This window comes from Acipenser ruthenus, chromosome 1 (genome assembly GCF_902713425.1).
Source record: "Acipenser ruthenus chromosome 1, fAciRut3.2 maternal haplotype, whole genome shotgun sequence".
NCBI lineage: Eukaryota > Metazoa > Chordata > Actinopteri > Acipenseriformes > Acipenseridae > Acipenser > Acipenser ruthenus.
In genome coordinates, this window is record NC_081189.1 from 37,963,206 (window position 1) to 38,035,294 (window position 72,089).

The 72,089-nt window shown below is 37.9% G+C and overlaps 3 protein-coding genes across 3 annotated transcripts; all 3 read right to left on the bottom strand.

The window, feature by feature from the left end:
• Positions 1–27,193: 27,193 nt before the first annotated feature.
• On the bottom strand, positions 27,194–30,166 carry LOC117973089 (uncharacterized). The gene is made up of 5 exons (XM_059024777.1): positions 29,711–30,166; positions 29,145–29,335; positions 28,646–28,767; positions 28,239–28,345; positions 27,194–27,895 (listed from the first exon to the last, which is right to left on the bottom strand). The coding sequence occupies exons 2-5, from the start codon at positions 29,192–29,194 to the stop codon at positions 27,557–27,559; spliced, it is 618 nt and encodes a 205-aa protein (XP_058880760.1). The 5' UTR covers positions 29,195–29,335; positions 29,711–30,166; the 3' UTR covers positions 27,194–27,556.
• A 165-nt stretch (positions 30,167–30,331) lies between these two features.
• LOC131737220 (uncharacterized) lies at positions 30,332–32,290 on the bottom strand. The gene is made up of 3 exons (XM_059024782.1): positions 32,051–32,290; positions 31,225–31,349; positions 30,332–31,115 (listed from the first exon to the last, which is right to left on the bottom strand). Exons 1-3 carry the CDS (start codon positions 32,181–32,183, stop codon positions 30,705–30,707), a joined length of 669 nt encoding a protein of 222 aa, XP_058880765.1. The 5' UTR covers positions 32,184–32,290; the 3' UTR covers positions 30,332–30,704.
• Positions 32,291–55,601: 23,311 nt separating this feature from the next.
• Positions 55,602–59,383, bottom strand: LOC117420998 (large ribosomal subunit protein mL65-like). Its single transcript, XM_034034832.3, has 5 exons — positions 58,686–59,383; positions 58,003–58,148; positions 57,628–57,733; positions 57,289–57,465; positions 55,602–55,952 (listed from the first exon to the last, which is right to left on the bottom strand). The coding sequence occupies exons 1-5, from the start codon at positions 59,302–59,304 to the stop codon at positions 55,684–55,686; spliced, it is 1,317 nt and encodes a 438-aa protein (XP_033890723.3). The 5' UTR covers positions 59,305–59,383; the 3' UTR covers positions 55,602–55,683.
• Positions 59,384–72,089: the final 12,706 nt, after the last annotated feature.

A 72,089-nucleotide genomic window follows, 5' to 3' on the forward strand; every position in this document is an offset into this window, starting at 1 on the left:
AGCCATTCATACAGTGTCAAATCACAGTGCCCATTATATGCAAATCAATCTAATGCTCAAACTAATGATTGAAAAAATCAATGATAAAACAGTTACTTGTTAAAGAAGGTTCTGAGTTATTTAAAGGGGATTCTTTAACTTTTTTCCCAAGAAACGTTTTTGTGAATGGAGCCTGTAGTAATGAAATGACACACGGTATTATTTGTTGGTAGCTGCACTGTGGGTATTTATTTCAATCTGATTTAACCTGGGCTGAAAGGATAAGCATCTGTACAGACCAGATATGATGTCCAAGAAAAAGATTAAGAGATTAGCAAAGTGACAAATGGAAAATTAGCAGGTAGCACTGCCATTGTGTAAGCGAAAGCTCTGTGTCCATAATAGAAAATGAAATATTATTTGATCTGCAAATGGTAATTATATGGAGAATAGAGCAGACTACTGGGGCTTCTGTGCTTTCAGTAAGTGATTACTGCAATCAGTGGGAGTCCTGTAATGAAATTGTCCAATAAGTCATTAACTAGTACAATAAAGGTGGTTAAAGCTAAAAGCTATTAATATATATATATATGTGTGTGTGTGTGTGTGTGTGTGTTGAAAAAAAATGGAAAGCTGAACACTTTTAAAAGCTGCATATGTCTAAAATATCCAGTTCTGAAAGAAATAGCATGCACATATTCATTTAAAAAAAAATAAGTCTGGTATTATATGAGGTTAAATAAAGTTATCAGTTTCCATGCCTTATTGTCTGGAATCATGTTACTTGCACTGCCTAGGTCATTCCACCTCAGCAGTGTCTTCGGGAGCAAGGCATGTAACTGACTGAAAACATGTCACTCAATAGGGGAAGCAATGACATGAAAGAAGCCATTGAAGGGGTGGGCACATGGGCACAATTTCCCCTTCCAGGTGAAATCACCAGTGTAACACGCATGGCTCGCAATCAGAGAATACTTGAATTGAATGTAGTCTCAGTTACCAAGTTTTTAAATAAAAATACATGTTTACTTTAACATGAGTTTCTTTCAAAATGACAAATTCGAGCTCTAAATAGCTAATGACGTGCACAGCAGGGAAGATGTATTAAAGATTATTGCGTTAGCTGCAGTAAAAACAATGTTCAAAAAGACCCAAAACTAAAATGTTTTCATCAACTATAGGTAGGGTCCTAGATTTATACAGCAGCATGCACAATCTTTTGTTGATTCCCTGTTTCTTGTAAATACAAATGCAATCTTTTGATCTAAGTCAGTAATGAAAGTCATTAAAGCCCTGCTCGGCTTGACATTGCTGTTGGTTACTCTTTAGGGAACCAAATGTATTTCTTTGCTCTTCTGCCTAATGAAGCTGCCACCGTTGTGAGTCATCTGGATGCAGCAGACTGAAATTTCCCTTATGCTTCTGAATTATCCCAGTAGCACAACATTTTAAAGCCATTGTAATTTTAATATATAATGGAAAGATTCACAATTTAAGATTGTGGCTTGAATCCTTGCACTGGTCCACTTGACTGCAGAACACAACTTTAGGCCTGCTTCTGTACCTCTCTCTTAAGACCTGTGATAACTCCCTGCACACCATGCATGCCTTTCATACAACCTGTTGGTAAGAACAACTCAGAAAACACAATGGTTTAAAGATTTTTATTTTTAAACAGAAGTGGACAGATTTAAATGCCAATCTGATTACATGAAATAGAATAGACACCCAGGTAAGGAAGCAAAATAGCAGCATTTGTGTAAACAGTCTAGATTTGTGACAATTCATAGTAAAGACAGCGACTTTGACATTATTCAAAATATCCTGTGACAAATGCAATCAGCTCTGACTGTGGCCAGCGTGTGAGTGTAAAGGGTGGTAAAAAGGGTTGTAAATTAAAGTAGATAATAACAGTGGTCACTGTCGGAGAAGCTTGGATTGAGAACCATTCTGTTGTTTGCAGGTGTTGTTTTTAACAAGGATTTGGTTTTAGTATGTCTTGATATCTCACACAAGAGACTTCACTCCTAACATACATGATACTAATGCACAATTGCTCTGCAATGATGAATTTGCCAGATACATTTCACTTTTGATAAACAAGATGCACAAATACAACTGTGAAGCCTATGATTTTGATTGTCTGGCCCTCTTCTGAGTCCCATAGTTTCACAACTTCCATTCTAGTATTTAGTGTTATTATTATTATAAACTAGCTTTTAAAATATCTGGGACACATCTAGTATTCTGGTCCCCATATGAATGAATCATAATCAAAATAGTAATTCATGATTACAGGCTACAATACATTGCCCTGTTTATGAAAACCTACCCACCCACCACAACTGTGTGTGCAACCATAGAACCACTAAACCGAAGGGGGTTGTATAATTAAACAGAATAGAAAATGTATTACATATGCTTAGAACGTGGGCAGAATGAAAAACACGCAGATCCACTAGACCCTTTGATTGTAATCTAATACCACGCTTCAGGGACAAAATAAAAATACAACTTTCTGAATAATCAAATAATCAAATTGGATTTTTGTGATGCAACGATTGCCTTTTTGAATTACCAATTATTTCCAATCCTGTTTTTCAATTTGTTTTTTTTTCTGTGGCAAACTGCTACATTATTATGTATGCATCATTGTTTTGTCTTTTTATATCAGCCATATAGGTAATTGCATTATTATTATTATTATTTATTTCTTAGCAGACGCCCTTATCCAGGGTGACTTACAATTGTTAGAAGATATCACATTATACATTATTTCACATTATACAGATATCACATTATTTTTACATACAATTACCCATTTATACAGTTGGGTTTTTACTGGAGCAATCTAGGTAAAGTACCTTGCTCAAGGGTACAACAGCAGTGTCCCCCACTGGGGATTGAACCCACAACCCTCCGGTCAAGAGCCCAGAGCCCTAACCACTACTCCACACTGCTGCCCCATAACTGGACATTATGACTGCCCATTGTAAATGATTTAGCAGAGCACTGCTCACAGCATTTCCGCTACTACATCTTCCTGTGGATTCTCAAGCAAGCATGTTTTGATCCACTTCTATATCTGAAGATCCATGGAGTACTTGGTTACAGAATACAAGGTCACCAGTTTCATCCTCCACACAACCTCCTTTTCCTGATCATTAATTATAAAGGATCGTTCCTGACATTCTTTGTAATGTAACACCAAATGTATCTTCTTTGCTTGATATAAGACCTCTAGCAGTCACCCAAGGCTGTAATATTCGGTGGCACCAAAAGTATTTATACAGTTTTGTCTGATAGCTTCAAATTATTTTTATAAAACAAGAAAACAAACAAAAACATAAAACTGGATTGGAGTAGACCGCAGTTATTTGTACTGTTACAGCAGTCATACGGTGATGTATTTTCATCAGTCCTGGTGTCAATTATAATTATAATATTTTGTAATTAATTACAGTTACAATTATGCTGCAGTAATTGCAATTCTAATTACAATTACACTAAAGAATAACATAAATAGCTTAAACATGTTTACTCTGTTTATTCTACCAAGCAGTAGACACAGGTACAAATACAGAAAAATACTACCGGTATATAATGTTTTTTTCAAACAAATGGGGTTGAAAATACGAGAAGAATGTCCGCTCAGTGTAAAACTGTGAATGATTAAGTTTGGAAAGGTGTGCAATTGAACTGTAATTGATTAATTATATTGTAATTACAGTTACAATTATACTGTAATTGATCCCAGGTCTGAATTCCGTGCCGTATGATACTGACTTGCATACATTATATTATTTACATTATATTATTCCAAAAGTCCTAACTTAAAAAATAATAATTGTACATGATTTGTTTTATTAAATATTCATAATACATGGTAAAAATTCATGACATGCTAATATCATGATAATGCTGAATTAGAAAATACAGATACCATCATGGAAGCTGAAGTTGAACCAATGCTGTTTTAAAGTTTGCTGACTACACTGGGTTCAATCTAAGAGAAAACTATTGAAAGACAGCGGCTTTGGATCTAGGAATGATAAGAAAAGCTGGTAACACTTGTGACAGAAATACAATGATTCTTGGTTGTAAATCTCCCTCCCGACCTGTGAGGGCGCAAAGCAGCGAGAACAGAGTTCTTTGGATGGGCTGGTCTGACAGTTCTTTCCCAGGGTCGGGAAGAAGGCGAGACTCCGTTGCAAGAACGCATTGACCCGGAAGGGAAACGATGTGGCAGCCGCAGTTTGGAGAGGCGGTTCCACTTGTTTACCAAGGGGTCAAGTGTGACAGCATAAAAGGTGAGGGAGAATTGTAATCTGTTCCTCGTTTTGGTTTAAATGTGAGTAGAACCGAGAAGAACAGTGAAAATAATACAGAAACTGAAATCATGAGCGTTGTGTTATGTTTGTTTGTAATTGTCTTGTCTTGTACATTATTAGACAGCTAACACAGTTCCAGAGCTGTTGCCAAGGGCTAGCACTAAACCGGACAACACTGCACCGTTGTCACAAATATAAACCTGTATCACCCACCACGAGCACTACTGCACGCACCCAGGACTGGTGACCGTGTTGGTATTATTGTGGGGCGGATATCGTTTATTATTTGGGACTGTCTGTACTTGTTATATATGCTGTACACACTGGTGTGTATTGCCGGGAAATTATTGTTTGGTCGCCAGACCTGAGATCTCCATAATAAAACATGTCCAAACCTGATTACAATTATCTCTGTCTGCTTCTTTCACGCACTGCATCACTCCTGCACCTGCTCCCACTCAGCCACTTTGTCACACACTTTACATTGACAGGCCGTGAGCTAATTTTGCACTGCTCCACTTTTCATAGTTTTTATTCAAAAGTATTTTATTAACACAGAGCAATCACTTGCGCCATTGGTGCCTTTCCTGTGCATGTCATTATCTTAGTGCACCTCGAAAGAGGACAAAGTCAATTTAGCTTCAATACTTTATGGTGGTGAGGCAAGGTATAAAACAGGAATATAAATGTAAATCAGTGTGAGGTCCACAATGGCGTTCTATTCCATTGATAAATCACAAACTGCACTTTTTAAATATATGAATATAATTTCACCATTTCCGAAACTACGGTATGTTAGAGGGAAGCCAGGAAGCCTCTCAAAATATTTGCAAATTAAATAACTAAATCGTTGAATAATTATTATTCGGTCCTTTTGATCAGTATACCGAAGATTTTTTATTTGAAATTGCCCATGCTGCTGTCAGCCAGAAACCCTTCAGGTACAGGCTGAAAACGTTCAATATATCGGGGTTCCAAAATATTGGTGTCATATTTTTTTTAATGTATTTTTTGTTGTGGTATTATGTTAAGCAAATAACCTGGTCTCAGGACCGAGGAAGTTAAGAAAATAGCCTGTATGTAGCTTACACTTTTAATTTATACCAGTACTTTTTTAAGACTGCTTTTGTTGATAAACCCCTTGTATGGTCCCTTTCAAGATACCTTAACATACAGGTTGTAACCATTAAATCACAAACTGTGACTTACACAAAGCATTAGAGAGGTCGATCTTTTCAAACAGCTGAATTACTTGAAGTGTTTTTCCTTCCCGGTGTATTTTTTTCTTTTTTTTGCTTTCATGAATATTGCTGTTTGCTCCTGTTTGGTTGAGTAAAGAGAATTTAAAAGGGCATGTTCTTCATTACCATGATAAAGAATACATTAATAGTTGATTGTGTGCTCTGGTGCAAAAAATGTGCCTTGATTCAAAATAGGGACCTACGCCAGAGAGTACAGTTCAATGATTTTTATTTAATGGGTTTTCCTCAAAATATCAATACCTTATCAATAATAGCTGTCAAATGGTCCTGCATTTGTCCTTTTAAATTACTTTTTGATTTATATTTCCTATAAAACATCTCTGGAAAAGTTGTTGCTTGTCACCTGCATTTTCCTCAAGTAAATTAAATGACTGTGGGGTGTTTAAATCAAATTGCCGCTTTGCTAGCTCCCCTTTGGAAAGAACAAAATTGTCTAGGAATAAAGAAATTACTCCAGTTGGACAAGGGGACACAGACAGCCCAGTGAATTGCATATACTAATGGTTGCAGTGCACAATTACAAATCTGTTTCATGCTACGAAGGAATCACAAGGGAAACATTTAACAAATAGTAAATATTATCCATCCTCGGAGATGGGGGGAAAAAAGCAAGGATGAAAATTAGAGAGCTATAATATCACTCTAAATTACAAAGTGCGAATTTGATTTATAGTACTGTTCCTAATTACCATAAAATGGTGACACTCACTGTCATAGTGCTTAGAGGTTTGTTGTAAACCCATGTTGTGGTAAAAAAAAAAAGGTCAGGTTGAGGTGGATAGTTTTCAGGAATAATAGCACTGCTATTATAGTGTTTTCAACCCTGGTTCTCAAGTACATCCAACAGTCCAGATTTTTGTTTCATCCAAGAACAAAATATGTATTGTTTTGCTGTGCACATAAAACACTAACAGGCAGCCTCTGAACAAAGAGTTATTACTGTTTGCAATAAAAACCTGGACTGTTGGGATCAGAGTTGAAAACCACTGCTGCAAATTATTTAATACGCATTCTGAAGCAGTATCACAATGTTAGAAAAAAATGACTTTAATATTTTATTTCCTAGACAGCAGAAGGGATCGTCTCAGAGGTGTAAGATGTGCTCTCTATTGTATTCAGTTATATTACAGTACGCAGCTTTAAGGTCATTAATCTAAATCCTCTCATTACAATTCGACATATTCATGAAAAAAAAACAAGACTGAGGTTATTCAGTGTTAAAATGTGCTCAGCCAAAACTATGGTAATCTGACAATGACCTTATTTACCCACAGGCAAACAATGCTTATCTCATCCAATGCAAATAGTTCATTATAATATTAAGGGACATGGTAACACAGGGGATTACGTTTATATGAAACCTATAAAGAGCTGATGGTGATTATTCTGTCTTATTATTCTGTAAACCACAAACAGGCAGCAACAGACTAAATGCTACAGAACAGAGTAAAGCACAAGAGTGTGTGACACTTGCACCTGCACCTGCACAGTTCACTTCACTCAAGGGAAATATTTGATTTAAAACAATAGATTTTATAGCTTAGAAAACTTCGCAAGCACCAAAGTGTCTCCCCTCACTCACTGTGTGACTGAACCATGGCAGCTGTTATCATAAAATTCCTTAGGTGAACAGAGCACTCTGATTAGATGAACACAATTCCTATCACTGGTGATTCCACAACATAACTAGCTTCTCATATGAAATCCCATGTACAGTACTTGTACATTTTAACTGCAAGCACGTTTTTAGTCGACAATACTGTGCTCCCTTGATTTTTCACCATTCAATAATTCACTGATTTATTTAATTCACTGTTAGGCCATGTTGACAGTATTATTATTATTATTATTATTTATTTCTTAGCAGACGCCCTTATCCAGGGCGACTTACAATTGTTACAAGATATCACATTATACATTATTTCACATTATACAGATATCACATTATTTTTACATACAATTACCCATTTATACAGTTGGGTTTTTACTGGAGCAATCTAGGTAAAGTACCTTGCTCAAGGGTACAACAGCAGTGTCCCCCACTGGGGATTGAACCCACAACCCTCCGGTCAAGAGTCCAGAGCCCTAACCACTACTCCACACTGCTGCCCAAAAGTAAAAGTCCAATGCTTTGCCTTACTGTATAAGTGTATACATGTAAGTCAGATAGCGAATTAAAGAGGGAGCACTGTATAATATAAATATGTATATGATACGATGCTGAATACAAGCTGGTATATAACACTGTGTGATCACAGTCACAGTTCAGTACAATCTATCACTGGAATCTGGACAAGCCTGACATAACCTTGACAGAAAGAGTATATTTAGAAATACTTGCCAAACGTAGAGATGGATTAGATAAATCCCTATGAGACATATTTGGGATTACGGCTGAAATTAAAAAAAAAAAAATATTGACATGCAAGCTTTTACTTTTCCACAAAAACCTTTTTTACAGCACACTCCAGCTCATGAGCATATCCTGAATTGAAGCTGTCTGTTATAATTTGTTAATTCATTTCAAACTATTATAAACTTCTTTGTACAGTGGTTAAGATACTCACTTGGAGTATGTACCCTGCCTCTACCCACTGTAACAGTCTGTGAATGCAGCCTGACAGTGAATAAAGTTGCCATTTGCTGTTTGAATGGCATATATAAGACTGATTAGCACAGCACAGCCTGTAACTCTTCTAATAAGAGGCTCGCTGTGCAATGAAAGCAGATCTCACGTGGTGTGTGAGCCCTGATGGAGACAACTTAATCTTCAGCATATGTCATGCTTTGAATGAAAGCTGCAAAATCAATCCAACTCCTTACTGATAACCCAGTAAATGTGAAAGCCAGCAAATCATACTGGTACGGATTTTACTGGGCCAGCGAAAAAAGCTGTTGACTGCATAACGGTAGCTATTTGTAAGTCTGGATTCTGCATCTATTTTAGCAGCTACTTGAAAAGCTTGGATTTCAATTCAGATAACTCTCTCAAGGACGAGTGTATAATTAACTGTCATGTCAGCCTGTGCAAGCAGACTGTATCGTTATTCCTGCATTCTGCCCAGAGATCTGTGCTGCAGTCTAATAAAAACGCATCTTATTGACATTATATAACATCAAAGGCTGATTTGGGTACTTCCAGTGCAGCAACAGTTATGTCCTAATCATGTTCGGACATTCAAAAAGTTTTAAGTTGAGGTCGCTCCCATTGACAAGACAAGTTTAGTAACTGTGAGTGAAAAGACACAGTTGATTTCAGCTGTGAGATTTGGGCATTTCACATTGAAATAGAATAGAGGTAGAAATGTTTTTGTTTACATTTCTAAAATATTGAATAAAATAAAAACAAGACAGATGTTTTGCGTTTAATACGTAGAGTTTTTATGTTTCACAGGCAGGTCTTTTGCGTTGAATGCGTACAGTTTAATACATACAGTACAGTTTTAGTAGGTACAGTTTTGTTCCACAGGTAGATATTTTACGCACATAATGTACATCCGAGGCATTAAATGACAGTCACGGCGGCATTTGTGACATCGGGCAGGAAAAACAGTTGCTGTTTACTTTTATTCTATGTTTTTGTCTGCGTATACAATTTTAATTACATTTAGAGAAAATATAATTTGTAAAGTGGTACTAATTACATTGTACGGCCCACAGGGGTGAGTTTTGTATAAATAATAAGCTCCCTTTCTTTGGCAGTGTAAGCCCTTAAACCAGTCTCTTTGGGTTCAGCTTGCGAAACAGGACGCTGGACACATTTATTGTTCCGTGCACTTGTTTATTTAAGGCTGAGTTGCAGATACAAATACTATACGAAACCTTGTATAATAAAACAGCGATCGGGCACCGCTGCTCCGCACCTAGACCAATTCAAAAACCCCAAGCAAGAACAATCTCGAATGTTCCAGAGTGTCCATCCAAACTGTCCGTCTCCCCAACACAACTGCAACAATACATTCCGGGTAAGCAGCAAAACAAATAGCGGCGACTCAGTATAATCAAACTAATATATACATACAGTATTTCAAATTTTGTAAAATAATAATTTTTGTACATATATATTTCTACAGTAACATAACCAATGTCACAGCAGTTAAGTGTTCTTGTATTGTTTATATTTAAGGTGCTTGATGTGTTTACTACGTACTTTGTTTATAAAGTATTGATTTCCATTGTCCCTTGGAATCTGTTTAATGCTAATTCACTGTATTCTAATAGATGAATTACAACTTGTGGCAATGTGCCCCGCCCCTGTGTGCATATTATGCGTTGTATGTTGCGTGCGTGTGTTAATGTTGGTGTATAGTCATTGGTACACGGGATATAAACGGGTCTGTGTTTCACGTGCATTTAAAAAGTGTAGATTTGTATTTAGGCACGAGGAGGGCACAAATCACTTCACGTGCTGGTTAAATGTAATATGTGAGCAGAATTAATTCACGTGCTGGGATTCAAGTGAATAATTAATTAGTAATTGAATCCCAGCACAACAGTATATATAGATGCACGTTCTTTCACTCAGGGTTGGGTGTTCGGTGAGTGGAGAACGGGATTGGAGACGGAGGTAATTGTGAATATATAAAAGTGAATAGTTAGAGTTTTCACTCACCGTTTTGTTCGTCTGTCTGTTTAAGTGTTTAGTACGTTTTGTTTGTCTATTTATTTTGGCGCAAGTGCCTTGTCCTGTGTTTTTGTGTTTAAAACCTTTTATTTTCTGTTCTGTTTATTAAATGCTGAGCGAAAGCATTCGTTCAGCTTCACCAAACCACACCTCTCTGTCTGTTTATTTCCTGCTTCTGGTCTGACGCCACCCACTCCGGCCGTCTTTGTGACACAACTGTACATGCAATACTGGCAAAATACAATAAACGTAGCCTCGGTTTACAATGGTCTGTACTGTATAGCGAGATGTTTTTATATATTTGACCCATAATATATGTTGGCAGATAGCACACACATGCATTCTGTAAATATCCATCCTTATGCAGTGTGCCTTCCCTAACCTAGGCAGCCTCCCAGTCGGTCTCCAGGGAGCACTTAGAGGTCATACACCTAGTGGACCATGATGATGGATGTCTCTTGTGTTATCTGCAGAGTTGTATGTTGTTCATCTAAACTGATGATAGCTGTCTGTGGTTGCTTGTATTGCCTTGCCTTTTACGCTGCTTGTAAGGGGGGGAATGCAGAGTTAAGATTAAAAACCTTTCCCTACTTTTGTCATTTTAATATCAACCCTAACTTATACATTAACAAAGTTTTTTGCAAAGAATATATATACATGCTTTGGCCCTGAAGACACTGACAAATGACACATTAATATTAACATTTGTACAGTGCCTATCTGTATGATGATTACGTCTGTTTTGAACCAATATGTGTGCATGTATTCATGTTTTCAGAAAAAGTGCAGTTTTCTGAAAATTAATAAAGTATATATATTTTTTTTCTAAAAGCAATAACAATAATAATAACACCATGTTATTGTGTCTGAAAACTTTGTTTAATGAATTTCAAAATAGTAATAACTTTTTGTTTGATGTAACTGCAAAGTTGCCCTTTACTAGTGCCAAACATTAACTTGCCTTTTTTGAATGTACACCTATAAAAGCCTTATCATTTCTCACATGTTAATAAAGCAGGATGTAACAGAGACAGAATGACTCTTGGTGATAAATCTCCCTCCCGACCTGTGAGGGCGCTGTGTAAAGGCAACAGAGTGCCCTGGACTGGATGGCTTGACAATTCATTCTCAGGGTTAGGTGAAAGTCAGACATCTAGAAAGGGGCAGAGCTATGGTGCACCAATGCATCGACCCGGAAGGGAAGCGATGTGGCAACCACGGATTGGAGGAGAAACGGTTGCACTCGCTAACCAAAGGGGCGTGACTGACGGTATATAAGGGGACGTAGCGAGGTGATCTGTTCCTTTGTTATGATTAAGCTGAACCAGAAGGAGTATCGTTAATTTACCGTGAGTGTTTTGTTTGTTTGTCGTGTCTAAAAATCGACTTGTTTGTTGTTTGTTGTTATATGGATGCACAGGCTCCCCCACTCTGAGCGCTGGTTCCTCCTCTTCATAATAGCGGAAGGGACAGTTAGCAAATCGATGTTTTTGGTCACAGAGGGGGCACACCCCCGATGGCTGGCTATATCGCCCTGGATTTCTGGCCATTAGGCGACACTCCTCCTCCCTGTCCTTCAGCTCTCGGTCTTCCTTCCATCCCATTTTTTTTTTTTCTCAATCACAAAACACTATTCGAAAAAAAAAAAATAAACACGTCCTTTTCTTTCCTGGTCTGGCTCTTGGAGGCGTTGTTTATCCCACGCAGGACACCATATGTGGTCGAGCAGCTGTTGAGTGGCGTGTGTGTTGACGTCACGGACTAGAAAGTACCAGAAACAAAACAATGGATGGGCGGGTGTAGCTGAACACTACTGCGCTCAGCGTATTTATTAAATAATAAAACAAAAGAAAAGATTTAAACAAACAACAAAACAAAAGGGCACGTTGGCCAAACAAATAAACAAACAAAGAAGCGTGCTGGTTAGCAGTTGTTTTTAAATGTAGTTTCTCTCTCCTCGCTCTCTCCGCTTCCCGTACTCTCTGCTGTACACTCTCCCCCTGAGCACGGACAGCTGCAGGTTCTTATATTCTGGCCGAGGGGTTAACTAGCTGTTAATTATCTTATTACCCCTCGGACACTTTACATTGTTAACATTCTGACAACTTTTTACACTTATAACGTTAAAGTCTGTTTCAAAGCTCTTTTGAAAATGTCTGCTCTAGTGCACTGGGAAGATCTGTGCTCTAAATCACTGCAGGAAGAGCGATAAAAAAGTCTCTCTCTCTCTCTCTCTCTCTCTCTCTCTCTCTCTCTCTCTATATATATATATATATTTCACTTGTTTTCAAGTTCGGTTGCCCTTTTGATGCTGACCCAGACACTGGTCTCTTCACAAAGACTGGAGACTGTCCTGAACAACCATTTCTTCCTGTTTAAATACCTAATCGCAGGCAGGTGGCATTCATTAATAATTAGAGCCAGGCAAACCTCATTCTGGCTCCTTCCTGTGGCATTCTGGGGGATGTAGTCCTTTAGCCCCTCCTGGACTACATATTTCTCTCCTACTCCCCCTAGTCTGCCACTATATATATATATATATATATATATATATATATATATATATATATATATATATATATATAAACAAGTGCTCTGCCTTTTCTGTTCTGTACTACATCATGGATTGTTATTGCTGTGTTACCTTGTTGAGAATGTGGGCAATAATCCTTACACTATCAGTGCACTAGAGCAGACAAGCCACCGGAGGCACTGCTGAGAAAAACAGAATTGCTACTGCCGCCTCAAGTGCCAGAAGGGAAGGAGTCGCTGCCGTCTCCAGAATCAGGGGAGGAGCCGCTGTCGTCTCCGGAAACAAAGGGGGAGGATACGCTGCAGTCCCCATGTACAGTAAGAAAGGAGGAGCAGTCGAAGAGGCAACCTCCACTACAGCAACGACCCCCACTCCTGTGCAGCAGTCGGGCGCCTGTGGGTCAGTTCCCTTGACCTTCATGTCTGGACCTCTGGTCGCTTGGCCTGATTCCCAGGTGGCTGTACCACGAAGCACAGTCGTTTGCCTGGACTTGTTCCACTCCTCCTGGTGAACCAGACGTCGCTACACTGGCACAATAGCTCACACCTCTGCCTGCAGCTGCAACCACCCAGTCACTGTTCTGCGCTTCGGGAGTCCCAGTCATGCTGCCCAGGTCCCCTGTCACCAGTCCCTTGGTGACCTAGGGACCTATCCACATAGACAAGAAAGAAGTCTAAAGATGGACAATAATGCACTGTGTGGGAAATTATTAGGTTGTAAAGAGGAGGGGTGCACATAAGGAGGAGGATATGTGACAGGGCAGAAGCCCTGCACATGTAAATAGTGTATTGTTGTTTGGATTGTAACTAAGGTTCATATATTTTTGGCAGGAATGGGGATACAGTCTCATACTTGCCAAATCCATTTGATAATGTTTTGCCAGGTGTTGATTGATTCATTGATTATCAATTAACCCTGGCCACATACCTTTAAAAAGGAGCTGGAAATCCAGTCCTTTGTTCTTTTGTCTCAGCAACATGTGTAGACCGGGATAACCCCAACTGTAAGAAATAGTCCAGCAGATGTGAAAAATAAGGAAGAATTGTGACTGATGATAAAAGCATGGATTTTGGTACACAGGGCAGGCCCTAAAAGATGTTTGATTATAGGGCCATCGCAGATGTCCTATAATGGCCATGGCAGCCATTTATCAAAATGGCCTCCAATGACTGCTAGTGAGCTTCTGTGTGACATATTTGTGTTGGTGGGAATGGACAAGCTGTAAGGGGATCTCTCTTGCTAGCCGTCAACCATCCAGTGCAGCACCAGAAAGCAGCATGGCCCTCACTTCTCTACTGCCCCTGTTCTACGACCAGGCTGTCAGCAGCTATGATTCGGCATTCTATGGACATAAGTGACTGGCTGGGGTCACTGGAATGCTTTGTTGTGATCTTGTATCATCGTGCCAGCAGTCAAGAGCATGTCAACGACGCTCGGAAGCAGCTCTTCACTAAGCTCGTCTTGTCTTTTCCCTTCCTCGTTTCTCCCACGCTAAACGACTGCTCCGCTCTCTGCACTTGCTCTCTATCGCTTCTTGCATCCAATTCAAAACACTTGTACTTGCCTATCGCTATCTTGACCTTTCTACTCCCTCCTATCTCCAGACTATCATATCTCCCTACACCCCCCCTCTCGCCCCCTCCGCTCCTACACCACCGCCAGATTATCTGTACCCCCCTCTGCTCCCCCTCTTCCAGAGCCTGCTCCTTCTCCATTCTTGCCCCTCAGTGGAGGAACGACCTACCCATGGATATCAGGACTGCTCAGTCCCTGACCACCAGTGCCTCCTCAAGTCACACCTTTTACAGCATCTATAAAACTTACAACTCTCGACTATACTGGACTATATGGCACCCAGTTATACCAGTACTTGCGTCATCTTGTACTTGCACTGAACTGTTCCATACTTTTCCGTATTCTACTACTGCTCTTAATTATAACTATTTCCTGTATCTTGTATTATCATACACTACATGCTCTTACTGGACTTTACTTGTATAAGCAAATATTTTTACTATAACTTAACTGCTCTTAGTGGAACTTGCTCTTAAATGTAATTATTTACTGTATTCTTTATTTTGCTCTTATTTGCTACTGATTACACTGTACTTTATAACTGCTCTTATCTGTAATATGATATTCTGTAATGTGATATTTTATAATGTGATATTTTGTAATGTGATCCTTTGTACTGTAATATTTTGTAACAGTTGTAAGTCACCTGCTAAGAAATAAATAAGGAGAAGGGAAGAAGGGTAGAATGATCGATGGCTTTCCTCCAACACAAGCTGCACAAGCTGCACTACTCCAGCACACCAAGTGGGCCGTCTACCAAGCTTGCCACTGCTGGGCACATATGATGGTTACTGCTCCGGAGCTTCCATCTCCTAGTGAATGGGGATGGATTAAGATTGACAACGGTGGCTGGGATACAAGGTGGATAACTCTTCCAGAGGCTACTCAGGCATGTTGCCAACTGCTTCACTGCGGTTGCAAGAAAGGTTGCAGAGGGCTGTGTAAATGCATCAAGACAGCACTCAAGTGGACTATGTGATTCTGAATAGATCCACAACTACTGGACACAGAAATTTGAACTTTTCAACTTTGTTTGTGTACTAAATAGTTATTATTGATGATATATCTTAATAATTAGGCAAGTATTAGCCGATACTGGCATCCTACAATTCACTACAAAGCTAAAGTGGCCTCTAGCATGGATGCATTATGGCAATTAGCATACATTCTAATACACAGAATGAGGAGTAACATTGATGTAGTCATTTTTAACCACATATGCACAGTATAGTTTTTGTTCAAGTTCACCTGTAGGCCACATCTGAAAAAAAATAAAATGCATTTTTGGCCCCTTTATGAGTTTGTATGACATTTTATTGGCAAGTTAAAATTAATTAAAGTTGATATAACACCAATGTTTCCATCCCAAACACTAGATACATTAAATTATGCTAGGAACCGATAGTGGCCATTTTGTAAAATGGCCGTCATAGGACAAATCTGCGATGGCCCTATAGCCAAAAAAGTTTGTTTAGTCAATGTCAAACTGAGAGCCAATTTTCATACATTTAGCATCAAAGTCACAATTCTTATACATATCTGCTGGATTAAAAGGGGTTCGTTTAGGGGACTGTAATACCACTCAAAATTAATTTTAGTTAGGCAGAAGGTTTCTGGATCAGGACCCTCCATGTTTTTCTTTATTGTAAATATTTGTAAATAAAACCTGCGTGCCTATCGATCACAACCTCCAGTATCTCTCCTATCTGTCAGCAGATACTCGTGCTTTATTTAGAGTAATTAAGTTTGATGTCTTTATTAAAGTTTTTTTGGCAGTTGTTGGCTTCATAACCATAATATCTGATGTTTCAAGAATATTAATATTAATGTCTTGAGACTGTCTCAAGAGGATTACAAACAACCTTATAATTAATTGAAATGTGAAATCAAATAAATCACCTTGAGAATAAATTGCATGAGCAAACACACTCAGTAAAAAAATAAAACGTTATTCAATAAAATGTATTCATGGTTGTTGTCCTTGGAAGCACTTCTGGATTTCTTATTTTGCCTTGCATTTACAAAAAAAAAAGAAACAAACACTGAAAACAGAATAAAAAGTATGTATTAATTAAAAGCAGACAGTTTCCCCTGGTACTCCAAAGAATGAGAACATCCAGCAGTTTGAAGCAAGCACATACAAATAGGGTCCATGAACAAGCTAATGAACTTGGGTTCACTTCCAAATTGAATGCAATTAATCTGCCTATGTTTATAGTGTGTAGAAACAAATTAGCCAATCTATCTGTCTTCTGAAGTCTATTTCCAAATTAAATTTGTTTCCTTCATTTGAAAACAAACTGTATGTGTGGTCCAGTGGTTAAACAAATGGGCTTGTAATCAGGAGGTCCCCGGTTCAAATCCCACCTCAGCTACTGACTCATTGTGTGACCCTGAGCAAGTCACTTAACCTCCTTGTGCTCCGTCTTTCAGGTGAGACATAGTTGTAAGTGACTCTGCAGCTGATATATAGTTCACACACCCTAGTCTCTGTAAGTCGCCTTGGATAAAGGCGTCTGCTAAATAAACAAATAACAAATATTTTATTCAGTTATTTGCTTAAGAGCATCTGACACATAGTGATACACTATACACAGAAAAAGAAAGCATGTATTTTAAAACTTCTTTTTGTGACTGGTTTTAAGGACAACTATGTTACTGAGGTCTTAACTCCATAACTATTTTTTTTTTTTTTAAACTTAAAATATATGTATTGTAACGTTGCCTCTCTGTTGTCGGTTCATTTGCCTGTTAAAAACAGACCCCAGACACAGAACTTTGATTTTTGAGTGCTTCTGCACACTTTTAGTTTTCACAACACAAACCAAACAAAATAAACAAAAAGCCTAGCTCAAACGTAGAGCCTACCTTTACTTTAACTTCCCTGACTAACACACAGGACAGCTAAGCCGTTTATCTGTCAACAGTTCTACAGCAACCCTCTTCTTAAACCAGCTCTCTGGTGATCTCCCCCTAATGGAGCTGGAAGCTCTCTTTTTATACTATGTGGCTGTTCCCAATTAACACCAATTGCCTAGTTTGGGAACAGCCACATTCTCACATGTTTTTGGCAGGGAGAGGAATTAACCCCGTCCCTGCCAACCACCACCAAAACACAGACATTACTCAAACTATTTACATTCAGAGCCCTTGCTCTGTTATAGTATTTGCAGTTGACTATAGTACATTGGTAACATAGTGGTCAGATTTGATTCCATTTTACACTTTAATTAAATAAATAACAATCCAAATGCAGGAAAAGTGCATTATTACTATTAAAAAAATAATCATTAAATACCTAGATTTAATAAAAGTACCAATACATATGTTTGCTGCATCGGGAACATGACGGGAAATATCTCAGCACAAATTTCATGGCCAATTCATTTTAAATTATTGGGGTATAAAGTCCACAATGGGTATGAGATAAAGATATTTTCTTTGTTTGGTCGATATTTTCCCAGATACTATAATCTGGTCATCTGCACATTTGTAAACATCTCACCCAGAGCGTCTGTGTTTCATCAGTCTCCTCTACTGAGGTATAGAGTCCATAATGGGTCTGACTGAAAGATATTTTCTCAGAATTTGACAAAGCACGTGTTTCATTTGAAGGGCTTCTATAAATTGAGTGCCCAATTGCAAAAGAAAATATTGATTGATACAGTGCTTTTTAATAATGTCTTTGTATTGATGTGAAGAATTGAAGTAAGCACTGTGTCTATTCTGGATCAGTAACTAAGCACAGTTACAGGGTCCCCACACTATAGCCCTATATTGTGAGGTAAGGTAGTGTCCTCTACTTATGCTTGAATACCAGCACTTTAGTTCAATCAAGACTTGTAATAGTGTTAGATTTTTAAGATTGCTGTGTCCAGGTGGTTTACTTCATTATATCTAAAACATTTTCCAACATACATGTTATTGTATAACACAGTTCCTTAGTGGACTCCTGTATGAATCATAATACATTATTAATATGCACACTACTACACAATATACATTGGTGGGAAAACACAACTATCAAAGAATGACTGGTATTCATGAATAGAATCTGGTTGCAAAATAGTACTATAACAAGCTACAGTTACAGGATTTCAATCGATTGTGCAGTAGTGTGAAATAACATTCAGGAGACCCCCACCACCCCCACCCCCCATGCCAACAGTGGGTGTACCCCTGTTACCTTACAGAAAGCCCCCCACCTCCATTGCTTGGGCTGGCACATTACAGTACTAAGTCACATTAATGATATGCCAATTGCTCTGAATTAGCATAAAATGAATAACTGACACATACCAGGCATGTAATCCAGCAAAAGACAAATACTGATACATTTTTATTAAATACAAAGAGCATTGTCTTCTTATATGCACTGTAAAATGTCTACTATTCCTCCCCTACTGATTCTGAAACCTCCTGTACGTTCATGGAGTATTCTGTTTATATAACAAGTACAATTTATGAAGAGAAACTACTGTATGTTTAAACCTACATTTAACATTGCCTCTTCATAGCAAAGCAGCAGTTTTGGAACAGAGCAATTTTCCAGGTCACTGGAGTTGAATGAATGAAAGATACATTCCAAAATAGGATTTGATAAAAAGAAAACAAATATATAATACAAAAAGAAAATGATAAACGAAGATCAGTCTGACTGTCAAACCACAATAAAGCTTAAAAAAAATGTATAACATAAGTCATTTATTGATGTCAAATTACTCTTGTTGCTAGATTGTCTTCACTAACCACCTTACTAGTTAATCTAAAGCTAAGCAGCACGTTTGTCAGAGGTAATAGATATTCTACCAAATGTTAGATACTTGACGTGAGATACTTCCCCTAAGGAGAAAACAATGGCATGCTTACACAGTAGAATATGTAATGAGGTCAGGGCTGTAAGCAATTTTTTATTGTTATTATTATTTATAACAGCTCCAACAAAGAGTATGATATTTTCACAAAATCTAAATGTTTGTTGGACTGCAGAAACCCATGTGAAATTGTTATCGTTGGATAATAATTTCATCTGACCTGCCTTTTGCCTGACAAAATGCCAGATGGGCATATATTGTGTTTCATTTAATGCCACTGTCAAGGTCTGACCTCTACCATTGAAGTACATTTCTATTTCCATTTTCTAAATGCATTTAAAGATTGCTGATGTAAATAATCTGTACTATTTGATAAAGAAACACAGCAGGAATCCAACGTAAAGTACAGTAATGCAAGTCTAAGCATAGTCATAAACTGAATGCTACTGTAGTTGCAAAATTAATAACCCAAGTCTTTGTACAGTACTATAAGTCAAAAACAGAATCTCTCAAGTGTACAGGTGGATTGCCAAAAGCTTCTATAATGAGGGTGGAAGTGATACAGAGAGACAAAAGAAAGTCAGTTATTAATGATTTATTCTGTACTCGTAGCCAATTTGCCCGCTTTTGTGCCATTGTTTTCTACTCATACAAAAGCTTCCCTTGTAATCAATATGAACGACTCTGAAGTGGTGTATATATAAATAAAAGACAGACAGATGTTATTAGTTACATATGTGTTCACCATCACTGTTCTTGATGCCCTTACCTTCATGCCATTTATTTCACCTGAGATGTTTTAGTTTAGGGCAGTGGTTCTTTCCAAAGTGTCTTTTGTGTGCTGTTACTCATGTCACAAGGCTGCCAATTTTAGTAATGTATTTAAACAGATATGATTGATTAAATTCAATTTGTTATTAGGCCATTGCATAAACCCGTTCACCTCTTCGAGTGGCTTAACAAGCAATTAGCAGGAGTGTGTCTGCCATTGCAGAGCACCCAGACTAGAATGATGAATCTTCCTGCTGATTCATTCTAATTTTCTGTTGTTCTATTGTGGTGTAAAACATATTGTGACCGGGTCTTACGTCACTTGCGTGGATAGCCGCTGTTTACAACACAGAGAGACAACTGGAAGGTGGATTTGAAATGCCGGCACAGGCGCGCAGGATTTATTAACACAAACAGAAAAGAAAGTAAAGGTGGTCATGTGACGTTACCAGCCCAGCAAGCTGTACAAAAGGCAAAATAAAACACAGTACAAAAACTACAAATAAAAGGTGCCCCAGAGGGCGAGCGCTAGCCTTAAAACGAGGCATCCCGCTCCCATCTGGCATGGCGTTACAGTCGCCTTGAACCATCTCCCGCGGATGCTTTTGAACTGACGGACACTCGATCAAGACCTGCCCACCTGTTGATTGAGGTCCAGCACAGCCAATCACCTGCTGCCCTTCCCCTCAACCAAGCCTAGCAGGCAGCAAGTCTCAATCGAGCGCCCGTCTGTAAAACAATAATTCAATTAAACAAATCAACTCCAAAACGACACACAATAAACCCATTTCCCCATACAAATTATATCCACACTAAATACACATGTGCAGGGCAATCGCCCTGCTACACATATCTTTGCTGGTTTCAGTGGAAAAACTTCCATTATAATAAATGTTAAAAATGTATACAACTTAAACAAAATATATTCTTGTTTTTCTATGTTTTTTAGTTTTTTTTACTTTCATGAAAAGTAACTCCTTTGTAAGTTCAGTATACAAATTTTAGATTTGATTCAGTTAGAACTCCAAAATAGCCAGGCAAAAATGATTACATACAGAACTCAGCCTTGGAGTGTTTTGCTGGATTCCTTTATTAATTCTGCAGCTATTTTGAAAAGATCAGTTTTGTATCACATGTAACAGGGTCAATATCTTTCACATGTTTATTTGGCACTTGTATGTTTTATTATTATCATTTTACACATTGATTTGATTAGTGCATGTTTTATTTATATTATATTTTATATTATATTATATTATTTATATTATATTTTATATTTTATGGTTGAATTACACATATTTCAATGTAATGCACAATGAATACGCATAGCAATTTTGCTGCACAGCTTCAGTCCGCGTGTTATCAGGTTTCTTGGACTTTGTTAGTTCCCAGCGTCTCAATAGTCAATTGTGAATATACTCAATGCAGTAGCTAGAGAATGCTGGGACAACCAATTGTACAAGTCTATAAAATAAAATAAAATGTACGGTTGAATCCACTGGCTTGCAATGTGCGTTTGTGAAAGATGAATGAGTGACCGGATTCTTGATTTTGGATTCTGGTTTGCTCTGTACCGTCTTAGTCCCCCTCAACCTGTTTTACGAGCCTACCTATCTGTCAGCCACAAAACAATATTCTGTGAGAGAGTCTGGATGTTTTATATCACTCTATCAAGGCAATCAATAAGGAATACAATATTATCATTTCTTTATAAATATACTGTATGTGCATGCAGGCCTTTTGTTAATTATATTCCGTCTGCATTAAAAAAAAAATAATTCTGTTTCTGTGTTCATTTGCTTCACAGCTATATTGTTTGTGGTCAATAAAGCAAATAATAATTGTTGTTTTTATTGTAAGACCAAGGTTTTGTACAGTAGTTCATGTTAAAATGTAAGGTTGTAGTTAATGAATACCCCATAAGCATTACAGTATGTATAGTATTTATTGAAACTTTGAAAGTACTCATGATACCAAGGTAATGTTGCATTTTACACACCCAAAACCTACATCAGAAGAATATAATGTAAATAGAAAATGAGTTTTCTGGTGATTTTTTGTATTTATTTATTTTTATTAATAAAATGGTGGTAATGTTACACATACATCACTAATATAATTGTCACGAACAGCTGATGTGGGTGTGGTCAGACCAGGAAGTAAACACTCAGGGTGCAGTGATTGCAGGGTGTAATGTGAGCTGCTGGGCTCACGTTTATTTAAACAAAAGAAAACACACTTTTAAACTAAACACAAAAGAAACAGCGCAATGGCCAAAATAAACAAAACACTAAACACAACACGCTAACTCTCAACTCACATTCAGTGCACCCGTTCCCCTTAAATACACTGTATAATTACACAATTACCCCGAAGCTCCCAACCGCACGTGAACAATTAACAATAAACAGACACTTACTATAACACAACACACACGTGGGTTTTCAATCAAGCACGCATTCTTACAGAGATCAATTAACATACATTCATTCTTACGTGAACACAATCTCCCAAACATAAACACTGGCGAACAGGTTGTTCCGTTCGCCCTTTACAATAACAAACAACTAACAATACGCACATACACACACTATACAACACGCTTTAAATTACATGTAAATGACTTAAGGAATATTAAATAAACATTGTCCCTAGGCATAGTACTGTATTTTTTCCACAGATGAAAAATTTGAAAATGACAGATTTATTAAAATGGTGAAATCATTTGGAACTCAGAAAGCACAAAAATTGATATGCTTTTGTGGCTCAAAGAAAAGAGTTAAATAATGTCAATATATATTGTGGTGGCTTGAAGGAATGATTGTTTGGAGCGCCCCCTGCTGATAATAATGGTGCTCTCATCATTTGTATGTATGTGATGAGGAACAGGAAATGTGTATATATAACAGGTTCAGCAGCAAATGCATAAGCCACAGGTCTGAAGTCTTGCACAACATAGTGTGTGTTACGACATTGTGTGTGTCTTTGTTTCAGGAAACATTTTCGGAAATCCTTTTTGAATCTAAAAAAAAACAATTAAAACTAAACATTTTGAGTCTAACTAAAATAGTAGTTTGTAACCGTTATTACTATACACAAACTCAGTTATGGTAAACCATAGGCATAGGAACCGCAGGGGCCAACCGCAGGCCCCCCCCCCCCCCCGCCCCACTTCCCCTAGTAACAAAGAGGCAAAGGAGAGGAGCAACAAACCTTGTTTAGCTTTGGCATTAAACACAATCTAAGATGCATGAAGACCTACTTGAGGACCACCATGACTCAACAGCACCTGAACCACTGTATGCTGTTGCATATATGTGCCTGACAGATATTGCCAGTATGTTTGTCAGTGTAAATGAGAGGAGACACAACTTTTTTGGTTAATTTTGATTTCTTTTTAATAATATTGAAATCTGCCCCCCCATGTCAAACATCTTCCATCGCCTCTGTAAATATCATACTTGCCGTTGTGATACCAATTATAACAATGACAGAAATATGGCCAACCAACTTATAACACTAGTAGTACGCTACTCTTTCAAATAAATTATTATGATTTTGAATGTGAGGTTCTTAAAAATTGTATTGTCACTGTTTGCACCCCGGCACCTCTCTCTGTACAAATTAAGCACTGCTAATTTTCATACATTTAAATGAAATTATAGCTTTGCAGGATGAATTCAATTTTAAGCACGCCTATTGTAAAAATAAAAAGTACAAGATAATTGGGTTTAAAATGTAAAAAAGGCCTGGAACAGAAAGATGGTTTAACAGGTGTTGATATATGTGATAGTCTACTGGATGTATTTTGTAACACAGAATTATCACAAAATGCAAGAGACCGAGCTTACTTGCATAAAGTTCAGTTAATGGTTGCTTTTACAACAGAAAAAAATAGCCATATCTTTGTCTCGCTGCCAAACCTTTTTCCCTAATACAATATAGATAGCATAACTATCATGGAAAAACTACCAATATCGTTTGAAAAAAAAGTAATTTTAAGCAGTATTTCTACGGATAAATTAATGCAATATAACAACTACATAAAATATTGAAGCAGGTTATATATTTAAAGTTTGCAACAACAATAACAACACTACTACGACTACTAATAATGAGCTTGTTTTTTTTTCAGCATTCGCGGTGTTGGTTCTGTCTATACAGTATGCTTATCAAAGCCACTGCTTTTTGAGTTGTCAGTGTTTTTGCTTTGTTGTGGAGAGTGGCTCCTGCAGTAATAATGTAGTTTGTTGCCTTGTTTTGTTTTTTGGTGGCGGTGAAATTAAGATTTTCGCTGCCTCATCCACAATATTATCGTCTTCTAAAGCATACAATTTTCCATTCTTTAATTATCCAAGTTCTCTGTATATTTACCATTTTAAAATTAATCTATTTCTCGCGCTGAAAAAAAAACCTTATCTCACAGCAAAAGTAAAGGCTCTGCACACTGAAAGACTCTGATCTGACACATTTTGAATCCTGAAGAACCATTGAAGAGATCCTTCAAGAAGCTGCTTGATGAGATTCTGGGATCAATAAGCTACTAACAACCAAACAAGCAAGATGGGCCGAATGGCGTCCTCTTGTTTGTAAACTTTCTTATGTTCTTATTATTTTGAGGTCTCATGATGCTGTAGCACCGGTTGTTCCAGCGCCTTTCCCCCCGCTTGCACATGTTCCTTTTGTCAAAAAATGAGGGGGTATGGCTTACCGTTGCAATACCAATTATAACACTGACAGCAATATACCACGGCCAACTAAGTTACTAAAGACTCAACTTGTGCTTTCCAGGTGGAGACTTTGTAATTGTGTAGTTTTTCAATTATTATTTTTTTAAATTTGTATTTGTGTTTTTTGATTTGTATTTGTGTTTTTTGATTTGTATTTGTGTTTTTTCGATTTGTATTTGTGTTTTTTGATTTGTATTTGTGTTTTTTTTATTTATATTTGTGTTGTTCACTTCAGGGCCACCGTGTTAAAGGAATGTGTGCATAGGTGTTAAACGGCACAAGAAAAGATGATCTTAAAAAATACATGATCTGGAATACATTTTTTTTTCACAGGTATGTAGTATGGGATTTATATTATTTAAGAAAACACTTTTTGTTTGTGAGAGATTTTCAGAGCAGCACTAGAATGTATGAAACTGGTAGGTCTATGTAATTCTGCCTGTACAGGGTCACTTTGGAGTTGTCCATAAAAAGCTATAGTGGAGTGACATGATTTATAACTATTAAACTTTAGTGATACTGTGAAAAGTTAAACAAAACAACCAGACAAGCCCATCTTTGGAATTAACAACACCTTGGTCACAAGAACACGCAAATTATACAAAAACACACAAACAAACAAGAAACATTCGAACAGGACTATAACTGAACTATAGGACATGCATTTGCACCCCCAGAATGCTGGCGGAAGATTGGGGTCCGAATGGCATGCCCGGGATTGGTGAAGGCGGATGGAGAGCACGGTTTAGGCAAGGAGATAAATAGGAGTGCGTGCCAGAGCGTGGGGGGAGAGTTGGAGAGTGAGTGACAGACAGACAGATAGAGCCGGAGATAGCCTGAGTGAGAGTGACAAGGAGATAGGTTATATTATTTTTTTTTATTTTGGCATGGTCCACAGCAGATAGTGGTCCTATATTGTTTATTGTCCTGTAGCATAATAAACAGCTTGCTTGCATCATCCTACCTGTGTGGAGCCTGCTTTCATTTCACACACAGCGCAACAATATACATGGATATTCCGAAGACTGACAGAAAAATAATATATACAAATTTGTATTTTTCACAGTTGCACTAAAGTAAATGCAGCCTACGGTTCAAATTACAGTTCCCATATAAACTGTAAAGAAGCTTTATATTGCCAAATGCTTCCAGAGCCCTGCCTCCAGAGTCCGCTCCTTCTCCACCCTTCCGCCCCTCAGTGGTAGAACGACCTACCCACAGATATCAGGACTGCTCAGTCCCTGACCACCTTCCGGCACCTCAAGACACACCTGTTCAGACAGCATCTGTAGACCTCAACTCTCGATTATACTGGACTATATGGCACCCAATTGTACCAGTTCTTGCACTGAACTGATCTATACATTGCCACATTCAACTACTGCTCCTAACTATTACTGTATCTTGTATTTGATTTTATTGTTCTACTTTTCTTGTTTTACTCATGTTTTTTGTATTTGCTCTTATTGGGAAATAATTACTGCTCTTAGTCAAACTTGCTCTTACTTTTACCTTACTGTATTCATTATGTTGCTTTTACTTAAATCTGATCTTATTATACTTTCATAATTGCTCTTATCTGTATTATGATATTCTGTAATGTGATATTTTCTAATGTGATAGGGTGAAGGAAAGGGGGTTCAGTTTATGCAGGTTTTTAGGGAACAGACAGGTGAGTGAATAAGTGAATATCATAAAATACAGTTTGTGCCTGGTGATACAGGGATACGTTGTCATTACAGGAGGGAATGTGTCAATGTTTTAACTAAATTGTTAATTATGCACACAGCCAAAAGTCATTTCTTATTACAAGAGTTGTTTTTCTTCTGTTAAGACAAAATTTCTTCCCTGAAGATCCGTGGGCCAAGAAATTTTTTCTTGGTGAATTTCTCTTGCCTCAAGAAATGTATTCTCATCCCATGGCTATGTCAATTCAAGACAAAATTTACTTGAAACAAGAAGTTATTTCTTGTGTTAAGTAATTATTCTAATGAAACAAATTACCTGATTTCTTGAAACAAGAGATTGTTTTCTTCTCTCAAGAGAACAATTTCTTTAAACAAGAAGTTATTTCTTGTGTTAAGTAATTGTTCTAATGAAACAAATTACCTGATTTCTTGAAACAAGAGATTGTTTTCTTCTCTCAAGAGAACAATTTCTCGAAAAAAGTTTTTTTTTCTGAAAAAGAATGCCCTCTTAACTCAAGAATGTATTCTTTTTAAAAGACTTTCTTAACTAAATGGAAAAGACTAAAATCAAAGTAAGATATTTATTAATATGGATAAAAGCAAAACAAAATTAACCAAAAATAACGGTATTGTATTAAATTTAAGTTTCCATTTATTGATCCATCAAAATAAACATTTTGGATAATGTATTTAATAAATATAAACATAACTATTTTTTACTAATTTTAAAATACACATTTTGTTTTAATAGCTTTAATAAATACAAACAAATCATGCAATATGCAAAACCTGCATAAATATTTTGTACCTTACATATACTTAAATTAAAACCTAATTTGTAAAAATACTAAAATACTTAACAATCTGCATGCTAATATATTATAATCAAACTGATTTAACATATTTTTCTATTCTTTTAAACCCAATGTAAAAATAATACATTTGAACATACAGTAAAAAACATGCAGTGAAACATGCAATTATGTTGGACAGATGTGTTTTTGTGTCCATTAGCCATTGTCTGAAAATCTTAATCTTATACAGTATAATTTCTAATTATACTTAAGCAATAGAGCCCTCTCTATGCGGGCTCTTACATTTGACAGATGGCCTTGTCTTTCGTTAGCGCCCTCGCCTTTGGATCTGGACGCATAACTCCAGTCGTGGTCACCTATCAAACGTTAAAGACTGCGTCAGAGGGCTGTATCGCTTAAGTATAATTATAAATGATACTGTATAACCCCCCTTACTAGAAACTGCAACATGGACTTGTGAGCTTTTCCTTGAAATCTAAATAACTTTGAATTGACTTCTTGCATGAGGTCATGTCCTTGGTGTTTACCCTCTCATCTCCAAGGAATGCTGACTCCAACCACATCATTGCTGGTCCTACACACTCATGGTAGCAGACTGAAAATGTGTAGCTGGCACTAAGCAAAGTGAAAAATGCCTCTACCATTGAATTTAGTTCACAAAGGGGCGGCTGCCCTTTAATTAAAATAAAACATTTTCTGTGTGATGGCACACCCAACAGCCAGACTTCCCTCTTTTTGCTTTTCTGCATGGCCTCTTCCTTTTTTTCCAGGTCCTAAATAAATAAATAATAATTCACCATATTAAAACAACAACAAAACACAAGTTGGAAAGTGACGTGTTTTAAACTAATTTCAGCCTAACTCTATACTCTGTATAGGATGTGGGTCCTAAAATTTTAGTATTGCTCTAAGAACCTTAGGGACCAGTCTTCCATCCTGTGAAGCACTAACAGGTGCTGATGGTCTCTGGTGATTTCTTCTATATAAGGCTCAAAACTTTTCAAACTACTTTTGTAGTTTACTTTTTGGAAGTGGTTTAATTGGATAAACAATTATTCTGCATTATGACACAATACTTTCTTCCACGTGTAATATAAGGAACCTGTATGTACATACGTCCACAAACTGCAGTAGCATCTCACTCGTTTTTAAGCCAGTTGGTGCAGATTTTCCTGCAGCAAAGAGATCTGGCAGGATCTGTAGAGCCTCACTTGTCTTCTTCTCTAAAGTAAAGAACAAAAATATAATTATTGAAATAACCTAAGTTATTATTTTATATTTGGGGTGTACAGTATAAGATATGTCTTCTCATGCAGTTTGTGTGAGCAGACCGCAAAGTTAAATCATCTTAAGGCTTATTTTATGCAATAAGAGACGCAACATATTATCTATATCCTTAATACTTTTGAATCTATAATAAGACTAATAACAATACGTTTTAAATGTGGTATTAATTTTTCTCCAAGAATGTATAGTAATGTATATAGTAATGTATAGTATAGTAAAGTGCTTACTGCACTCACCAAGTGACCATGCAAGGCTAATGTTCAAAAGCTTTTTCTCTTCTCCGTACTTCAAGATAATGTTGACCTCAAGTTCCCATTTTGCTTTTAACCCTTCCAATGATTTTTGCAGATGTCTGTAACTGGAAGAATGCATATTGATGTTATTACATATTCTAACCATTTATTAAGTTAACCAGCTGTTATACATTTCCAAGTAACTCTTAAAAAAGCATTATTGCCTAAATATTGTTATGTCCCTATCTAGGGCACCTTACTGTTACAGTCACAAGATATATATTACAATAAGCATAGTACAATAAAAGCAAGTACAATATACAATACCTTTAGTCCTATAAGAGCAAATTTAACTAAAATCAAGTGCAAAATCCAGCACACGATACACAGTCAGAGTAGGAGTAGATTATATATATATATATATATATATATATATATATATATATATATATATATACTATGAATCTTTTAAAATGCAATCTTGTTGTGTTTTCATACTTACATGATTAGGCTGATGAAAGCAGCTATACTTTTCCAATATGAGCCTAACATCTCCTTTGACAGTCTTTATAAAGTGTTTCCGTTCAGAAAAGTCAAGGTCAAGAAGTTGCTTAACAACCTCATAACAGGGACTTTTCCTTAACAGCTCATCTTTAAGCTTTTTCTGAAGCTGTGCTGCAGTTGTTTGTGTTACTGGTAAGACAAATACAGTTGCAAACAAAATATAATCAATAATATTAACATGCAACAACAGTATATGAAGAGTTAAAACACATCAATATCAGTACAAACTACTCTATATAAATTATGCAATAATTTTAATAATAGTTTGCATAGGACATATATCCTAAGTACGCTTGAGATGTTTTGAATAACCTTTGTATAGAAACTTTATCTATGTTTACTATTGTAAGTCATGCTTTATAATACATGGTACCTTTACGGTTGTATTTCACAAATATATTTTATATTAAGCAATTTGTTCTTACATAAATTCAAGTGTATCATTTTCAATTGCTAGCCCTTATAATTTTTGATTGCTGCCACAACATACAGCCTCTTATTTACCGTAATCTCCGTCATTTTCTTCTGTACTTTGTGGATGTATTTCCACAGAAACATCTTCATGCAAAGTATGCTGTGTTTTCTAAATAAAAAAATATATATAAAAAGTGGAAAATGTAATTACATCATTGAGGTAAAGAAAAACAGTACAGATCATACATTGTTTTAATGTAGAACATTGTTTCAGAATCTCAAAAAAGAAAAAAAAATGCTACTTCCATCGTCACTCTAGATGTAAATTTCTACCATAAAAAATTGGGATATGTTTTTATCATTTTATTTGCAGTTAGAATGCTTTGTAAATCTTCATGTATGTATTTTTTTATTTTCTTGTTGATACTCTTCAACCCTACCTTTGTTGAAGAATGTTCTACATATTTTTTCCTTTTCTGGCCTGGTTTGGCTGTTTGAGCCTTTTTGTTTTCATACCTCATGTTGTAGACCTTTCTTCGCATTTTGTCCAAGAGACTGTACTATTAAAATAATAATAATAATAATAATAATAATAATAATAATAATAATAATAATAATAATAATGACCCACAGATGCAGCCTGCTCTCTAGCAAAACATTATAACAGCAACATGTTTAAAAATGACTTAAAATATTACTCAGCATGTTTTTGTAGTTTTAAAAAAAAGTAAAAAAAAAATACTAACATCAAAATAACGTTCTTTACCATTCTTAACTTAGAGTTGACCATATTACTTAAATGTGATTAAAACTGTAAGCAGGCCCAACTATTTAAGTGGAGTTTGGAGGTTACAAGACAGAAAATGTTACCACAGTTATACACTCCTGTATAGAACACTTTTGATGAAATTTCTGAATTAACATTTTTACGAGTAAGACCATGTTGGCAGATCAAAATGACCATAAATCATCTGAAGGCAAGGCAAAATACAACTGATTTAAACAAGGTGACAATACACTGTTTTACAATACTTTAGGATATGTGGCATTAGCATAATTTAATTCCTTAAGAAAATGTTTTGAATTAAAAAATACTTGCATAGTTATTTCCATTTGCATCTTCTTTTTCGTCTGCAGTACATGGATATTTTTTCACAAAGCGCTTGGCCATTTCTTCAACGTCGTGTAATGATGGGGTATTCTTCAGATTGATGGCTCTTGCAATGTGAAACATGTTTGCAACTTGTTGCACACACCCATAAACAATGTCTTTTTCTCTTATGTGTTCCCTTTGGTTTTCTTCCAGTACAGGTAACCATAGAACGGGATAATAAGGTTGAACTGCAGTCTGTGCAAAACACTGTGGCTTCTTAACTTTTTCAGCCACTGTGATTTCAGTCAAGGTGTAAGCAGCTGAAGATAAGCAGGGCCCATCTTTGGTTATTTCTTGTTTTTTTGATGTTGATCCTAAAGGTGTGTTATTTTGAGTGGGATTCTTAAAAAAACAAAAACAGCTTATATTCAATAAACATACCTTTAATGTATTGTATTTTAAAACATAATATCTTGCTGCATAAATTAGCATTTTTACAAATATATCTTACCAAGTAATTCAGTAGTGTACGCAGATATTTTCTGAGGTGGAAGAATCTTGGAGTTTTAACTGGAATTAAATCTGCTATTTCAGGTTCATTTAGTGATACAAAATCTGACCCATCAATCTCAGCAGCTGAAACAAAGGATTTCAATGCATTATAAAATAAACAATCATTAGTTTTAAACCTGAGTACAGTACTAAACAAAGCTTAAGATGCATATTAATCCTAAAATGTATGCCTACTACATATATGTCAGTTGTAAAGTATTAAGTTTCAGTAAGTGTTGTAAAGTAATACGTTTAATAAGTATTAAGTATTGTAAAGAGTACTGTGTAGACCTTACATGTTATGGAATTCTGAGTTTGAACTGGATGTTCCAATATGTACCCTGTGTAATGACACAGCACCCAAATACACTATTTGTTCAAATATTTAGTTAACTCACAACAATAATAACGCTCGTGCTGTTTTCACAAAATAGGTTTATTATAGTGTAATGACCTCCGTGTCAGTCCAAATGCCCTCAGATAGTTTATGCCTGTCAGATACAGGCTTCTTGTCAGTTAAGGATCTCCCCGCTTCTCATTATTATTATTATTATTATTATTATTATTATTATTATTATTATTATTATTTAGTAGTAGTAATAGTATTTATTTTCTTTGCAGAGGCCCATACCCTCTTCTCATTAACGCTTAAATAACATAAATAACATAATATCTAAACCCAACTATGCCTAAGGGTGATCTTCAAGTGTATGTGCTAACGTTAATTATCTGTGTGCAGTAAATTTTTCGAAAGCTAATTCAAGCATGCATTGGAAGTTACTTACCCCCAATAAGGTCTGCAATCACCCTAGGGTCGTCTTCGTTTTTTGGGAGAGAAATATTGACAGCAGTTTGAGTAACCCAGTTTTGAAGAGTATCAGTCGACATTCTCTTAACCGCTGATCGTGGGTCAACCATCTTCGTTGGTTACCTTTGCTTTTGTCGAAAAAAACAAAACGTCTCCTCTTCAGAATTCTTGCTCTTGCTTGGCGCGCTTAGAAGTATGCGCGTGAACCTGTCCTGAGCATCCCTCATTATTATTATTATTATTATTATTATTATTATTATTATTATTATTATTATTATACATTTAGTTAAATATTTAAGGTTAAATCTGGAAAAAAGTTAAAATATTGTGTGTGATTTTACCTGATTTCAGGAGCCGATATTCAGTTGTATGTCTGCCATAGATATATGTAATATGGATGAGTTCAGCCAAGAGCACCTGCACCATCTAGTGTTTAGCTGTGTATTACCACCGATAAAAAATAAAACTATATTCAACGAGGCAGATCACTAAATGACGCTGTGTTACATGTGTTCCTGAACTCAGGTAAAAACAGCACAGATCATAACATAGACCTATCGAACTCTAAGAAATACAGTATTTCTGTAATTGCAATAAGAACTTGTCAGTATGGTTGTATTCTTCATAAAAAAAGCAAGGAGACAGTTCAAAATTCTAACTACTTACCTTTTATGTATAATTGGTATAATTTTGTAACCATTCTTAAAAGAAAATGAAAATGCAGTGGCTCTATAATTCCAGTTAGTTATTACCTGTGCAATGCATGTATACGTGAATGGGAAATGTATACAGGATGGTGGACTGATTAAAAACAAGTTTAGAGAAATGTTAGAATACTACAAAAAAATATATACATATAAAATATATAAAGTATTATTTAGCCATTAGCAAATCAGATAAAGCTGACCAGAAATGAGTCATGTAACTCTCTATAAAACATCTCTCAGGTAGGTCCCCTGCACACGAGTCATGAAACCCAATGCCGAATGCTGACAAAAAAGCATCCCAGCACATCAGTAGTACAGTATTTGCTGGCTAAAGTAAGAAAATTAAGGTGACCTGATATTTAGTAAAGGCATTTAGCTCATATATGAAATCACAGGAGGACATCATCTTTTTTGAAATTGCTTACCATGGTGGAACAGATCACGTCTCCTCAGTGATGAACATGCTCTCTCCTTTTAAACTCCATTAATACTGTCTGTGTAGAAAGTGAATCTAGGGAAGACAAAACATCTGCTTGACTTTTTTCAGCAACTGTATCTCAATGACATTGACAAAGCACAACTGTACTTAATTCCCATACTGTACATTGTAAACTTCTTAAATGGACTATAGTGAAGGGTTGGTTATGTATTTGGCCACTAATATTTGGCCCACTGTCCAGCTTCTTTCCTGTAAGTGAGCAGCTCTCTAGAGATGGGCCAGACCTCCAAGGTGGGGTGGCCTCCAGAAGGGGCTGTTTGCAAAGGCATCAGAGGACAAGTGGTAGGTAATTGAAGGAATGCAGACTCTCTATATGGAGAATAGTTGATTGATTTAGGATTGACTGGGGCCCATTGTTCTGACTCTAGCATTGCACTAATAGCTTTAATAAAATAACAACTGATGGCATGACATGTTTAGCATTTTTACTGTATTTAATCCTGCACTTAATCCAGTCTGTAGTATTTTGTATTTCACTTGCACTCGTATCTAACCCTGACGTAACGATCAACACTGTTATCTGCTCTTGAACTGCCCCGATACCAAATCGTACTGTGTTTTGTATTTGCTCTTATTAGGACTGAAGTCATTGTATTTTGTATTGTGCTCTTAATTGTACTGTAATTCTTGATATGTATTTTATTTTGTATACATCTGTAAATCGCCCTGGGTAAGGGCGTCTCCTAAGAAATAAATAAATTTAATGAAAAAAATAAATTGTAATTCCTTTTTGAGGTGCTGATGGGAATTCTTAACCCCTTTACTGCCACATCTTATATTCTTTTTTTCCCTTAATATCTCAAAGTTAATTGATTTCTTTCAGACCAACTTTTATTTTTATTGCATAAGTGACTTTAATTGTGGAAGTTATGTAACCTGCTTCAAGTTAATCTATGAAACTATCTCCTGTCACTTTAACAAGCCCCTTGTTTCCATGAGCAATGAAAGATTAGTTAGCAAACAGCTAGCTACGCATCTCTCATTGTTTGCAATTTTGATGCTAGAGTGAAGATGCAGATAGTTCAATCACCAGAAACTGTAAACAATTCCTGAGGTGTAACCAAAAAGAGAAACTTTTCATGCTCTTATTTAATATGCTTGGTGGGAGGTTTCTGTTATATATGGTTTTAATCCTTCTCTTGCCTACAGAACAGCTTTTCGCTGAATGTAGTACAGTAGTCTCCGCGTAAAGGAACACCCTTGTGGTGAAACAGAGTTTTCCCATTGTAAATGCTCCGGCTAAAGGAATAGGAACTTCGCTTATAAGAACACCTTCTTGGCACTGATAGCGATTTTTTTCACCACTGATACATTACTGTTTTGTAAAAAAAAAAAGATTTGTCATCGCGAGAGTGTCTTGAGGCACACTGATTGGTTTATTAAATCTTTCCAGAACTGCCGTCATATCATTGCCTCGTTTTGTATTCTGATTTCCACGAGTGCACCTCATCGCTACACAATGGCATGTAAACAAACGGTGAAACGTGCCGCTGTTTCTCTTGCTACAAAAAGTTGGAAATTGTTCAAGCTCTTGAAAAAAACCTGAATCAGATACAAGTCGCCAGCAATTTGGTGTTCCCTGTTCTGGTGAGTTGCTTCACCATTCTGTTAAATAATGTGCATGTCTTGTATAGTTCTGCTGCATTTTGTAACGTGTGTAGGGGGGCTGTGTTAATTTAGTTTGACAGTAAGTTTATCAGCATTGTTAACCCTAAGTAACTTCCATTATTTTTGCCATTGTGAAAGACTGCAACACACCCACCAGCTAATTTCATAGTACATAGCGATTAAGCTTTTGACCGTGTTGTTTTGCTTTGTTTTATTAACATTAGTTTGTCTGTTGCTTTATTATTATAGTTTATTAACATACACTTGCCTATTGTTTTGCTTTTACTTATTCAGTTCATTTCAGATGTTGACACACATGCATCATGACAAGTAATACATATGTGTTTATTTATTGATTGATTCGTATTGTGTCTGGTGACTAACTCTGCCTTAGAGAACACTTCAGATATAGGAACACTTCACTTGCTTCCCAAGGGGTGTTCTCTTAGCCGGAGGCTACTGTAGTTTTACATGTTTACATTCAAAATCTCTCCCCCATGGAAGCAGGGGACACAATGCTGTAGCTGAACTGACAGAAGAGACTGATGACAAATGCATTCATGTGAATCCAAGTGCAGATGAATCCCTCGCACAATTACCAGTCCCTTTATATATTAATTAAAACCTCCTAGGTGCCTGTATCCTCATGATGGATTTGCAGTGTATCTCATGTTTATACTCTATAGCAGTGACAATACTTTGTCTTAAGTACATGTGGAAGAACATTCCAGAGGATACAGGTATGGCTATAGAACTGGGCAGATTTTTTCACAAATATTTATTTAGATGAAAACAAATGTATACCCTCAAATGGGTTTATATTATCAACACCTTTTCAATATGGCACATGTACTGTATAGAAGACACATGTAACCATGTTTAATTTCCACAATCTCCTTTATTTGATTTATTAAAGTACAATACAAGTTAATTGCAGGTTCATATGATATTCAAGAGAGAAAAAAGTCCTTCCGTCTGAAAGTACTGAGCAAAATAGAAGGCAGAGCCATTGCTATCCAGGTGGAGATAAATCAAAGCTCGAACAGATTCTCAATTGCCTTTTTTCATTATTAATACAATTACTACTGATTTATGACATCACAAATAATTCACTCACTTATGAAGGGTACTGCTTCATTTTTTTTACCCCTTCGTTCTTTCTCCATTTTTAAAATATACAATATCCATCTAAAAACATAATAAGTTGTACATGTAATGAAACTATGATATTATGTTCTTCTAATTTAACATTACACAAAAATTAAAAAATAGCAAAGAAACACTCATCTTTGACAACATTTAGCTTTATTTTCTTGTGCTTTTTATGTGTATTGGAAGTTGGTCCCAATCAGTATGTGATTTTGTAAAAAAACAAGAAATATATTTTTACACTGCAGGGGAACTAACTGATTAATCAACAAATCGGTATGTAGCATTGATATTGGCATTTTCAAGCGGTTGTTATGCCTATTTCGTTACATGCTAATGTGATTTCCCGAAATTATGTTGATTTACAAAATAATGTTATCTTAAAGGGTACATAAGGACTTTTTAATTTTATTGTGTTACATGTTTCCATGTGTTGCTACAACTGTTTACGTAAGGTGTGTGTATTGTTTTAATTATTATTATTATTATTTTTACATTTTGGCCACTTTTTTAAACTTTTAAATTGCATTCCCTTTCTCAAGATGGCTTCCCATGTACCCACATGGACCTTTCAGAACTACATTTCAAATCATCCTCCTGCTCACTGGTAAATCCATCTCAGTTACATATGTGAGCAGGAGGATGATGGGAAATGTAGTTCTGAGAGGTCCATGCGGGTACATGTGAAGCCATCTTGAGGCAGGGAACGCAATTTAAAAGTTTTTAAAAGTTAAAAAATGTGGTCAAAATGTAAAAATAAAATAAAACAATACACACACCTTATGTAAGCGGTTGTAGCAACACATGGGAACATGTAACACAATAAAATAAAAAGGTCCTTATGTAGCCTTTAATGAGCAGTGCTTCTTGCGACTATCACTTTTGTTTACGTGGTAATTTCAAAGGAAATCCGTGTTAATTGTAATAATTTATCAGGAGTTAATCTGCACTTGGAAAAGGAGGGTTTTAAATTAACGAAAAAGTATATAACTCACCTTGAAACAGAATTTAAGTTATATGGTGTTAAAAAATAAAATAAACAAAGTACAGTATGGATTTACTGGGAGTTGCAGCAGCAGTCGCAGCAAATGTAATTTTAGAGCTTTAGTGCGAGCTTGAGATTGACAGGCTCCTGCTGCGACGCTGACGACGCAGATGGCAATCTAAATACTTGACTGCGTCTGTATAGGGCTTTTTGTCAACCTCTGTCAGACTGCTGGAGGACCTTGAATTGCCTACAAAAAGGGGCTGTGCGTACCCCTGCAAATGAAGGTGTTGGCTTGGCAAAATTGTCCTTCTATGTCTGTGGGTTATTTCACAATCATGGGTGACTTGATAAAGTGGGTTCATGTTATATCAGTATCCCACTTAATCAGGAGCAGCTGCAAAATATTAAAATGGAGTTTTATGAGTTTGCTGGATTTCCCAGAGTAATGGGAGTACACACTTTGCTCACAAATCTCCGCAGCACCATGCATATACGTATGTGAACAGGAAGGGGTTCCATTCACTAAACGTGCAGGTGATTTGTGATGTATCCTATAACATCTGGAACGTACGTTAAAATTTCCCTGGCTCCTGTCATGACTTACATTTTGACACAATCTGCTGTGTTTAATCATTTTCAGATACCCATTACACCAGATTAGTAGGTAAGTATTGTAAGACTACCTAGATAATTCAATATGTGTAGTTATGTCAATATTATACTTGTGGTTATGAATGAGATGTATTCACTTGCTATAAGCATTTGTAACCTTATGGAACATTTGTTGTATTGCCAAAATGATATACCATTATTTGAACCCAGTGTAATGTTACTACCAAGAAATTATCAATCCAACTGTCACCTAGCTGAACTCTGGATACGTACATTATATGACAACTGATCTCTACTGTAGATTTTATTTTAATTAAACCTAAGAGTAAATAATTAAATCTTGGTATAGAAAACGGCATACTACTACAACCAAGTTTCCTTACAGGTGATTGCGTATTTGCAATGCGTCCTTGTTAGGGAGCTCTATCATAATTTTAAAAGCTTAATAAATATATAATGAAGTGTTACATAGATAGCTGTGGCAGGGTAGAGCCCTGCATGTAAATATGGGGCAGGTTAATGCTGGTTTAACCAGCTGGTTAATGTATTTTGTGGTTATTTAAAAAAAATGTATGGTTTTGAAAACAAATGTGTTATTGTGAGTTGAGAACAGAGGGGAGACACCTACTGGGGGACAGCCACCTGGATATCCTCTTGGACTTCATCAGGCTGAAGCCTGGTCCAGCTGAAGGGGATCAGCCAAGGATATCCAGGGCTGATGGAAGCAGTGGAAAGGATAACCCAGGTAGTAGACTGGGTCTGTGAAGAGCGAGAAGCGGAGCAGTCCCAGTTGGCCTGGGTGGTGTCCCAAAGTGCTCCTTCTGCCTTTGCTATGGGCATGAGGAAGAAAGATGCCCGGAAGCTGGGACCCAGACACGGACCTGGAGTGGGAGGAGCCAGAGCATCCAATGTCCAAGTGGGAGGCGCCAGAGTGTCCAGCGCCTAGAAGGGGGGAGCCCGAGCATCCAGAAAAGCCTAGACCTGCAAAGCCTGCATCGCCCGGGGATGCCTGCATGTCACTGCCTGGGGATGCCAGCTCGCCATCGCCCAGGGATGCCTATACGTCACTGCCTGGGGATGCCCATGGCCGGTTCCCAAGAGGACGGAGCTGCCGACTACAGTGAAGGGGGGAGGTCAGGAGACCACCTCCACCAATAGCAGTTTCTAATGGATTTTCTATTGCTGGAGCCCAAGAAGTGGGATCTGCCAGCTACGGGGGGGGGGGGGGGGGGTTAGGAGACCACCATCACCACAGCCCCAACCACCACCCCTGTGCCACAACCAGCGCCTGGGGGTTGGATCCCTCGATCGGGGCTCCTAGACATCCGACCTTCATGGTCGCTGGGCCCGATTCCCATGTCATGGCACCACCAGGCACAGTTGGTCGCCTGGTCTCCTGCTCTGCTCTCCCTGGTAGCCAAGACGTCGCTGCACGGTCGCCTGGGCTCGCACCTCTTCCTGGGGTTGCGCTCCTGACGCCTCACCAACTGCACTCAGGTCCATTGTCACTGGGTCTCGGTCACGCCATAAAGGCACCGGACCGAGGACTAACCCTCCTTCAAGGATGGGAGGAGAAGGACAGTAGAGGACTTGAGGGTGGTTGTGTTTTAGGGGAGGGGGGAGGTGGCCATTGGGGCCATTTGTGTTGTGCACAAGGGGGGGATATGTGGCAGGGTAGAGCCCTGTGTGTAAACGGGGCAGGGCAAAGCCCTGCTGGTTAATGTATTTTGTGTTTATTTAAAAAAAAATGTATGGTTTTGAAAACAAATGTGTTATTGTGGGTTGATTTAAAAGGGAATTGGTTATTGTTGTTTTGTTATGATTTAAAAGGTATTTTATGTTTATCTAAAACAAGTGTTTTTATTTGTTATTGTTGGCAGCCTGGATGGGGTTAAAAGCCCCATCCCTGCAAACTCGTGCAGAATGTGTCCATCTCTGAATTGATTAATTTGTTGTTAATTCAAAGATGGCCACGTGCATATAACTGTGTGTGTTTGTGTGTTTGGGTGGGTGTACAGAGAGGAGGTATGTGGGAGAGAGAGAGACAGGAGAAACATTAAGTAAAATGAAAGAAAAGGAAAAGAATAACAATTGATACGCGTGCAGGAAGCATGGTGCTTGTTTGGGTGTCAGTGTTGTTTGTGTTCGAGATTTGTTTTTGTACAAACTTTTATTGTTTGGCTCTGTGAGCTGTGGTTTTTGTCTGACTTTTTGATTTATTTTTGTCACTGAATAAAAATGCGCACCAGCGCATCAACCCCAGTCCTGTGCCAGAGTCAACTTCCTGGTCTGGATACGTCACCAAAAAGCAGCCTGCCACAACAGCCTACAATTGTACATACCAAAATACATGGCAAAAGTAAATTCCAACAAAGCCTACATAGCCTACACTTCATGAGCTGACAAGTCTACCACACCCACTGCCTCATCCAAAGAAAAGGGAAAAAAGGTGTGTTTTTTTTTCTTTTTAACGAAAAAAGATTGGAAAATGCACATTAAAAGAGTTGTATATAATAAGCTGTGGAAAATCCCCCCCCCCCCCCCCTCCCCAATGAGAGTAAATGACTAGTAGGATTTCATTATTTTTTAATTTTAAATCAGTGCTGTTCGATTTATACCCACATGCCAGATAATCATAAATCAGCATTTTATATGTGAAGTGTTCTAAATAAATGTACATTTTGCATGACAAAATGCAAAATTTTAAATAAAGTTTACAAATTATACACAAAATAGATATTCACATTATATTTTATTTCCATTTGGCTGCTGCTCGCAGGTGGGAGAGCTCTCTCCCTGTATGCTAGTAGTTTCCATAACAGTGAATTCTGCTTCCATTCATTTTTCTAGATCTCGTTAATGCATTTTGATTAACAAGTTCCCCTTATCTAGTCGATGACAGGAAGTGATGTACATGACCTGCGACAATTAAGCTTTTTAATGAGAAATGCATTCATTAACGACCTCATCGACTCAATTTCAAAGCATTAACTAATTTATTTTATTAACAAATTTCATTTGAAAATAATTTCTATCTATCTATCTATCTTGCTTTTATATAGCACCCTTCATGTGTTCACATCACATAAAAAGAACAAGAGACAGCTGTTAAAGGCAGCTCTGAACAGATGGGTTTTCAGTAGCCGACCAAAAGAAAAAGTTGAGTCTGCATGTCGGATTTTGTCTGGGAGAGCATTCCAGGCTTTTGGAGCATAACAGCAGAAAGCGCTTGAGCTGAATGTTTTGAGATTAGCTCGAGGGATATGTAGCATTCCTGCACTAGACGATTGCAAAGTGTGCTTTGGAGCATGAGGGACGATTAGGTTGGACAGATAGGTAGGGTTCAGATCTTGCAATGATTTATACACCAGTAGAATAATTTTATAGTCATTGCGGGACTTCACAGAGAGCCAGTGTAGAGACTTCTGGACAGGGTGATGTGCTCAGTTGACTTTGTCCTTGTAAGAACTCTAGCTGCAGAGTTTTGAAGCAGTTGAAGTTTTTTCAAGGTGCAGTCGCCAACACTGGAAAAGAGAGAATTGCAATAATCCACTCTTGACATGATGAATGTATATACGAGCATTTCAACATTTCCTTGTGACAGCATTGGCTGAAGTCTTGCTATATTTCTAAGATAGTAACAGGAAATTTTTACAGTATTATTATGTGCTTATTAAAACTGAGGTCTCTATCAAAGATGACTCCCAGATTTTTGATGGTTGAAGAGTGAGAAATGGCGGTGTTTCGTATGCAAATTGCAAGAGGAGAAACTGACTGCAGCCTCTGTTGAGTACCGAGGAGCAGGATTTCAGTCTTGCCTGAGTTGAGCTTCAAAAAGTTACTTGACAGCCATGATTGAACTTCACACTGGCAGTCATTTATCCTGGAAAGTCCAAGCTTTGGGTCTGCAGGTAATGAGAGGTAAATCTGAGTATCATCTATGTAGAGGTGAAAGTCAATCTCAAACCTTCTAACAGTGGATCCTAGAGCCAGCATGTGAAAAGCATTGGACCCAGAACAGAGCCCTGAGGAGCCCCCGGATCAGCAATGGTGGAGTCAGATCGGAAGTCAGCCAGGATGACGAACTGGGTACGTTGAGTAAAATAAGAATTAAACCAGGCCAATGCCATACCAGAAAGTCCAATTTGCTTTTCAAGGTTCTTCAGGAGTATTCCATGATCGATGGTATTGAAGGCTGCTGACAGATCTAATAGAATATGAGTATGGACAAGGCACCTCAATCAATGCTCATTCTGAGATCATTTGTGACTCTCAAAAGGGCAGTTTCTGTGCTGTGACCCTTTCTGAAGCCAGATTTGCTACTAAAGCTGCCGGTACTATACCCCGAGTTTGATACAATAACACTGATTTTGAAAATCCTGCCCATTGTGCTTCAACTTGTTAGATTTTTTTTTACTTCTCCTGTCTTCCATTGAAAAGGAAAATGAATTTTTCACAGTATTTATTTATTTATTTACACTTACATGCTCTAGTCAGATTTCCATTACACGAGAGTAGATGTTAAAACTTCATGCTGATTTGAACTCGGCTCTCGCCAAGATAAGCACCAACTAAGACGTAGCTTTACAGTAAACTAATGTGATCCATATGTGTCTCCATCCATTTACGTTTCCTTCCATATGATGATGTAGATATCCTTCTGTCTGGTGTTAATGGCTGAAGTGTAATGCTGGCTCCAGGGATCAGCTTATTTTGCCTCCCTGGCGCATCAGCACACACAACGGCTGCGATGCTGGCTCCGGGGATCAACCAAAGTGCGGCCTCCCCAGCGCATCAGCATGACAACTGTCTGGATTGAGCTGAGTAGGGTACATCTCTGGGGTTTTCAAGTGGGCACCTTCCATCCTCAGTGTTTCGTCGACTAGCCCACGACACCTCAAGAGGGCTCGACGGTGATTCTGGCGTCCCAGCATCACCCCCCTCCGTCCCCCACTCAACTCAGCCCAGCTTACTTACCTGTCCCCAGCCAGAATCTTTCCGTCTCAACCACAGCCAGTTGCTGCTCCTCTCTGCTGCTTCAGATAAGTTCTTCACTGTGCGACGCAACTCTTGGCCACTGAATCCGACGTCTCTGAGAAACCGGGTTGTAGAGTGTGCCACAAATCCTCGACAACCCACTTCCACTGGGTAAACCCGAACTCTCCATCCTCGCTGTTCCGCTTCAGTGGCTAGTTGAGCATACCGCAGTTTCTTCCTCTCATACGCCTCATCTACAGCATCCTCCCATGGCACTGTTAACTCTACCAGGTGAACAAGGCGTGCTGATCCAGACCACAAGACAATATCTGGTCGAAGGTTAGTGGTGGCAATCTCAGGTGGAAAAATAAGCCGTTGACCAACATCTGTCAGAAATGCATACAAGAGAAAATGTTAAGATAAAGATGCAATAATTGCATATTTCTCATTGGTTAAAGGCATGAACACTAATTCACTACATCAACAGCCTGGTAGTGGTGGGATGAGATTCTGCTTGAAAACTGGCAAGCGGCACTGAAGAAAACAAACTCTGCTACTTCCCAAGTAACACCTCCTCTCACCACAGTCTGGCATGCCTCAATATGACACATGCTACCCATCACAACTCATGTATAGAGAATGCATAGTATAAAATAGCAGCCTTGTAATGAATGACCTGCCACCTGTTACTCCCTGCACTACATATTGTAATAGTGTCATTAAATAATACAATCTCACTGTCTTGATCTCAGTGTGAGGATCCAGAAGTCTCATATTGAAAGTGGTTAGAAGAGGAAAGCATTGTCTTAGCCATGCTACAAAAAAGAATAAGTGAAAAAAAAGTATTAAAAATTAATTTTCTTAAGTAATATTGTCATAGCAGTATTACAACTGGTCCCCTTATCATTTTGGTGAAGACATTTTTGTTTATTTTTTATGTATTTCTTTTTTTAATTGGAGATATGTACATTTGAGTCTGACACAGGAAGTGAAAAGGAACAACATGTTAAGCTTTCTAAAGCTATAAAGAGGAAATATCTTCACATCCTAATTATAAGTACTAATTTAAAGCCTTGGTTATCACTCCTGTGTACTAGTGTGAATACAGAAGAGTGTGTAGACCATATTTTTTTTGTGTAGACCATATAGAAAAAACATTGAATATGGCCCAGGGCTGTTATCGTTTTTACTACCACCATGCTCGATTAACATTAATGTCAGATTATTCAGTCTTAGCTGATCCATATTTGACTTGATTCGATGTTTGAATTAGCGCCAGTTTTGAAAATGAGCATTGGCCACAGCGTTAGTTACTGGCAGTTTGAAATACAAAATGGGAAGGGCAAACTGCAGACTCTTTTGTTGTAAAACCAAGTTATCTGGAAATGTGTTGTCCTTATCTCTTACGAATATGTACGTGTATAATAGGTTTGTTGTAAATATATATGCAGTCAAAAAATGTTCAGCAAATAATACAAGGATAGTGCACAGCGCTTTCGTATGTAATGTTTTTTTTATTATTATTTGTTGTGTAACGCTACAGCTTGTCTGTTTTTTTTTTTTTGTTGTTTTTTTGGGGGAGACCAAATGAGGCAGGCTGTGTTTTAAGACAACCGAAAAGCTTTATGGAAACCCGGTTTAAGAAAGCTGTACGATATCAGTAAGTCACGCAAGGCCAAATTGGAACACAAACACAGCCTCCTGTATTTTAATATGAATTACTTCATTCAAATTTGGAACGAGAATGTCTCAGTCTAAAAGAAAACTACATGGAAATACACACAACCCGAAACTACTAACAAAATAGAGTGAGAAAAAGATGAGACTTATTTTTATTTTTCCCATGGAGATTGCCCCACTGTAACCCATATAAACCTAGGTCATTTCCTCCTGTTGATTGCTCTCCAATGTATTTTCCGAAGTACTGGTATCTTCACATACATTTGTTGCTATTTTATTAAATCAGCGTGTCAGTGTTGGTGTTTTGTTTAACATCTTCCTCGCAATGACGCTGTACTTGTTGTGTTTCTGCTTTTCAGCGTCACTCTCATATTTCCTAGGTGCTGCTTTGTCAAACATTTACAGGTTCTGATCTGCGTCACGTTCGCGCCACAGCACATCTGATAAAAGTGGCATGTGACTTGATTGCAGGTCAAGTCATATGATCAGGCAGTCCCGATCCAACGGTCACACGCTACTTATTCATGTTTTAGATATTGTATTATAAATTATATATATATATATAATTTATAATACAATATCTAAAATATATATTTTTTTGGGGGGCCCCTCATAATTTGAGGCCCTGGGCTACAGCCCCTAAAGCCCCTGTGTTAATCCGGCCCTACAGGTGCAATGTTGTTTAATGGTTGTATTTTGTAATCCAAATGCCTGATGGCTAACAACAGTAAATAATAACAATGTCAATAAGAAGCAATACAGCGGCGTTTATTGCGTATCTGTGATCTGCGGGTTGGCCCCGAAATAATAATAGTCCCATTTTAATTCACCCACATGTAACACATACACAAACACAAACACCCGTCCACATTGCGTGCTCTAGTGCTCATGGTGAAAATACAGTACTTTAGTGCAAACAAAGTGCAGTGTTGTCCAGGTTTGTGCTGGCCTTTAGCGACAGCTCCTCGATCGTGTTTAGCCGTCTAAATAATCACAAACAGTATCATTCTGACACGACAATAAACAAACAAAACACTCACGATTTTCTCCACACAAAACACAGGTCCTTCCAGGTTGTTCCCTAACCAAAACGAAGGAACAGATTATGTCGCTTTGTCCCCTACTTATACCGTCACACATGACCCCTTGGTAAATGATTGCAGCCGCTCCTCCAATCTGCGGCTGCCACATCATTTACCTTCCGGGTCGATGAGTTAATACACCGAAGCTCTGCCCCCTTTCTAAATGACCGACTTCCTTTTAACCCTAGAAATTAAGTGTCAGGCCAAACAGTCCAGGGTACTCTGTTCCTGTTACTTAGCGCCCTCACAGGTCGGGAGGGAGATTTACCACCAAGAATCATTGTCTTTCTGTCACAGTCCCACTTTAGACTTCCTCAAGGACAGCTGGAAACTGTTATAAAAACAAAACTTGATTAAATCAATCAGTTAACTACACATAGTTATTTAATTATTTGTAAATAAAATGTGGATATTTTCAGAATTTGACGATAGCCAGAGGGATCTTTTAAGTCTTGACTTATAGAATGAATGAATATTTCAAAATGCATTCATGTTAAGATCTGAAAAAGGGAATTATGGAATGGGTCTTTTTTTGGAAGGGCCAAGCAGATGTAAGCAGCTTTGAATCATTAAGTAATGTAAAAAAAAAAAAAAAGATTGACTGTGTGGGTATATCTAGCGTGGGATACATTTTTGTTATTCCACTTCAGTGGGATAACATAAGTGGAATAACATAATAACTGGGACTAGACTCGAATGTGTCTTTGCTTGCATTCTAATACTTTAGTATAGTGCTAAGGACGGAGCTGCGCTTCAGTAATTCAAACAATACTGCCACCGATATGTGTTGTATAACAACTTTAAAATGTCTGAAATAATTTCAGATTTCTATTGTTGTTTTGATTTGGACCCCAATTTCCTTGAGAAGGTTTAGTCAAGAAATGCCAGTTACTGATCTGCCTGCATCTGACTTACCCGAGCAGGCTGTAGCCCCTTCATTAACACCGGTAATGTTAGGAAACCACAGAAAGGCTGCATATTGACAGATCTCAAGGTTCTATCGAAAAAAGTTGTGAAAAGGCCATAAACAGGGTTCAAAATGAATCCGCGTCAAAGCATAGTCTGGTGAAAATGAAAGTAAAGATCTGCCAGGTAAAATAATCCCTGAATTAACTTTAATATAAAAAATGTACACATTGTATTGCTATTTTTAAAAATATATATATGTGTGCTTTAAACTGCGGTGAATAAAAAACATACACAGGTACCACGAACAATCATTCAATATCCTCTATATGTTATATCTGTTTGATGATTATACAGCACTTGGTCACAGGTTATTAATGACAAATACTGACAGCAGCTTTGACAAGGTACTAGGCTGGCTGACTAGCTGATGTAGTTCTGTTAATTTTTAGTGCACTTACTTAAGACCAGTTCAGGCAGTGAAGCTGAATTACAGATGAAATTCCCAGCTGGAAACATCTAAATATGACAAAATACTTCGGGCTGGTTAATTTTAGGCACTGTCATGAGAAATGTGGCATAGCTGGCAAAAATTATCCATGCATTCAGATTTTGCAAATCATGTAAAGGCATGCTTAAGGGGTGTTTGGGTCATTTACATCAACCCAGCACACAATATAATAATTTACATCTCAAGATTTGATGCCAATGTAGCAAGGGTTTTTTAAGTTTATGGTGTCTGCTCATTACACTACACCAGTAATGATATATGTAGCTGTGAACCCCACTCTGTGTTTCAAAATCTTAGGCAGCTTCTGTGATCCAGATGGAATAATTAGAAAAGGAATGCATGACACTGATAATGGGAGTAATAACTTGACAGCAATTCAAGCAGGATTCATAGCTCAGTAAACTGTTTTGTATCAGCCTAAAACCAGAGCAAAAAATTTGATGCCAACAATCTGACTGGGCCTTTCCCCAAATATTCCCTTTCTCAGCTCAGAATTCCCCTCTTTACTCCCTTGCAGGCCCACTGAGAGAAATTTGGGGCCTCTGTACATCATAGTGGCTGGGTGCCACACGTCAACCCCCCCCCCCCCCTCCCCCCAGCGTATTTTTAAATTTAAACAGGATTGTGTTAATCAGTGTATACCTAACTTAAAGATATTTGAAACAAAAACTTAAGTTTTGAAATCATTAAAAAAGCCTTTTAATGCACAAAACTCAACTTGAAATGGAAGTCCATCTTAAAAAAAAAAAACAACCTATAGGTTATACATAAAACTGTTTTAACCCAATTCTCTTTGCAACTTTCTGAATGGAAATACACAGTATTAGTGGAAGTAGGCAGGAGTCTAATTAAATTGTATTTCACAGGCTTCACTCACTTGTGGCTGTATGCTTCTAGATTTAAATATATTTTCTGTGTAGAATGGCAGATTTATAAATAATACAATGTATTTATAAATGTGCCATTGGTTTAAAAAATGATACTTTATTTTGAATTGAATAGCGCTATTTATGGTATACCGTATATATTTATGGTATACAGAGGAATGAAATATAAATAAACCACACAAAAATGATAATGGGAATATGTAACTTAATAATCTTTCTGTTATCAGTAGAGGCAGTCCAAATCTGCGGGAAAATATGTAAAAAAAACTGAAATTATAAGTAGATATCCGCAGAGTGTTCTGCGGAGCATCTTATGAGTTTTCTATTGGTATTCATAATGGCTTATAAAAATGAAAATCAAGTAAACATAATCATATCAAACAATGTATGGGTTAACGTGGTAGTGTCCTGGTACACTTGCCTCAGGCGGCCGAGGAGAAAACACAAGAGACTGAGTTAGAGAGACTGACGTTGTTACGCCGACACAGGCGCACAGGATTTAATTAATAAATTGCACATTCCGCAATTTCCGAGGAATTCTGTTATCTACAGATTTGGACTGCCTTTTTCATCAGCTTTTTAGAATATTACATTTTTTAACCTTAAGTATGATTTGGGGGGCAGGAGCTTCACCCCTGCCAAAAATGAGCAATCAATCACCCTATTCTCTGTCTTGCTTTTTCATTTTCCTCCATCCTCCACTTCTGCAACGCTCCCTCTGAGGGCAAGTGAAGCTCACTTCCCAACCTTAGAGGTCAAACGTGCAATACATTCACGAAACAATTACCTATAAAGACTTGGCATTACACAGCGCCATCTAGTGACTTCAATACACAACTTTTATTAACTGGATTAATATGAAAAGAACCTTTAAAAGACAATGTTAGGAATATTAAATGTTATTAAGTGCTCAATACCACAATCTATCTTAAAACTAAACAACATGTTACTTAAATTTTCCTAATCACCTCTGTTCTAAGTAAACATTACATCGCAGAGTAATTAAATCAGACTTACCTTAAATTAATTTTCTCGATTTCATCTGTGCAAAGTCTCTAATAATGTCAGTAAAATGCAGTTTTCTGAGTATATCACATTCTGTGGACATGATAGCAAGGCTGTTTAGGCGACCCTGGTTCGTGGTGGCTCTCAGTTCATTCTTAATGAGTCCCATGGGTGAGAATGATTGTTCTCCAGAACAGTTAGTGCACATTAAGGGTAGGTAAATGCGCAGAGCAGTGGTGACATTCGGAAACGTGGAAATCACTTGAGAATTCAGGATAAGTTGAAGGTGGTCAAACGCTGTTCTCTTGTCCTTGCCAGAAACAAATTTAGTAAACTGGAGCATTTCTGATGGGAAATATTCATCCAGATCTGAAGGATAGGTTTGCATGAGTGTAGCAGCTTTGTTTTTGATGTCGTATTCTGTCTGACATGTTCTGAAAGTCAGTAAGGAAGCCAAACAAGTAATGCCAGTAACATACGCTTTTGATCGGTGCAAGCAATCTGCAAGAATCTTTAGGAACATATGGACACGAAATCAGTCTCTGCCCTGTAGTAGAACTTTAGTTACACTGGGGCAATCGTGATCCTGCAGACCACTGGGTGGTCATCTCTGCCGTCGCTCTTTGTCTCGATATTTCTTCAGCACTGCAGTTTCCATTGCACGGTTTTCAAAAATCATCAAAATGATCACGGATCTCATCCAGAAATGTTTTCAGAGATTCAAGTAATTCAACTACCACTGACAGTTTGATGTTTTGTGCTTGAATGGATTTCCTAGTTTTGTCGAATCTCTCCAGACTGTTATTACTCAAGTCTGTGGGTTAAAGCAAAAGGCAGATTGAAGTTACCTTGATCGTTAATTGGCGATGTGGGCAGACTGGGTCCAACTCCTTGTTTAGTACTACTTTCTAATTCTTCAGGCCCATTATTTGGAACAGTAGCACTGCCAAAACTCTCGTTGACCAGTTGTTCAGGTTTTATAAGATTTAAAACCAAAATTTGATAGTCTCTGAATGTTTTCCAACAGGCATTTTTCATTAGCTTGCTTTTCCTTTTGTTTTTTTCGTTTCGTTGTACCACTTAGTTTTTCCATTTTTTCTGTATTAGTCTCTCACGATCTATCTCTCATTCCCGCTCTCTCTCTTGTCTCCCTGTCCTCCAGCATGCGCGTGACTAGTAGGAGACGCAAGTGTTTAGCTAGCGTGATCACGGGGCAAGTGGATTGGATTTTAAACTGTAAAATAGCAGTTTTTATTTTTGTATTTATTTTAACCAGGTTGCGGGCCCCCTTGGCAGCTCAGGGCCCTGGACAAATGTCCCTGTTGCCCCCCCCCTTAAATCCGGCCCTGTCACTAGATTCCCCTTGAGGGAAGTAATGGTTGCTTCCTAGCCTTGGAGGGAGATCGTTTTGCTCACATCCATGAGGGTGGCACTTTGTGAGCCAAGGGGAAACCCTGTACCCTTTACTAACAACCTGCTTTCTTCTGTGCCAGTCTCCCTCATTGGAGACACCTTCTTTGCATGTTTATTTATTCTTTCAGCGTTCCTGTTTCCCCGCATGGCTCCGCCTCAGCTGGCCATGCCAACCTCCCTAAGCGTAGGCGATCCATGGAGAATTCTAGACCTCTTTGATCTATCCACTATCCTTCTCTTCATTTCCCCTTGGGGGAAGTAACACTGGCTTCCCAACTTTGGGGGCTGATCGGTTCGGTCTCACCTCTGCGAGGACGGCTCTCTGCAAGCCAAGGGGAAATCCTGTCTATTTCAATTCCCGGTTGTACCCCATCCCGGTCGTTACTCCACACAGTCCTTGCTCCGGTTCCATGAATTGTCTGTTGATGCCCAACAACAGTAATGAAAAATAAAAAAAATGATACCACTGTAGTTAATAATGCAGTAACACTAAATATATATATATATATATCTATTTTAAACAACAATACAGCTTTATTAATGTAATGTTATAGTTATTTCTTAAGACAGATTAAAATATTTTTTGCACCACAAAAAGGGGCATAAAAGGGGTTATATTGCATATTTATGTAGGTTCCAAATTTAATGAATTATAGTGTTGCTAAATATTTCCACACCAAATCTAGTAATATATTGAAACTGCAGTACAATTGTAAACTTATTCTGCCCCAAAGCTTTTTCTTTTAAACTGACAGTATAAATTGTCACTCATATGGGTGTTTATAATTGCAAAAATTAGCTGTGGAAGTTGTTTTCTTATATAAACCCTACAAATTATCTTAGTATCTTGATGCTAAACCACAAAAGAATGAGATTCTAATCATGTAACGCTCATAGGTATAGGCTACAGGACCCGTGTTTTAGTTGTTGGCCTACAATTGTTTTTTTTTCTATAATTTGGGGTCCCCAGCAAGCAGGTTTTATTGCACTGCAGGGAATGGTTTTCTCATAGCAGCAGGATGAAGAGATTTTATAACCAGACAGCTTTTTTATTGTTATCCTGAATGTGCTTTTATTTGGCTTTTTACATTTTTTGCTGATTTAAGTGTGACACCTACTGTTGCTGTGAGTCATTTGTCTTTTAACCAGCTTGCGTTTTAACTTTACACAGGTGTGTGACACTGCTGGCTGTGCATTTTTTCCCAAACATCATTGGGACAACAGATGCTTAATAGAGACAAAAGATAGATGGAAAGTCACCATGTATAAGATTTGTATGAGTTTATTTTTTTATTCAGTATGTTGCCATAGGCTGTATAATGCCATAGTATTTGTTTAAATAAACATAAATCAGTTTCATAAATTAACCAATTCCAAAAGTGCTATTTGTGGGTAGAGGGTATAATCATTTGAACAAGCTTTTAGTGATTTTTTGGATAGACCTAAGAAAAAAGGAGGAACCAGTCATAGAGACTGGCTAGGTTGGTTTAGGGTGAATTAGACAGCCCTATGTCTCAGGAAATCTGTATAAATATTATGTATTGTATAATAAAAGCAAAAGTCCAGCAAACACAAATATAATGGACTGACCTCCCACATACACAGTACTGCACTCTAGACTGCATCTTCACTTTAATATTTTTTTTCTTTGACCATTATTACAATGGAAAACTGTACACTGTAGAAACAGGACTCCTCAAAGGGGTGAAAAGATGTAAACTGTAACTCACAAGTGCAATGCCTGTAGCTGGACACATGAGAAATGGTGTGAGGAAATGGGAAAGTCAGTCGAAGACATACCAGATGAAACTCATGAAGCACGCTTACATTTATGGATTATTGCCTGTGTTGAAATGTGTGAAATTAGTGTTTGTATGCACTTCAGTCTTCATAATGGTGTATTCCAATTTTCTCCAGCTACACAAGGAGTGCATCCCATTTAGCTGGTGTGTACTGTATAAAAAAAGCAACATTCTATAATTGTGCTCAATGACCTGCAGCAGAAAAGCTACCTAAAACTGCAAAGCATACAGTTTGGAGACATTTTTATTGTGCTTAATGCATTAGAAATGGATACTTCCCCAAGGGGAACCTAGAGGTGAGAGAACAGGAAAATGAAAGAGAGTTATGAAAGGTTTGGCCGGGGGTCCCTTCTGGCTTGCTGAGAACCTTCTTGGTGGAGGACAAGGCCAGCGCGGCTGGGCCTCTAAGATTGGGAAGTGAACTTCACTTCCCCCCAAAAAGAGGACCCCCGGCTCCCTGCAACTGCGCTACCAATGAAAAAGAGGTTAATAATATATACAAGGTGATTAGAAAGTAAGTTTACCTTATGAGATATGGTGTGTTGACATGGGCCCTTCCCTCACCTTTACAATTGTGTACCAATCAATGGCAATTAACTTCCACATTGAGTGTTTTTAAAAACCATTTGGAAGCAAATGTTTCCTCTCATCCAGGGCACAGACATTTTATTACTGCTGTACTACCATACCAAGGCTGTAAACTGACAATGAAAATAAGTTGCAAAACTAGCTTGAAAGGTGAAGGTGAGATTTTGTTTGTGTAAGGTAGTGAAGACAGACCAGCCTGTTGCTTAGGAGGAGTGAGTGGCAGCGGCCATATAGTTTTGAGCTGAAGCGAGGATGAGTTCAGTGGCCGTGTACACTTGAGCAGACGTGATGAGAAATCCAGGAATTTAAGCTCAATGTCAGAACACTGAATTGTGTAGGTTATCTTATGAAAAGCATGAAATTAGTTTGTGCATGTTATTTCTCATTTCATGCATGTTATGTAATAATTTGTTGTTTTATTATAAAGCTGCATCTCTACTTTAATTTATATCTTTCAATAGAACAATTAGAAATTATAGAAATCACTTCCTTTGTGGTTTTTCTAATTTTGCGTTTCACAGGTCGCGTGGAAAACTGAGACGTTTGATTTTAGCAAAAAGGGATTCTAAGAGGAATCGAATCCTGAAAATGGATTTGGATACCTCAGTACCCTATGTCATCCCTAATATATATATAAATATTAGTTACCTTGATGACCACCAACCAATACTTCAGGTATTCACTGAGCATTTTATATCAAATCTGCCGATAGGCCCCTCCATGGATTGATGTCCTTGGTCCCGCCTCACCGAGGTAATAAATAGTCACTACATGGAGAACTCATTCTCTTTTGCTTCTCACCAATAGGTAGGTGAGGTAGGTATAACTAACCTCTCCAATTACGTGATTGTATCTTTGTAAAAGAGCTCTCACTGCGAGTTTTCTGCTAATTGCACGGCAAATATTGCTGGAAGTCGGCTTGCCACGTCCCGGAATCAGTAACTTGGCTTCTGAGGTCTGAACAAACGCTGCGCAATTGCGCTCGGTTGTTTTAAAAAAAAGCTTCTTAACTTCTTTCTTTACTTCAACAGCCTACATCGCTCACTGATTGTAGGCTGCTTTCTAACCTACAGCATTTGCTGTTTGTGTTTTTTCCTCTGCTCTTGCAGCTAAAAAAATAACAATAACAGAGAGTGCATGGTGCCTTCAGTGCCCTTGGTACCTTCAGGGCCTTGTGCATCTGTGCTTCGCCGTCCTCAGGGCTCGACGCTCAGCGCTCTCGGTGCTTCAGTGCACTCGACACATTCGGTGCCTTAGAGCTCGACGACTCGGTACTTCAGCGCCCGCGGTGCTCCAAAGCCTTGGTGCCATCAGCGCTTAATCGCTCCCTGCATCGGTGCCCTCGGTGAATAGCTATTTCGGAGCCTTGGTGCATAGGTGCTTAGACACCCTTGATGCTTCGGTGCATATACACCCTCTACATAAATACCCTCGTGCATTCAGTGCTTCAGAGCCTCAGTGCTTAAGCACTTCGGTACACCAGAGCCTCGTCGCCTTTGGTGCACAGACTTACTGACATAATCCTTACAACGTCGTATTTATGTGCAGTGGGAGAAATGAGAGAATTCACCAGATACCTGAAAAAGACCTGGACAAACACCTTTCAAATTTCATCTTGTCAGTTGAAAAACAAAACAAAATGGGGACAACTTTGAACCAAGTTCTCTACGAAGTATTCTTAGCAGTGTTGACTGTTACCAGCATAGACATAACTATTAATACAATATTTTCCAGAGCAGCCGTTGCATTTTACACAAATAAAATAAACTTTCTCAGCCAAACAAAAACAGCTTAAGAAAGAAGGTATAGGTTATCGTTTATCAACAAGAGCAAAGGAATTCCACTTTGGAGTGCTGCTGCTCATGGGGTACAGCTTGCTCACTAAAATCTTTAGTGTTTTTGCAAAGAGGAAACAATAACCTGTCTAGGGATACCTCGATATCTAGTGAGCAATGTGTCTAAGGGGGGTAAATGGGGCATCAAAAGACGTGCCCCCATGCATTCTGTATTGGTTGGAATGTCTACATTTTGAGGTGCTGCTGCTGGTGGGGTACAGTTTGCTCACTAAAATCTTTGGTTTTTCTGCAAAGTGGAGACAACAGCCTATCTAGGGATACCTAGATAGAAGTGCCAACCGAGATTTTGGAGTTCTATCTGCAATTGAGCACTTAGTTAATAGAATACACTTCTTAAAAATTATTCTCAACAATGACCCAATTTTGAGACTGATCCTTTTGAATCATTGGTTATTTTTAGTTTGGGATACAAAAGCAATTGCAAATAAGACCATCTACTATCAATTCAAGTGGCTTAGATTTGCTGTCCTGCCTATTATGACAAACTGACTTGACATGTGAAAATATGTCTACTGCAGAATACTGTTAGAAACACCATATGCATAAAAAATCTGAAAGCCATCAGCCATCTGAAAGTCCTTTGTGATAAAAATGTACATTACATATTGCTGCATATTTTTTTCCAAATGGTCCACTTGAGTAAGTTTAAGTCTCCCATTTCTAGAAAACCCATTTCTGCGCTGGTATTTCATAATTATAGGTGATTTTAATGCTGTTGTACAATAAGTAACACCCAGGTTGTAATAATCAAGAAAGACCTGTAGTATATGTTTTTTTCCAGACACACTGCATATTCTCTCCATCAGGATTTATGTTACTGATCGTATAGCCTAGTATTTATTTTAGGGATAGCTTGAATGCATTTATATTGTTTTGCACATTTTTAATTTGCAGGTAGTTGGTAAGTTTAGAGTAGTATTACATTCTTCACAATTACACCAGTGTCACACATGGCATGGACTAATACACCTAGTGCCTCAGTTTATATGTTGTTTTTTTTTACATTAAACCAAATGCAACTTCACTTGTTTGAGATACTGCAATCTTTTTTTTTTTAAATGCAACAGCAAATATATATTTTTTTCAATTAATAGGTTAATATAAATACAAATTTGACAAATTATGATTTACAAACCCTTGTATTGTGAATTGAGGCTAAAAATACTTATGAGAATAAGGGACAGAAATACTGTAGGAATTATTCTTTGTATCCCTTAGAATAAAAGCAAAGGAAGACACAAGGAATAAAACACAAACGTATTATTCATAACCAGTTTTTATTTAGACATTTATACTAAACATTGCCACAAATTAGAAATTATAAAGAGGAGTTTCCATCTTCACATCTTCTGTGGCTTATTCAACAGGAAATGAACAAGTAGTTTCAATACATCATCATTAAACCCAACAACTTCACCGTCTTTCACCTCCTCATACAAGCGCATGCTCTCTGTGCCCCAGCATATGTTCTTCCGGGGGTTATTCTGGTCAGTCTGAACCGTGAGGGCAAGGGTATTCAGTTGATAACAGAAAAAGGAGAAATATTGTCCATCTGTTACAACAGCTTGGGATACAAATGGGCATGTTAGATCTTCATGGCTCCAGAACCCTATTAAAAAAATAAATCAAAGGAACATACTGTAGTGAGTGGTTACATGATAACATAGGTATGGACAGAGGGATTTCCTGTATAATAACTGTCTTATTTACTACCAATTTTAGATAAAAACAAGTAGCTTTAAATTACATTAACAGCACTTACCTTTACTTTGCTATTTTTTGTGTGTGGAAGACCTTAAGTTCTTTGAATGGTTCTGAAAAGTCCATCCATTTAGTTTGACCTTATTTTTTTAAATGGAGACTGTAGATTTTACTGCAGGTTTTTTCGAGTAATACTTTGTGAAAATATCCACAGTGTTATTATAATCTTCATTCCTGAATGTTTTTAAAATCTAATTTACTGTCCAGTCTGCGTTGTACTTAATAGATCAGATACAGGATTAACTGACAGAATCGGATTTGTTTTGGATTTTTGGAGTGACTTATCTAAGGGTTCAAGGAAAGGCACTGGTAGTCATGGAGATAACCTTGTTATAATGAGGAAGTGCAAGAGAAATGATAAGTTTTTTTAAGGAGCTGGGCTTTTCAAAACACATCAAAACACTTTCACAAAGCAATGGTACTCAGTTATGCTCAGGTACTCTTGCACTCCATAGAGTAGGATTAAGTAGTGCCTCATCACTCTGACATTATGCAAATTCCAGTAGTCTACAATGGAGACCCACCAGCATTTGATTGATTGATTTTATTTTTCAGTGACATACTGGGATATTTTTCATTCAGTTCAGCCTTTGCATAATGTACTCTTGCAATTATTAGCAACAGCATTTCTAACATCCATTTGTTCTCTATAATTATCTTTAAATAAATCACAATGTTCCCATTTTTCCATGTACAATTTCAAATAATCTACAGTATGTTCCATTTTAAGTACTTCGGGGTTTAGACAGTTCAGGCTGGATTAAAAAGTTTGCTTTTAAAAGATTTTCATAAATGTGTGCTAAGCTGATAAAGCATTTTTATTTATTGTATGTAGAATACTGCCTGTCCATCTTGACACATGCTTTACTGTAATTTGTACAAAGATATCATACCAAACTTTCACAAATTGCATAATACAAACAGAGCTGTCCTGTACTTAAGATTTATTCTATTTTATTTATTTATTTATTTATTTTTACATTAGACCCCTTTACTTTAACTCCTTGCACTTGGTAAATTGTGTAATTTGTAAGGTAAGTATTCTGGAACTGCTTACAGTTTAAGTTGTTGCTATGTTTACCAAATATGAAAAAAAAATAGTACATTGTCAAACCCCATGCTAAGCTTGTTTGAAATTACTTTGCAATATGTAAACCATACATAGTAAACTGGTCCAAAATTACCTTGATACATCGCCTGGGCTCCAGTCCAGGCAAACAGGCTTGCAATGGCATTTGCTCGCAAACGGACTTCAATCTGGTCAGCAAGATTTCCCTTTATAAGACGGTCTCTCTTAAATCTGTCATGAACCAGGTGAAACTGGGTGTGGCCATAGCTGCATGGATCTGTCACCTTGGACCCTGTAAAAATGAATCAACATTGTGTTTGCACCCCATTGTTTATAGATGCAACCATCCTAACTGAATTTGATTGACAGAATAAAAAAATGTTGTCAGGCTGTCAGTTAGTGATTATAAAATTTCTTAGGAAACAAAAGTTTTAAATAAAAAAAAAAATCGTACCTATAAAAATGTTGTTATCATACTGTCTTTGGAACATTGGTAGTCTGTTAGGTTCAAAATGTACCACCGGAACTTCGGCAGAAACTGATTCTTGTAGAGGCAAAAACTAAGACAAAGAAGAAACCAGATTACAATTAAACCATGTATGGTGAACGTCTAGAGAAAACTGGTAAATAAATACAAGCGGTATATGAATGCATTAGCAGAAGGTAGTGATGAACTAATATTGATTTCTGCATAAGGGTTGTTCTTCACAAAATTACTTATTTTCACACATTTCACTTATGTATATAGCCTAGTTTTCTTTAATTATGTTACATTTGGTTAGTATGTCATTTTACTTTCTTTAACAATCAAGTCAAATAACTGCCATGCCTCTTCAAGCTGTTCAGGCACTCGTATCTGACAGTGAGGCTGGTCGTTAATCTGAAATCTGATTGGGTCGACTCGACCTCTGCGGTGTCCACGAGTAACGGTTTTCTCGCCTCGCACCCAATAGAAGCTCACTTCAGGATTGAAATCTGTTAAAATGACAAGAACACACTTTCAATCACATACGTATTTTCTTAAAAGCACATGTACCAAATTGAAGTTGTACTTAAACAATAACTAACATTGTATTATCTTGGGAGTCATTTTTTTTTTTTTTGGGGGGGGGGGGGGGGGGGGGGGGGTTTACTATACGTCAATAATACACCTCAAGGTCCTTTAACTGGTAAATTGCAACACACAAACCAGTCAGCTTCTGAGACTTGCTTTTTGCAAGCATTAAATAGCTTAACTATTGCCAGATATCACAGTTAAAACATACCAGTATGCTTATTTGTTAACAGCAGTCAGATTGGACAACAAGGATCACTGCCAGTAAGCATCCATTCCAAAAACTGCCTTCAGTGGGGCTGTGTGTTAGACTTTAATCGACTTTTCTACCGTTTTCAATGTTTATACAAGGAAACTAGAATGACATATTTCTGTTTCTACTACCACTGTAACTTGTAAGACACTAAACAAACAACACCCACGCAATAATATAACATATAGCAAGAGATTAAGCTTACCCAAACTTGACTTTTTTAACAGCGGGTTGTATTTGGCTAATGCGTTGGTGACGCTGGACACCAAGTTTGATAGGAAAGGTGCAACAAAGTGCTCCTGCTCCTTTTGCAGAAAAGGCCTCCTCTTCTTCAAATAAAAGTTCTCCTGTAAAATGCCATTACCCACCAGGGATCGCAGCTCACTGAAGGTATTCTCATCAACCACGGCCGGGTCCACACCGCCAGCTGCAGGAGGAACCTTGCCATTCTCATTATCAACTACCTGCCTACCAACACTGCATTTTTCAGGGAGCCCAGGCAAGAATACTGTCTTTGTAAAGTGTTGGTACCAACGATCAGCATTCAGTGTAAACGTCTGCGGGTACACTACATACTTGTCTCGCTGAAGTTTGGTAAGCAGCCTAAGTTTATCTTGCACTGAGCTTGCAGCGCGTATCTGGCTGTGATAATCTTCTTCCCTCCTCTTTTTAGCCGATTTACTTTTGGCAGTCCGGGATGGGATCACCGGGGGGTAAGCAGGTTCTCGTACCGCTGGTTCGCTATGAAAAGCTTGTGTGCACCTCAGTAAAAACAACCTCGTAGAGCAAACCTGCAGCAAGGACAACCGACTGGGCGCCGCCATGATTATCTGCGGGATCTGGCAACTGTCTAAAACTCGCGAGACGCGATGTTAGTGATCGACATCTGTGAAGACCAATAGAAATGTGGTATTGAGTCAAATATCCAATAAGATCACAACAGAGACGGGTTACTGTCAAACTTCTCTCTGTAGAATACCACGAGATTTCTGTCAACAGGAGGAGGCGTAATGAACAGTGTGCAGCATGACAGGTGTATAGCGATAGCTGAAAGTTTTGCATCATCTAGAATTTTAGGATTGAGATAATAATAATTATATATTATTATTAGCAGTGTGGAGTAGTGGTTAGGGCTCTGGACTCTTGACCGGAGAGTTGTGGGTTCAATCCACAGTGGGGGACACTGCTGTTGTACCCTTGAGCAAGGTACTTTACCTAGATTGCTCCAGTAATAACCCAACTGTATAAATGGGTAATTGTATGTAAAAATAATGTGATATCTGTAAAAAATGTGAAATAATGTATAATGTGATATGTTGTAACAATTGTAAGTCGCCCTGGATAAGGGCGTCTGCTAAGAAATAAATAATAATAATATATATATGAACATATTTTAGATATTTCATTTAATTAACACCTACAGTACAGTAGTACAGTACTTCATGTTAGATTTCGAAATGTCACATTTTTCATTTTTTGGTGGAGGGCTGACAATGTAATCCGTAATCGATTGCGTGTACCTACCAGTACAGTAAGTGGGAAATATTGGGAAAACCCGGCAGTTTAGCATATACTTACTCAATCAGTTGCTTGATAACAAAACTGGGCTTTGAAATAGGGCAGTACAGAGAATGAACAGCAGGTGGTGCTGCTGGAACACTATGCAACTTAAGAACCTAACACATTGAATATTGAATTCATTGTATGTGAAGCAATAGAGAAATAATCCTTCATGCCCCTTAAAAAAAACAAAAAAACAATGTCTTTCTTCATGTATTTTGTTTAGGTTTAAAAACAAATAAAATAAATCTGTGTGTTGATGCAAACATACCACCTAGTAGTAGGAGTACTGTAACAGTATTCTGGTAGGGAAATGGTACAGATGGGGTTAGTAATTGCCTTCCTTCCTTTTGTAAGATGAAATCTGTAAGTATGTGTTCTCATAGCCAGGATTCTTGATGGTATTTTGGGGTTCTGTGAGTAAAATCTACAATTACATCTGTTCTTCACTTTTCAGAATGATCCAAGCCTATATTTGGTTGGTGTCTTGTAGCAGTTCGTGCTGTTTGTGGACATTTGTTTTTGTTTGTGGACTGCCACAGAAGCCACCTGCCTTCATTAATCGGTTTATGACTGAGGCATTGAATTCTGATAGTGTAGTGTATGCATACATAGACAGATAATTGCATGATGTAATTATCTGAGCATGTGGATAATTAAGTATGAAAACAGTAGGTTGAGTTTGAAAGCATTAACACATGGCAGGGTGTTCTTATGGTCTAATATAACCACACCTAGGAGTGTTGTTATTGGGCCATATTTCAACACCCTGGGGTGTGTTATTGCACTCCTATCTTACCCCACCCCTACTAAAGTGAATTGGTTGTCGATTGCTTGTTGCAAGCTGTGCCTGGTATGGTGACATATGCACAAGTTGAAACATTTGAGATTGCTCTGTCTGTTCTATTAAAAATAAAAAGGTTTAGTATCGTCTGGTAGTGCAATAAATGCATGCTGATCAATGTCCTGCAGTAATAATACCTTAAGAATAATATCCTTTTTGTCTTTGAATTCAACAAATAAAAACAGCAGAGGTCTACAGAAAGCTGAATATTTTTTGTGTCTCTGGTGGCCTGGACGTTTATCCAGCTCAGGTCATCAGTGAAATGAGTTTGCTGGTCTCAGTTCCCAGTGGTACTGTAGCAGAGTAATAAGGCAAAGCTCCCATGGTGCCTGCTAGCACTGATTCTGATCGAAGCCAGTGTTGTTATAAAATAACAAGGAATGTTGTACATGTGTTGTGAGAGAAAAAATAATAATAAAAACTTCTGAAAATGTCTAACTTTTAATATAAGTTAATATAACCTTTCTAATTAATTCAGCTCGGGAAAGGTAAAAAAAAAAAATATATCGTTTTACTTAAGATTAAATCATGTAGTTACAACAAGCATATATGAAAAACTAAATGTTGACAGCAGTGCTAACAAGAGCTTTTGATTCCAGTTAAACTACAGTGCAGAAATGTTAATTCATAGCACACTTTCACAAGTGAATAAAAAAAAATAATAATAATAATTTATGTTTATCCCTAGAGTTTTCTTCTTTTGTGTTTTTTTTTTTCGCGCTTCATCTGTCTTTGATTAATTAAATAAAGTTTGATAATCATGAACTTTTCTAAATGTTTTTTTGGCCTCTTCAACAACGTAATTCCAGACTTTGTTTAATTTACTAAGACATACTTTAAAAAAAAAAACAATCTTCAAATAAATTATGTGTTCATGTTTTGTGAAGGGCCCATAATCTCTATTTAAATCTTAGTTAGTCAAACCATCTCTGGGGACATGAAATACCCTGACTCATATTTTCCAAGTAATGTTGTTGGTTTTACACATTAATGGACAACTATCCAGATAATTCCTCTGAAGTATGCAGTTAACATGTGCCCCTCCTACTGAAAGAGTAAGTAGCGAGGTTCCGTAAAATATATATATACTTATTACACTTATAACTTTAAAGTCTGTTGCAAAGCTGTTTTCAAAATATCCGCTCAAGTGCACTGATAGTGTAAGGATTATTGCTCACATTGTCAAACAGGTAACATAGCAATAACAATCCATGATGTCAAACGGAACAGAAAAGCCAGAGTGGCCATTTTCAAAAGAGCTTTGACAGCCTTTAAAGTTATAAGTGTAAAAAGTTGTCAGGATGTTTACAATAAAAAGAAAATTACAGGTACGTTATTTAAACAGTTGTAGCAACACGTGGGGACGTGTAACGCTATATTTTTTGGAACCTCGCTACTTACTCTTTTATTTCACCTATCTGCCTGTATTGAGGTTTTAGAACTACTTGGTCTTTCTAAGTGTATATTTGACCATTCAATCTAAAAAGGCAACTGTAAAATATCACTGCCTCTCCCCAAATATTATCAATGTGCTACTTGTGGCTAGCAGTTGGCAATATTCCTGATACAACAAACAAATCAGTCGCTTTTCTTGGTATTCTCAACTACCGTAGGCAGCAAAAATTAGCCATGCTTCCTATAATGTCCCAGAAAGAAAAAAAACTCAGAGCATTGATTAAACTGCGTCTCTACAAAAAACAGACCCATTCTCTTTGCTTTTGATAAAGCTAATAAATACTTGATAAATTAAATGCAGTTTCTAGTTTTCTTTAGTGGTCAGATACACTCCTTTCCAATACTGGATGCTTGCACTGTAATATTCTGTTCCAGTGTTAAAATAAATACATTTTATTTCAAACTATGACAATGCTTCAGGGCTGCAACTTAATAAACAAACAACAGCAAAAAACAGGTGGAACCAGTAACATCACTATCAAAGATTTGCACTTATCTCAAAATTTTGAATAGATATATTAAAAGGATTATACTGAAGCTTCCCTTCTGTTGCTTGTTGTTTGTTGTTTCAAGCTATTCAAAGTTCTTGCCAAATGTCTGATCTGGTTTTCTATTGACCCTTTCCCAGTAAAATAGCTAGATTTCATGTAATGGTAATGCCCAGTGCTTTGCCAGGTCACTGTGAATGGTATTGCTATCCCTCACCTGTTCCTGACAACCATTCAAGCATGCACTTTTACACTTCTCAGTATCTCGAAAATAGGGTCAATTGCATTCCACACATGGTATTTTATATACAACACAGCTTGTCTGCTGGCAACTTATTTTGCTCTTACATTGTAAGTATGGGTTTCAGATGTCTTGAAACATAAATGACCTCTACTTTCTGGAAATTCTTGCAGTTGTGTCAGATGTACTGCCAACATATTCCTCTCAGATTCTGCTGTGCTTTGTCCCCTTCTTGATGGCTCCTGTGTCAGAGGTTCCTTCTCTTGCAACTCTAATAACCCTGAGGATAAAAGTGAAGTTGGTCATTAAAGGACAAGGTGTAAAGGTTTGCCAGCGTTCTCTTGCTCACCTTTCCCATACTGTTGTAAAATATGTAATACTTTAAAAAATAGATTTTCCCTGACTGTTTTTACTTATTACAATAGTGCTGACAAGAAAATAACAATAGTCCATTCTTTTTTTATTATTGGGTTGGAGAATAGGAGAGGTGCAACACATGCAATCAGATCTTTTTCCATTACAGTATTAGCTATTAACTTTCCTTTACACTGCACGAATTTGGTAAAGACCACAGCTGTATATGCTTTTTTTTTATTGTGAGATCATTCAAAGATAGCACCTCAGTGCTTTCAAAAACATATCCGTCGGCATGGCAGCAAGTCAATGACAACTAATCAAAAGCAGTTCACGGGGTGACAGCAGGGGCTACTTAGAGAGTTCGGCTTTTTCCACTTAACGGCCGAATATTCGAGGCTTGGAATGCTTCTGCTGAGAAGCCCCATGGGATAGGATAGAATAGGAAAGAGGGGCTCGTCGCGTTGGAGCCTTGCTGGGAAGAAGTGCTGCCTCCAAGGCTGGTTGTCCCAGCAACCCCGAGATGCACTGAAAACACATAATATAGGTCCAGCTCCCTGAGCATGTGAACAGAAAGAGGAAGGAAATGGCAAGGTGTTAGGTTAGTTTGTGACTCGTTCACTGAGCGCGAGAGCAGGCCACGTCCTGAATTCGATTAACCCTTTTCGTCCATTTATTCAGCGCGTCTCAGGCACGTCAGGTCCAATTTATTTTCACACGCATAGTTTATTTTAGACGCGCTGTTTAAAAGTATTTTTTCACAGTAAAACAGGTTTAAAAGGCACTGCATATCAACAGGACACTTAGTACTTCATCTCCAGCCCCACCCCACCCCCTGTTCGCTGTATTTCACATACCTCTTCATAGTCATGCATACCGATAAATCATCTCCTGATCACTCGTTTTATCACCAAACTCATTATTTTATTACTATAACATCTCAAAAAGCTCTGCAAATGTCAGTGATATTCTTTGAGCGCTAGATGCAGAAGCAGCTATCTTGTTTGTTTATGTCCATGTTATCTATGTGGTGCCGGGGCTATGTGTATTGCTCAGATCCGCCCCTTTTTTTTTGGCTTCTCTCGGCTCCTATCGGTCTCACTCGGCCATTGAATGACTAGAGACCTGTCTTTTATGTATTTTTGATGATGTCGGACAGGGTCCGACATCGGACCAGAAAGGGGAAATTGTAATGTCAGACCTGGTCCGACATAGGACCGCAAAGGGTTAAGGGTTAGAGTAGAGCCTCATCCCGGTGAGGCGAAAATGAGTGGTTAGTTGCACCGATACACAGTATGGCTGGGGGTCCCCTCTGACTTGTGTGGTGAGAACCTCCCTTAACGGAGGCTTCCGGGTGTAGCATCCAACCCGAAGTCGGGGAGTCTCACTACCCCCCAAAAGTTGGACCCTTGGATCCCCGCAGAGCCCCACACCCATGGGACGAACAAAGATGTGCCGTGCATCACATGTACTAGAATGAAAAACATACAAGACAAACAGAGTAGTTAGTGAAGTTAGTGATTTTATACCTGCCGCTCAGTGGAGAACAAAAAAAAACCTTTGCTAGGAGGAAACCTCTGGTGGTCAGATAGCCCCCACTCCAGGCATGCTAACTATTCTTAGGTGGGCTGCGATGATGTCGTAGACTGATGAACGAATGTAGCCCTCTACTGCTGACGATGTCCAGCGCCCCATGTCCTTTATGAGGTGTTGATTGACATTAGCTTTAGCTGCTGAGGTGGCTACTTAGAACTGAGGCAGTAGCCCTGCTCTAGAGATGAAGGTGGCTAGGTGGGTTAAGAACCAGTGCCTGGTTACCACTTTGCGTGAACTGTCGATGGATAGTGGATCCGATGGGAGGAAAGGTTTCTTCCGGGAGATGTACTTTGACATGGATGTATACGGGCGTATCGTGGAGTTAAGTTTGGAAAGTTGGATGAATTGTCCTTGGAGCAACTGATCCATTTTGGAGGTGCGAAGGAGGATGATGAAGTGAGAGTCAGGTACTAGGCAAATATCGCTGGAACGGATGCAGAGGGAAGGGAAGCTGGAGACTGATGGAATACAAAATTCTGCACATCTCAGGAATCCAAAGAAGGCAGTAAGGCATAAGGTTTCCATCAGTAGACGTTTGAAAGGGGACAAACAACCTTTCTGTTTAAACTTGTTTGAGAGTTTCAAGTTAATGTTTTTTTCTCTTTCCCCCCATCTCTTGCTCAAAATACATGAGATGCAGCTTTGATGCTGAGTTATAAAAATTCCTTTGCGTTATCACGAACTGAAATCTCTGCAAAGGCCATTCTGGCAGAATTTGATGAAACACAGACACAAGTGTGAGTTTCTCCTCCCCCCCCCCAATAAAAAAGCAGAGGGGGAGAGAGCCGTCAATCACCTTTTGACAAGACAGTGGAAATTTGGTTGAACTGTCAGTCATGAGCTGTGGGCAAGACCGAGGAGAGGCTCAGAGAGGAGCTAACCAGTGTTTAAGCATGTTGTGTGATGTTAAACATCACCCATGAATTAAACGATCGAATCACAATGGGTCAGCACTTAATTAAAAAAGACTGGGACAGGCAAAGAAAGTGCTGCTGACAGGAAGTAGTTCTGTGAAATGAAATGGAAGCTGAACTGTTCTAAAGAAAGTTTCTGAAGCTTGGAGAAAGCAATGGGAACGTATGCTGGAATCATGGGAGAATCTATAGTTTGAAGACTATCATGTTCTGAGAAGGCTGAAATCAGCTTTGAAGAGTGCCCTAGCTCTTTGCCTACGAGAAACTGAACCAGTAAACGGGACACTGACTTGATCTGAATGTGGGTCTTGGTTTTGGGGACCTGCACGAAACGAATGGAAGCATACCAGCAGCTGGGCCTAAGGTCATGTAGTAGCCGTACAGAAGAATTGCAACGAGAACACTTCTACCAACTACATAACTTTTCAATTGTAGCGCATTCTCTGAACTGAGTTACGTCTGGTCAATGCTACTGTTTCCTGTTGGAAAACTGCCAGCAAGTCAAAGATAATGCTGCAAGACTATTGGAAATCAACAAGCTTGTCTCTATGTGAAAATAACTATGCCACCCACTCGATATATTGCGGGTGTTGGGGTTGTATGTGAGGACCTGGGTTGAGAAACCGGAAGTAGGTGCAGCTGGGGCTGGAGTTGCAGAGGCAGGGATAATGGCAGCTGTAGCTAGAGTTGCAACCTGATTATCCAGTTTGTCAAGCCTGATGTTGATGGCTGCGATGGATTCCGTGACTGGTTGCATTAATCCTTTAATGTCTTTGAATATCTCCTGGTGCAGACTGTAAACAGGATCGGGTTGAGCTGGGCTTGACGGTTGTAGTGCTTCGCTGTATGCTGGAATGGCGTCCCTGGGGACAGAGCTGCATTTACTTTTGCTGGAGGTTGCCTGACTGCTGGCTGCCAAGCGAGGAGGAATTGCTGGTTCGGCTCAGAGATCTGTGCAGAGGATATGAAATAATGCCAGTCGATCGCTTCCTGCTGGAATGGGTATACCTTTTTTGAAGAGGGACCTGGCTGCTGGCTTTCATCCAAATCGGATGAGAAGGTAAGAATCCGGCTGGTAGACATGATAGCAGGCTTGTCTTTTACTATGGAATAGCAAAAATGGAGACGTCTTGCTGTGTCCTGTTCGTAAACTGAAACACTTGGACAAAGAGGTGCTTGTGTTTAGGCTTTAAATAGCTGAGTTAGGTGATTAATGTATAGGGTGTTAATGTATCAATCAAATGTGCTAGTTGAGTAATAGGGTATAGCTGGAGCCCCTGCTCCCGTCCCCCAAACCTCACATAAAAGCTTACGTCAAGTACAGTCAGTTGATTCACGTATTTCTGTAACAAATTAGATAATCTAGATAATTCTATCCAGTCTCATTTCTGAAGTCAAAACCACTATCAAAACTGACATGGTAATATTCACCAAAAACTGCTGTACAAAATGCTTCATGTCCTGTCTGTTGCAATAGCAAAATTCTCATGAAGAAATCACATAGTGATATACATATAGTTTAACTTTATGGGAAACAAGTAAAGTGTGTCTGCATGGATCATAACAGGCTGTATTCATTCTCCAAAAGATTTACCTAACATTAGACATAACATTCTTAAAGCAAAACAGATGCAAAAACTATTCTTAAAAACAGATGACATCATGATATTAATGACATAACACTTTACTAATACTGGAAATTCCCTGTCCTCAGGGTCTGGACTACACGATTCACAGCACCTGGGATTGAACCCACGACCCTCCGGTCAAGAGTCCAGAGCCCTAACCAATACTCCACACTGCTGCCCATTATTGTTTTTAATTGTGTGTTTTTAATGTTCCCAGTCTTGTGAACATATGGAGAAGGATATACACAAATCTGTGTGAATACATCACTTGGGGGTGAATAGTCAAAGAGTAAGTAACATACAATTGAATTATGTTAGGCTTTTTATGTTTTTTGCAGTCATTCTGACTGGCACTCCTTGCAATTATTCTTTTTTATGTATAAATCTATGTTCAGGAGCTTCTCTTCAGTTCTAGTTGTCAGCCATATATCAGCCAAAGTATCTAGTAATCTGCCACTTTGAATCAAGTTTTTCTGTCAATACATAGCAGTGCTGGAGCTTACTAATATAATGACATGTCTATGGCAGACAACTAGAACTGAAGAGCAGCCCCTGACCTCATAGTCAAAGCACCTTAACAGGTACTTACCAATGAAATACAATAGAACAAACAGTATTTGAGGTATTGCAATAAGAACCAGTCAGTATAATTTGCAAACATCATGAAAGGGAACAATAACAGAAATTAAAATGCAATTTTAAGCTACGTATTTACAGTATGCTTTAATTGACCCCGATTAACAAATTAAGGACTGCTCCAGGCATATTAGCAGCACAGGGACACTCATTGAGGATTGTAGGCTGAAGGAACAGTTTGTGAAGTAAGCTGTTCATATTAGTGGTCTGTGTCTATATCATGGGAAGCTGTGTCTCCACTTTAAGAAGTCTGAAGACTGTGATCTTATTTTGGGACAACAAAAGTCTCTATTTCTTGTGTTTGTGTGATACCTGATTATCTGTGTGAGCCTTGGCTACCTAACGCATATCTTAAAATAGAAGACCTCCCTTTTCTCTTTGTAACTTTTTCCCCCTCTTCCTTCTCCTCCCTCTGCATCTTTAGCAGCTGTATCCCCCCTTCAGGGGTAGAGTGTTCCCATGACCGGAGTCAGCTGTCAGAAGTCTCACCTCATAAAGAGGACTCCTTCTTTTCATCTCATTTTATTCTATTGATCTATTTTAAAAAGCAACACCTTATACCACAGTTCACTTGCTTTTTGAAACAGAATCCCAAAAAGGCTCTTTTGTTGTGCCTGTGTTACCAGATGCACTTTGTAGTAAAATAGCAAGACTGAACGTCACATATTTGTTTGTTTACTACTTCCTTGTCAGTGCCATTGACGGTAAGTCTCTGAATTTAACTCTATCTTAATGTGACCCTGACTAGAGGTTTTAAATATATTGTTAAAAATAAAGGTTGTAACAGTGCGCAACCTACAAAAAACACACTGCCTATATCTGGCCGGAGGGGGGTCCTGAAATTGAAATCTTAGTAAGTAAGATGAAGTGGAAATGGGGGTTTAATGGAGGTTGGTTAAAAAAAAATGCACAAGGTAACTGTAACCAATCAGGATTTGACAGTGCTTTTTCTGAAACTAACAACACGTACAGTCATAAACTGACCACTTTCAACAGCTTTATGATTTCCTTTCAGAATCTAAGTTATCACAGCTCTAGTGTTTTTATCTTAACTATTGGCTGTTGTGTGTTCTAAAATGCTTTAGCAAAGACTTGTAAAAGTGACGTTTTTAGTGCGGCACCGCAGTAATACAGACATTCATGGCTGTCAAAAAGTTTAACATTTAAACATTTGTAGCAAACCAGGCACAGGTTGTTTCACTGGAAATTGTATCACGCAGTTTAACAACAATCTAGAGCCAGGATCAAAGCTTGTTAAAATAGAACTTGATAACCATGTTTACCTGCATGCACACAGGCTGTCAAGACAAAAGTAGACAGCTGAACGTGCCGACGTCTTGAAAGCTTTCTCTGGGCATCCTTAAACAGGCAGGTAATCCACCAGTCAAACAGAATCTGTGAATGTTATGCTCAATAACCATAGTGTAGATAAGCTTGGTAAAGCACAAGTAAGCACAACAAAGAGGTACATTAACAACCAGAACTATAGTGAATGCATGATAGAACTACAAAATTACCATGCAAATTTACTAAGATAAGCTTATAAGGTTTAGATCAATAGACAGACAGACCAAAAGAGACATTAAAAGCCTTTTCAAAGTCAATGTTCATTTCAGCATTATTTATTGTTCAATTCCACATTTAAAAGTATTTTATTGGGGTCCCCGAGTGGCTCATCCAGTTAAAGCACTGCCACAGGGAGTGCAGGATGAGTCACACAGCTTGGACGGTGTCGGTTCGCGTCCGGGCTGTGCAAAGAGACTGAACTTTGCTGGGGACTCCGTTGGCTCTGAGGCTCCCGGGGTTGGCGATGGGAAACTGGCAGGGCCTTATTCTCCTCATCTCGCAACAGTGAACCCTACTGGCCAGACACCAAGCATATTCAGAGTGGATAAGAAGCAAGGGTGATTTCTGTCTTCCGGGATCGGTAGCCCACCCACCTCTGCTCTGGATTTCTCAACATAAAAGTGATTCTTGCTTTAGGCTTGTGAGATCGGAGGATGCTCATACTCCCTCAGAACGTCCGTGCTGTGTGGGGACTCGCTGCGGTAAAGAGAAAAACCATAACTGGCCATTTCAAATTGGGGGGAAAATACATAAAATAATAATTGGTCACTCTAAATTAAAAAAAAAAAAGTATTTTATTTTTCACTTACATTTTTCAAGAGGTGAGGTACACAAACGGAACACAAACCATGAACTGAGTTTGACTTTGTGTATAAGGTAGTTGACAGGTTTTAATATTAATATAAAAATAAAAGTAAGCACAAAGAGACACTGTCGACTGCTGGTGAAAGGCTACTGGAAAACTATGATACTACAACACCCAGACCCGAGATTAATGAAAAATAGAGAAGAAAAAAATATGGAACACAATATTATGACTATTATGAAGAACTTTTATATTGCTATTAAAATCAGACCACAAGGAATTTCTGGAGAAACGATTGTATTTAGCAGCACCAAAAAATAAAAAAATAAAAACTTTAAAAGTTCTCTTTATAACAAAACTATGTTCTAATAGAAGTAAGACCCCCATAAAGGGTTATACTGCTGTTGTTTAATGTTATACATTCTGCAGTATATGAACATCTACCATGTGGTACTGCACACTGATAGAGTTTCCTGATTGGAATTTCTGAGGCATTATTCATATGGGATGGCAAATTATGGCCCTCTCAAGTAGTAAGTGTATTTGCAGTAGATTTGTATCACAGGAGATTGTGGAGATACATCGAGACAAACAGCACACAAAAGCCAGTAGCAGGATTACTTACAAACAAAATGCAGGAAGTGATTAATCAACCTGGGTGGTTCGGTGACTGCCTGGAAACTTCGAGGGCCAGCTTCATTTTAAAAAGTTATCATGATAAGAAGACTTGATAGAGCGATATTTACATTTACAATGGTGATTCCTTCTGGATGTGTCTGTGCATCCTGAACACTCACAGTTTCCCAATATGTTTTTTATTTTTTTTTCTTATGAAATTGGTAACTACCAAACACAAAAAAACATTTATTATCTGTTCCGGTCTTTACGTAAAACAAGTTGACGGTATTGGCTACCATCTTTAAAAATGTGTCACTTTGTATGCCCACTTTGTATATGACAGGTTTGGTTATATACAACTAAATCATTTTTTTTAGTTTGCAATTCTTCATCCAGACTGAATTTAACAATAATTATCTTCATACATAAAGTATAGTGCCATCTGCTCCATGTGATAAGGGGCTCTGCAGCATGCTGTAAGCTACAAGAATCAGGTCTGACTGGGATCAGCTGCTTTCTGTTTATTTATTTAAAGTTTAGATATCAGTGTAACACAATCCCTATGACTTTTAATTTGGCCCTGAAGACAGAACAACAGTTAGGCAAACAGATGACTTAAGCATGCAATAGTAAAATTCAATAAATTAAAAAAAAAAAAACTTATACATGGCACAAAATGGCAACAACTAGCAAAAAATGTGATTATTGTTTATGTTAAAACAAATACAATTAACATATTGTCCAGATTACAGCCATGTCCAGCTTGAAACACCTACAGTATGTATATCCTATGACCAAGAATTGCCAAATTCCAAAAGATGAAAATATACCAGTTGGAAAGCCCCAAGTAACCTAAGATGGAAGCCCGATGCTTTTAATAAAGAAAGAAAGAAGTACAACTTGTAGGAAAAAGTTGCCATTAAATTCATAGGACTGAGGACAAACGTTTCCTTTTTAATAGCCCGAAGCCTCTTTGGAAATAAACTAGATTCCTGTTGTTTATAAAATGCAAGCCTGTCTTTAGTATTAAATGCATAACAGTAATATTTTGAAGAAAAAAAACAACAGGATAGGACTAAAGTGTGTTTTTCTTGAAGTCATTTCTGTAAATGAACTGGTAATT

What these genes read in the sequence shown, in the direction of transcription:
- LOC117973089 (XM_059024777.1), bottom strand. Translation starts at nt 29,194, where the DNA reads ATGTTAGGCTCATATTGGAAAAGTATAGCTGCTTTCATCAGCCTAATC. An exon ending in TAGCCTTGCATGGTCACTTG is followed by an intron (nt 28,346 to 28,645) that starts GTGAGTGCAGTA and finishes TCTTTACTTTAG; the next exon opens with AGAAGAAGACAAGTGAGGCT. An exon ending in TGCTACTGCAGTTTGTGGAC is followed by an intron (nt 27,896 to 28,238) that starts GTATGTACATAC and finishes TTATTTATTTAG; the next exon opens with GACCTGGAAAAAAAGGAAGA.
- LOC131737220 (XM_059024782.1), bottom strand. Translation starts at nt 32,183, where the DNA reads ATGGTTGACCCACGATCAGCGGTTAAGAGAATGTCGACTGATACTCTT. An exon ending in GATTGCAGACCTTATTGGGG is followed by an intron (nt 31,350 to 32,050) that starts GTAAGTAACTTC and finishes CCTTTGTTTCAG; the next exon opens with CTGCTGAGATTGATGGGTCA. An exon ending in GTACACTACTGAATTACTTG is followed by an intron (nt 31,116 to 31,224) that starts GTAAGATATATT and finishes TGTTTTTTTAAG; the next exon opens with AATCCCACTCAAAATAACAC.
- LOC117420998 (XM_034034832.3), bottom strand. Translation starts at nt 59,304, where the DNA reads ATGGCGGCGCCCAGTCGGTTGTCCTTGCTGCAGGTTTGCTCTACGAGG. An exon ending in GTTAAAAAAGTCAAGTTTGG is followed by an intron (nt 58,149 to 58,685) that starts GTAAGCTTAATC and finishes TCATTTTAACAG; the next exon opens with ATTTCAATCCTGAAGTGAGC. An exon ending in TGATAACAACATTTTTATAG is followed by an intron (nt 57,466 to 57,627) that starts GTACGATTTTTT and finishes TCATTTTTACAG; the next exon opens with GGTCCAAGGTGACAGATCCA.